The sequence below is a fragment of the Fringilla coelebs genome, assembly GCF_963513975.1.
Source record: "Fringilla coelebs genome assembly, chromosome: 1".
Taxonomy (NCBI): domain Eukaryota; kingdom Metazoa; phylum Chordata; class Aves; order Passeriformes; family Fringillidae; genus Fringilla; species Fringilla coelebs.
The window spans coordinates 40,716,963-40,789,051 of record NC_140028.1 but is presented as its reverse complement, the minus strand read 5'-3'; the positions used below and the strand labels follow the sequence as shown (position 1 = coordinate 40,789,051).

Genomic DNA, 72,089 nt, shown 5'->3' with positions numbered 1-72,089 from the left:
CACAACCAGAAATGGCTCCTGAGGGATAAAGGCACATCCCCACTCCTCTCACAGTGCTTCTCTTCAGGCATGATGCCAAGCAGGCAAAATATCATCAAGGCTAATCAGGACTGTGGTGTGTGTGTACGTAATCTCCTGAGAAGGAGGGTACACCACAGCCTTAATAAAGGTCTCCAAATTGTCTGCTAACATTCTGCAATTGCATTACTTCCCTTTCCCCATCAGCACCACCCCATTTACTCTTCTCTCCGAGCCATACTCATGAACAAAATGCTGCATGAAGCCCTCATTTTTTTAAATCCTCCTATGCTTCCTTCCCAAATGAACTGCTTTGGTTCAGCCACCACAGCAGAGGCTGAAGCTGTTGCACTATTCAGCTTTTCAGGATGGTTTAGCTCAGCAAAACCTACTCTGAAAAAGAAAGCAAGAAATAACTTCCTCATTTAACTAATACACGTTCGTGGCAAAAGGCAAGATGTCCCCCTGCCACCAAGAAAAACCACGTGCTCTCAGCAGCACTCTGATAGCACACACAAATTGTAGTCTGAAGATAACTAGAACTGAAATATTTTGCTTTGTGCAAAATATTACACCTCGCCCCATATGTTTTCACAGTGAATGGGTTTAAAATGTCTATTCATTACCCTGAGATTCTGTTACAGCCACTGGGCATGAGGAGAGTCCAGACCCCCACACTGCCCAGCACTGCAGGGTTCAGTTCCTTTACAACACCCCAAGGAAAGCTGCTAATCCACAGTCACACACCACAAGGTCTGGTTTTCAGATGAACTCCCCCTTTGACTGCTTACAGCAGAGCAATTGTGCAGAAGCCAGGGCAGGGGGAAAGGAATTGCACATGGCTCATTTTGCTGCCCCATCAAACACAAGGGGGTCAGCGGCAAGAGACTGTGGATCTCCGCTCATATATTTTAGTGCAGAATTGTAGCAGTTTGGGCAATCCTTTTGACTTTATGTAACTTTAAGTTATTGCATAATCATATTTGAGGGGAGGTTCAGTCACAGCAGCCATTCACAGGAGCTGGAGGGTCTCAGCCACTAGGAGAAATGAATAAAAATACAGAAAAATTGGCAAACCAGAGCTCGGTTTTTCCTGCCTGATTACATCACAGAAATGCTAATTACAATAATTTGATGTTGTCCAGATTGTAGCAGTCCATCAAGTTAATGAATTTTAGCATGGCGACAAATGGTTTTTGTTTCTAAGTCTGCTGTACAATATTCTCCTTTAAGTGAAATGATTTTGAATCATTTAAATGTCAATAAATTTCAGAAAGAATTTTGAATGTAAAGCATGAGAGTATTTTGCAAAAGCTTTCCCAAAGTTTTAAGCTCTCTATTTAAAAACATATGCAGTTAATTTCTGTTAACTGGTCCTGCCATTCACAGTTACATCAAAGACATGCAAATCACATCAGTCTTTCTGCATCCATGCATCATCCATATCATCAGATTGTGCAGAACACTGTTTCAGAGTCAGAGAGGCACTTGGATTTGAAAGTAGTAATTTCTGTGTTTTCAGAGAATGAAAATGTGCTGATGACTGAGCAACCTCACAGCTGCAGAAACAAATGGTATTTTTCCTTCTGACTGCCTCCACCAGCATCCTCACAGATGACTTTTGCATCCTTTTCCCTCAGTTACTGAAACACTCTGCATGTACAGCCATGTGCATATTGATGTTCTGCTGTTAACAGAGGCTTGCACTGCAGAACTTCTAATTACAGACTTGGGCCCTGTCTAGATGATAGTCTGTCAAATTAATAAACTGTAACTCTGTCACTTAGGGTACCACCTGTGTGTGGCTTTCACATGGGGCTTTTTTTATCATTTTGACCAAGAGCATAAGAGTGTTATTGACATAGACACAAAAAGTAATGTTGGTTCAGAAAGAGATTTATGCGATGGCATAGTCAGGGGCTACTATAAAAACATGTGTCTTCTTTTAGGTATGGGTCAAGCATTTGTTCTTCTATATTGCATAAACCTAGTGTCTGCTTCAAGTAGAGATAACCAATGTAAAAGGAGGCAAATAACTAAATGACTTGTGAGATGGAGATCCAAGCCCTTAATTACAAACAATTTGATCAAGGTCCGTCAGGTGCTGAGTACTTCTTGCAGGAGTGAAGAAGGAAGAGAGGACATCCAGCACTTTCCAGGACTCAACTCTGATGTACAGTTTCTGCTAAACTGAATAACTTTTGAGAGTGAATGATGCTATGTCACAGTTGGCCAAATTCATCCTTCTAAGAAAAAAAATAATGTTTTTCAAATATTAATCTACACTGAATTGCAATTTTTGTCTTTTGCCGTTGTTGTTGTTATTGTAATGTAAACATGCAAATTAGAATAATCCTCTCCCTCATGAGTACAGGAAAGATTAGATCTTTAATTTCATCCACTGCAGTTGAAAGATTTAAAAAGTGCTTCTTATGAAATTAAGTTTTAAAATAATTACCTTGACAGAAATAATTACACCATCATCTCTGCCTTATATTAGCAAACAAGGCAAAAGAAGAAGATTCCATGTGAAATAATGTGTACAGAATGGATGAACGGAGGGAGTCAGTCTTAAAATTAATGAGGTAGGAGATAACAGACATTGAATAGAATAAATAACCATCCCTGTTTCTTATGTGACCATGGTGAACCTATGAACCAAAACTCTAAGGACACCTGGACTCCAGCAGGGAGAAGCAGCTTCAGTGCCTCCATGCTGAAAGGCTGAATGCCTGTCTAAGCAGCCAAGGCAAAGACTTTAAATTCTCTGGTCCTCTCTCAGGCTTTGTGTCTGTCAATACTTAGGACACCTACACCTCTGATGTTATTGCCGAGTCAGCTTTTACTTTTGTTTGAGTGTGCAATTCTCTATCCTGAAGAACACAGTATATCCAAAAGCACCAGTGCCAAATCCCATGCAATTCTACTGGCTTGCTGTTGCTTAGAACTTTTGTAAATGTTCCCCACATTTACACCTACAACCAGAAGAGACTCATTAAGGTTGGATTCAAGATAATAACTATAGCCAGGTATCCAGCTATAACTTAAACCGGAATCATCCTAATAAAATATCATAGAATATTCTGAGTTGGAAAGGACTCACAAGGTCAATCAATCCCAGTCCAGCTCCAAGATAATAAAGCATGTCTGCAGAACATTTCTCCTTGCCTAACATGGTATGTTTAATAAGCTTTATTGCTGTAGCAGCCAGAGTATTTCATTTGAGCCTCGCGAGCAGCAATCCCCCCGCTGCGGCAGCTGCTGCGTCATTCAGCCCCAGATGCAGAATTGCTGGTCCCAAACCTCATCTTTCATTTAAGGCACTGAAGCACTTGACCCAGACATGCTCCTGGAACCTCAGAGTGACAAATAAAATACTGAAAATGTGAATGACTGATTGTCTTGGGCTTTTCCTAAGGAAATATTTTTACCGTTTTTCAAGTTTTCTTCTTGAACATCTAGAAGATGCAAACATCGTCATGCTTGTTAATTCCTGTAGGACAAAATTATATTTTTCCTTACAAATTTTGCAGGCAGCATTGTGTATACACAGCAAGATTCCATTTAAAATTACAAAAAAAAAAAAAAAGACAGTTAAAAGAGGTGTGTGCAGTGTGTATTTTGCTTCAGTAACTCTGACCTTTAGAAATATTCAAGCTGCCGTTTGATTTAACATTTCATCAGCAAATACATTTATACATTTTAACGCACAGAGGACTTGTCTCAAAGTTCACAAAACTGTTTGCATAGATGAGAAAAGGACTAAAAGATTGTAACAGGAAAAAAATAACTGTAGGTTTCCTCCAAGTGTAGAATAATCTGAAACTAAAAAGCTTGCTTGTGTACAGGCTGACATCACAGACTTCTTATCACTCCCTTCAGAGCTTCAGAGCTCTGAAGTTTCAGAGGAGCATTTCATAAACAGTTTGGTTCAAAGCTGCCAGGAAAATTTTCACTATATCAGTGGATTATTTCTCTGGATTAAATCCTTCTCTCTTCTATTAGACATTTTCCTGCAACAGTGTCACATAGCAGAATCAGAAATTATGTAGATAGGACATAATTTCTACGTAATTTCTGATTCTGCTGGGTGACAGAACCTGAGAAGAGTATCTGAAGACACCAGAATACAGTGAGGTTGCACCATCACCACGCCCTGGCTCCTGTCCTGGTTATGGATCACACACCAGTCCACTTGTTTAGCATAGCAAGATCCCCTAGGCAGATCACTCTCACTTTAGCCAAACTGGTTTCTTGTTTCTGTTTCCTAGGTTTAGTGGCATAATACAACTTTAATCCCTCCAACTGGGCAACTGCTCTTTTTATGGCCATTGCTTTTCTTTTTCTCTATTGCATTATTTAAATTCTTTCATTATTCTTTAAATTATTTCATTATTTATATTCTTTCACAGAGAGTGGCACTCGGGCTAAATATTTTCAAAATCAATTAAAAAATACCCTTCAAAGTATTACTTGTGTGGAGGTAAATTTTAGCATGACTGTACTGGATTTCACTGTTATAGGGGTCAATGTTACTCTGCTTATGCTTGTAGATATTTGCAGCTAAAAATGAGCTTCAGAAAAAAATATTAATGAAATATTGCCAAGTATACTGAAAATTATGCATTGAATTATTCATCACATTATTCAGCTCACGACCCTTCCAAAAATATATTTTCTAAAATCCAGGAGTAACAACACAGTGTATAAAGAAAATTACACCAAGAATTTTACTTATCCTTGAACTGATGTTTCGTTATCCTGTTCTCTAAGAGGACAGAGAGTTCAAGATGATGTTTTGTTGAAGAGTCCAAGAAAGCTTTCCTTGACTTCAATAAATAAAACTCTGCCTTTATTGAGGATGGATTTGGGTTACTGCCTTACCTCAAGACCTTCCACAGCTGAAAAGAGACACCAAAAATATCTTTGAGTTGCTGCACTTATTCTCAAAAAAGAGCAGCAAGAGTAAGTGTGCAATTGCTTTCTGACTAAATCCTAACAGGCCGAAGGTAAAGCAGGGAAAACAGAACTCTATCAAATGAGTTTGAATGCCTATAGACTTTCTTGTTCCCAGGGAAGATTTTTTTCTCCTTGGCATGCTTTACTTGGCTGTGTGGAGGCTACCTCTAAGTGCCTCCTACACATTGACATAGAGATGGCTCCAGGAAGTCTGAACATATAAGGATAGGGAGGAAACAAAACAGAGTTTCTTCACCCAAGAGTTGGCTATACTGCAGGACTTCATCATAGAACTTTGTAATTATGAAGATTTGTGGTTCAAAATGGTTCTGGGCAAATTAATGCAAGACCAATTAAACTTGAAGATTATTAAAGACAAATTTTGGTGCAAACAGAATTAAACCCCCTCCAGAAGCTCCTGAACTTTACTGGTTACTGGCAAAGCGCTCCAGGATATTACCAAGTTTACCCTGCCCTTCCCCTTTTCCCTGGCATTCTGAGATTGCCTGGTTTTCCAAATGGACCTTAAGGCTCATCAAGAATAGCCTTCCTCACAGTCCCATACTCTTCCTCTCTGCACTACTCCTGCAGCCAGCCAGGAATGTGCTGAAAAGGCATCCCAGTCTGGTAGGAATAAAGCAAGTCACTAAAGGAGCCATAAAGTCACATTTTACTGATGACACCATAACTTCTCCAAGCAGGCTGATCCTACAAGAGATTAAAGTTCTCTGACAAAAAGATTTGCTTCCCAGAAAAATAAACGATGACAACTCTCACATCATAAGTTTCCAAGTCCTGCCAGGAGCCCCTAGATAAATAATGTCCCAAGTCAGTTGTAGCACAGTCATCTTCCCAGAGCAATTTATCTGAAGAACAGGCTTAAAATACCCACAGAGCTGTTCAGCGCCTGGGCAGTGAGTTACAAATATTTATTGATTTAGCTTTCCAACAGACTCAAGTGTTCAGCCTGTTATCTAGGATGAAGGTATGCATTTCCCTCTTGAGTCCTGCCAGGCAAGCAGAGGATTTCTGCCAAACTACTTTATTGCTATTCTCTTTCTCCCATGGCTGTTAATACCATCGAGACCCTTATGCCAACCTTCTGCACAAGGATTAATTTTACCCTCTGGCCTGCCACAAACACGGTGAGGTTGGTTGGTGCCTTCCTAATGGATCTGCTTATTCCTCAGAGTATCGCGAAGGAAGAAGCACTCTCCCTGCCATAACCCAACTAAACATTTATAACCAATATCCTTCCTGAAAGCTGAATACATACATATTTTATGTGACAGAAGAACCATTACAGGGAAGGTACAATCCAGCAATGCCACCAGATGATTTCCTGCACAATTCATTTTATTAACTGCAGCTTTGGTCTGTGCCAGACATGAGACTTTGATAGCTGGTTTCCTAAATGCCTGCTGTACTTCACAAAACCAGACTCAAAAAAAACCATCTCAGTGGTATTTTTTCCTCATTTTAAAAACAATCTAAGATGAACAGATAATCAGAAAATTTCCTTTGAAACAATTCTTTTTTCACTGATTTGGTTTCACAAGCTCACTGTTCATTGTACCCTGGCAGACACTGCACAGTGCATGCTTATAAAGCTATTATCTAAACCTGATGGTTTACAATCCCCGAGGATTTGTCCATGTAAGTGTAACACAATGCTGATCAGCTGTAAGTGCCACAGGGATAGGGGTTTTAAATTATTCCCAGCCACCTGTAACTCAATTGGCCCAAAAATTTGCTATGCTTTTATGTTCAATTCATCATACCCAAAGTTTTAGTGCTGTTAGCCACAAAAAGATCTGAAGATGCTTTGCTTGCATCCACTTATGAAGCAAAAGAATCGTGATCCTGTTGTTACTGCACCCATATCAGCTTACAAAGCCCAACCAACCAGCAATACATTATTGAACGGAAAAAGCCAAAATCTCTTTAAATCTCAATTCCCCTGTTGTCTTTTTTTCAAGTTTCAGCTTTATTAATATGCCTACTTTTCATCTTTTAAATAATTGGCAGTTGCCCAATTGCAAACACACCTTTCACCATTTAAAAAGCCCCCAAATCTCATTATGCTCTCTCCCCCTGCGTCCATGGAGAACAGCCCAGTAGGCATTTGTTAAACCTCTCCTTTGAAGTGCTATTGTTTGGATGTCATGGACGTTTCTTCCAACCTGAGCTTATGAAAGGGACAACATGCTTTCCACTCTCTCATTTCCACACAATTTAGAGACCACGTAAGGCAAGGAGATGAGAAATTATGCCTCTAAATTTGAAAAATACCCCACAGATCTGGATTGCAATCCCATCTGAGAGACCAGTTTCTTCTGCTCCTCACAGTGCTCTGGGAACCTGGGAGTTCAGCCTCCAGGCAGAGAAGAGCCCAGGGAAGCTGGTTTTGCCCTCTCAGGAGCACTGGCCCCAGCAGAGGCAGGCGCCAGGCAGCACAGAGCTGTGACACGTGTGCTGCTGCCTGGCACCTGCATCTGCTCTGCTGCAGCTGGGAGAAAACACTCACCATCCTGCTCTCCTTTGCCACAGCCTCCCTCCAAACACACAGGCAGCAGGCACAGCTTCCAGCACCCACAGGCTTAGGGGGGAGGCAAAACCAGACCCAAATAGTTGATGTGAGGCAAAATGTTACATTGAAAATTCACGCACATTATGCATCCAGCACCAGCCCAGCTGCGTCAGGTGCATCTCCTGGAGAGGAGCCACACCCCAGATCCACTTCAAAGGGCTGCTCCACAGGCAGGTGGGGATGTGCTCTGCAAAGGCTTTGGCACCTTGTCCTGGTTCAGGGCAAATTCTGGAGAGAACCCCAATGGGGCCCCTCTTGGAAAGCAGATCCAATTGGCCCCTGCCCCCAGCCAGTCCGGGAGAAAATACCTCCTTGGAGAAAAGTGGAAAAAACCTGTTTATTAAACAATAAAACCTAAACAATATTAAACAATAAAACCCCTTGCTGCTCCAAGAGAGATGACAGACCCACAAAGTCCCCTCCCCAGGTGTCAGCCCAGCCCACTCAGTCTCTCGTCAGTCCCTCCGGTGCTGGAAATGCCGCAGCCCAGCCCGGTGGCCACAGGTGGAGCTGCTGGTGCTCTGCTGGGTGCTCAGTCCAGAGCAGGCTTAAACAGGTCCAAGATAAGGGAAAGAAAACTACAGTCCAGGGAAATTCACCTCAGCTAGCTAAAACTAACAAAAACAAAGGAGAGCTCTGTCCTGCTGTCTGTCCATCCGCAGTCCAGGAGGAGGAATGTGGAGGAGTGAGTGCAGCGACTGAAAACAAACTGCAGCTTCTCCTCTCCCCCTTCACTCTCTGGAACCAGTCTTAAAGGTGAAAAACTTCTTATTCAGCATAAACAGAACAAGACAATTGGGGATAAAAGCATCATATAGGTGACTCAGGACACACCTTCATTTGCCAGCTCAGCCACAAAGGCCACAGCCCCACGTTCCCAGCAGGCTCAACCTTGGCCATGGATCAAGGTATAAAGGCTGCCATGGCACCGGCCAACACTTCCCATGCTTGCACAGGAAGAGCTCAGGTTGTAAACAGAGCATCTCCCAGGCATTATCAAATGGTTGCAGCTTCCTACAGCACCTTGTCTCCACCCTTTTGGAGTTCTTCTGTATTCCTGGATTTTTGCCGTGCCTTTGTCGTTACAGCCTTTATGCTCGTGTCTCATTTATTTGGTTTTATACCAACAAAATTATTTTGTTTACTTCAGTCTCCATGGCCTTTTGTGCAGTGCCAAGTTACATCTGAATATATATATATGTATATATCAAGAACACATGAGCCTTTCATACAGAGCAGTCATAGCTAGAAAGTGAAGAATATTTTCTCTCCGGTATTTGGAGCAAACAAACTGTTAGGAGAACATTAGAGACCTGTTTTGGGAAATTGCATTTTGAAGAGGAGTTTGAAGACAGGAATTAAGACCTAACAAAGAAGTGATAACCCTTGCTCCAGCGTTAAATAGGCTGAAAATCCCATTGGAAAAGTATGGCATGAACCAGAGAAAATAGTATTTTTATTTTCCAAGTGACGATCAAATATAACAAGATTCTTTAGCTTGAAGTCCATGGTCCGTGCTTGCTTGCTTCATTCTGAAATTTAGATCATTTATTATTTTGCAAAATGTATATCCTGAGCATGTGTTTAAATATTTCATTAAATAGTTCTTTTAGTTTTTTTCTCTCATTTTTTTCCTACCATTTAACAGGAAAAAAACCCCAAACTAACTTCTTTACATAAACTTATTATTCTGAATTTTTGGGTGGTTCATTCCACTGTTCTGCATTTTCAGTGGAATTAAATTAAGAAAAAATAAATTACTTTTTATGCTTAATCTCACATTCAGCTAAACAGAGAATTTACCTGACCAGGTAAAATACCTGTGCCAGCATGCTTTTCCTCTGTATTTCAAAATGAGTAACAAAGTGATAGTGTTTCAGTAAATCTCTGCCAGCTAGCATTTCCAGAGTACTTCCAGCTTTCAGAGAATAAAGTTGAAGCCTTAGAGTATTCATTTGTAATAGCAAGTGATCAAAAAAAAACCCTAAAACATAAATCACTGGAAACTCAGCAAAATAAATATTATTCTGTAACGTTGGACTCCCCATCATACAGAGCATAAGCAAATGTAATTCTGTGAAAACCTATAAGGAACTTTGAAATTTGCAATTTTATTCATGACAGACATCTCAGTTTAATAGGCAGATGAATAAACTGAAGAACCACAACTTTCCTTTCTAGAACAGAAAACCAGTGATGAATTTTGGAGACTAAATAAGAATTATATTGCTCACACTCCATGGAAAGCCATTCATTTCACCTTTGCTATTAGTGATTCTCTGTATGGCAAGAGATATTCAGAGCAAATATGGCTTCAGCCTGGGGGGGAAAAAAAACAAAAAACCCACCAAACAAAATTGAAACCATCCCCCAGTAAAGAGCAGATTATCCAGCCCATTGTAGAAATGCAAATTGAGCCACCACTAAAGAGCTGTGCAGAGGATTCAATTCTCCTTTTGACCTTAGCTCCTACACACAATTACCTGCCTTGTTTTAAATAGTTGTTCCCCAGCCAGTGAAAAACACCTGCCACCTGCTGTTTCCATAGACGTTAATCTCTCTGCAGCCCAAGCAGAGCTCTGCCTCAGCTGCCCTTTCAGAGAACACAAGGATTTAGGATGCTGCAGCCACCCATTTTCTTGGGCAGCCAGAGCTTACTCCCTTCCTAAATCATGTATCAAATATCATGTAGATGCACCCCCAGAAGGATGGGATAAGCCAGACGTGGCAAAGACACTGCAGAACCCTGGCAAAACCCTTATTCCCCTATTTCGTACAATTCAGCTCACTAAATATCACAGAAATTTTGAAATCAAAAATGCCAAAGGCTCCAGGGAGAATTTACTGACATTTTGTGAATATTTGTGGACATTTTACAGACATTTTAAAGGGTTTTCCATATACTGAGGGGATAATATCTGTGTGCTGTAGCAAGCACAGGAAGGGGTGGCGGTGGTTAATGAGGATGTATTAGCTAGTGGGGCACCCGGGTGGCACGTTTGCCAGAGAAGTTCTGGATGCTCCATATCTGGAAGTTTCCACAGAGTTTTGAGTAACCTGGTGAAGTGGAAAGTGTCCCTGATCTTTAGAAGCCCCTTCCAACCCAAACCATTCTGTGATTCACTTGGTTGGTTCCGTTCAGTTCATGAAGACTCACCATAAAACTCAGGAACTGAGCATCCAAGTCCATCTGTTAGGACTCAAACCACAGTAAAGTACCACAAAATAAAGGAGAAACTGCTGCTTTGCAGTCTAAAATGTAAAACACCTTGCAAACTTGCAAGAAAGCACAGTAAGGATTTCTGCTTATGAATTATTGTTACCTCATGGCCACAAATGCAGAGCTGATGCCTTTTCTACAAAGAGTGGAAAGTGTGCAGTAACCAAAAATTATCTGAATGGGTCTTTTTACCTCCTAAAACTGAGATCTGTCCCCCACCAAACTAATTCAACAAACTGACATTTGTCACTGTCCATGATTGCTGGTAATTCATCCTCTGCTGCATTCTACACACCTGAGTAGTAAACTACTGCCTTAATTGTGATCACAATTTTTTATGGCTAATCAGCCCACTGCACATGCTCAAGTTCTAATTATAAATAATAGTGCTCAACTTCTAAAGACCCAGGGTCTGCAACTGATACAGCAGGTGAGGGATGAGGGCCCTGTGCCAGGCAAACAAGAGATGCTGTCCGTGAGCTCAAGGCCAAGCAAAAAGGGCAACAGCCCCATGGGGGCAGGGAGAAACTGCTGCAATATAACTAATTTGCAAAAGGAGATTTCATTTCACACCTGAACTCACAACAGATATAAAAACAGGTTATTGTGTCTGGGATTGGCATTTTAGATACCACCTAGGTCAAGAAAAGTTTCCTGATCCTGTTCATTTACTGGTGCTTCCCAAGCATCAAATCCTTCTTCTTATCCCATGGCCTTCATTTTTTCTCTTAATAACAAAGCTGTTTTCCTCCAGTCAAGTTATATATAAAGTGATAGATTTTGAGTTATGTAATTCCAGCAGCTCATTTAGATCAAACTGATTGCATCAGTTAATCACATAACTGCTGGCAACAATAACAAAACCCAGTCCTAAACAGAAAATTGAGTAAAATAAATTAAAGAACAAATCACCCTGATGGAATCACACCCAGCTCATAAGGCATTTTATGAGAAAACTTCATCTAAATAAATCCAATAAATTCTGCAGTTATCCACTTAATACTTCTTTTATCCAAGTGGATGATATTTTACATTGAATTTTAGAGAGAAACAATAAACTGCTACATTAAAAATCAAGACAATATTGTATCAGCTCCTCTGTGTCCATGAGAGCCATTTCCAATCCAGGTGTTAAGTGGATTAACTTGCATTGCCATATAAGAAGAAATCAAGTTTATCTAGCTGGATTTAATTTCCTTTCCGTTTAGGGAGACTTCCCATTAAGTCAGAAAAGAAGTTAAGCTATTTATGAGCTCAAGCCTAAATGAAAAAATCTCCAAGCCTCCAAACAGTGGTTTGAATACTCATTCAGGCTGCAAATGCCTCATCTGCCTAATTTGAACTCTCAGTTTTAAACCAGGTAACTCTCTCCAGTTGGGTGCTTGCAACCATCAACATGGAGCTCTTTGGGAAGTATCTCCATTTGCTTTGCTGGAGCAGACACATTCTGTGTAGCTGATTCACTGACTCAGATTTGACCTGTTTTCTGTGTCTGAAGCAAGTGCTCAGGCTATTTTGTCCCATTGCCTACCCCTGTGGTAATCACATATCCTTGAACAGAGAGAGACAGCTCTCTCCCAGGATTTCCTGGGAAGTTGTGAGAAGCTGTGAGAAAGCTCAGAGAAAAAAATGAAAACCAATTCTTATCCCCACTTGCTGCACCTGTTGCTGTGCACATGTGGAATGTGTTATGGAGATTTGTTTGCCAAAGGGTGATTTCTTAACTGTACTCTGGTGATGGTGTTTGGATTGATTGGCCAATAAGGTCAAAGCTGTGTCGTGACTGTCTGGCAAGAGTGATGGGTTTTACTTAATAATATAGCATAGCACAGCACAATAAAGCGATTGATCAGCCTTCTGCAATCATGGAGTCAATGCTCATTATTCCCCAGCTGCAACCACTGCTACAACATTCCCCCAATATTTAATTTCTAATGTTAATTTCCAGTGTCATGCATCAAGAGACAGCCTGCTTCCAGCATCAGCTCCACCATCCACTTGGAGCTGGATACAAACTACAACCATGCAAAGATATTGGTTTCAAACTGGGGACCCTCCAGCCCCCAGTTCATTCTCTTGGAGAGCCTTATGTTTGCAACATTAATTCAACAGTGGATAATTATCTCTTTTTGAGGTAAATGTACAGGATGGATGGCAACATGGTCAGAGCAGTTACCAATACCATTATTAAAAAATTTCTTTAAGGTGAACAAATCACTAACAGCTCATCACCTAAACAAAATTTTTAAGACTAAAAAAATAAGAAAAAAAACCCACTTAACAATAACCCTGTTAAACTTCAGAAACACCTCCAGGCAAATCAGCCCAGAAAGAAGACTGCAAATCTTCCTAGTTAGAATTTGTTATGTAGCTACATGCATGCAAAACCAGTCCTGCATTTCAGGAAAACATGTTAGAAGACTTTTAAGTCTTGAAAGCAAGACCTGGAGTTAACTTCTCCTCAGCTCCACAGCTAGAGAAAGCAGGAAAGCGTCATCCTCTCTGCTAACAAAATCAGAAAAACACACGTACACACATATAAAAAAAAAATATATATAGATGTATATATAAATTGCCCTTGCATACAATGATTTTCCAATGCTTTAAAAGTTTTTGTAGAACCCTACTAGTTATATTCCTCAGAATTGCAGATAGGCTCATTCAGAGCAGCCAATGTTTAGGTCATGCTGTTGATATTTTGGGTTATCAGCCAGTGAAGGATGAGGAGCATGAATGACACAAATGGGGGAGGACAGGTAGACCCAAAATGGTGTGAAATGGGTTAGCATAGAAAAAGAAAGGGCTCTTTCCTCAAGAACCATCAGATTAATAAGGTAGCACAGAGTCATCTCTGACTGAACACCTACTTAATCTACATATCTTCCCCTCAGATCTTCATCTTGCTATGCATGAAATAAATTATGAGGTCACTGCGATGGCACTGATGAAACAAGAACACCTGTGTGATGTGAACAGAACGTCCTTGCACTTAGATCAAAAAGAAACTGCTCAAAGAGGGAAAACAGCTTTGGGGGAATGGAGTTTGAGACAACAGAAGTGACTTCCCTATTACCTTCAAAAGAACATTGCCATGGGAATGGGCTATAGCAATAGTATATAATACCCAAATGATTCAGGATGGTCAAGAGGGAAGTGAAGATTGACAGATTTGACCACTGAGCTCCTCAGATGCAAGAGAAAAAAAGCAAATTCAGGTAATGGTAATCAAGTATATTGTCACATCACAGGATGGTTCTCTTTGTGTGAAATAAAGACAAGCCAGCAGCCTCAGCCACAAGATAATGATGAAGTACCACATTAACAAAAGCTGCTTTGCTCTCCTACAGAAGCAAACAAAAAATAGTTGTGTGAGTAAACAACTTAATTAAGGCATTTTAAATGTAGATCTATCTAGTACTGCAACCTTTCCCAGACAGCCATGAGTCTGACCTGGCAAAGACAATTAAAACACAGCATACCATGTGGTAACTGGGGCTCCACACCACCTTGTGTGCTCTGCCTGTGCCCCCACACTTCAGATTTCACTTTTTGGGAAGTGGCATCAGCTCCATTATAGATAACAGACACACAGTCATGTCTCATAAATCAGTTTTTTCTAACATGGATGTAAGGTTCATGTCAGGACTTTCTGACACCTCAGGTCAGTGGTGCTCTGAATTTTTGCATTCTGGCTCGAGGAAGAAAGCAGAGTTTGCAATATTATCAGAATCCATTAGAAACAGAGGCAACAGTGTTTCTAAGTGATTTCTCTCTAATTTACTAGAGGAGGTGTCTGGGGGAGAGCTGCTGTCTCCAAAGTCTCAGCAGCTCTAGGAAAATACCAGCACAAGAATGAGTAAATAAAAATACTCAGGATGAGGGCACAAACTGAAATGCAGGAAGTTTCACTGGAATATGAGGAAAAGCTTCCTTGTTTGGACTGGGACAGAGCTGCCCAGAGAAGTCGTGGAGACTCCTCTGGTGATATTCAAAACCCACCTGGATGTGTTCCTGTGTAACCTGCTTTTAGAAGAAAAGCTCCTGCTGGAGAAGAACCTGTTTTAGCAGGGCACTTGGACTTGATGGTCTTCAGGGGTCCCTTCCAGCCCTGCCATCCTGTGATTCTGTGATCCTTACACAGCTTCAGTAGATCTGGAAGCAGGAAGGCTTAAAGCCCCCAGAGGAATGGGTTTCTGGTCCAGTGTCCCAACAGGAAGAACAGGAGAAAGGATCAATATTCAAAGCAAAGGCAGCTGATATTGCATTCTCTGAGAGTGGGGACCCAGAACCAACAAGCCAGGCCTTTGCTGATCTTTCATGAACCTCTCTTACAGTCACAGGACAATGCTCTGCTTCCACATATTCCAGGATCTACAGTCCTTCAGGGACAGTGGTGAAGCCCCTAGGAAATGCTGACAGGGAAACAGGGGAGTTTCTTGGCTTCAGAGCCCTCCCACGTCCCAGTGCAAACCTCCTCCCTTCCCTGCTGCCCCTTCCCCTCCTGCACGGACACTTGCACGTGCCTGAATCCTCCAGTTCAGGAGAGAGAGGCCTCTGCAAGGATGTGTCCAGGGAAACCGGATCACTGAATTGGTCTTGAAAAGGGATGAAATCAGGAATCACTTTCACAGCAGGGCAGTGCACCAGAGCAGCCTAACACAGCAGATCCCTCGCTGGCGCCTGGGGAGCGGTCTGGGGAGAGCGGGGTGACCCAGCAATGCCCTGCACTGCTCTTGGTGTCTGCCAAAAGACTTTCTTATGAAAACCTTCTTGTTTAGCACAAACCAGTGTCCTCCTGATGCCATGCCTCAGGAGGGAGAATACACAGCAAGTTAGCTGTGGAGCCTGCTCATTTCCCCCGGCATAAACCCAGATGTTTTCATAACAAATTGCATCAGAACACAGATTGCTTTGGTTTAACCTCTTTGGTTTATCACACATCCGGGGCTAAAACTGTGATGATTAAACAGTATTCCCAAGCACTGCTTTAATTAAGCAGCATCACTAAGTTATTTATGCTACACAGGAGCTCCTGATAATGTTGCAACCTTTAGTTTTAATTCCTTTAATTCAAAGTTGTGCTGAGAAAAAGCACTTTCCTCTACTTTGGTCACCACTTCAGTGACTCACCAGACACTCATTTTCAAAAATGCTAGGGAAAGGGCATGCATTTCAACTAAAGTAATGTTTATTAGAAGCAAATTCCCAAACATTTAGAGAAGCTTTATGCAGACCCCATTGTGAGGCCTTTCATGGTAATTATTCTATTCAAAAGACAATAGCCAAAAGGTACTTTAAATGGACAGATGAGTTACTACCTGATCTGGCAGCAGAGGTTCTTAAAGCTCAGAAAAGTCACAAAACCATTAAGGGTTTTTGCCTTTGGTCATCACTGAGGAGGCTGTTTGAAAGCAAAACAGAAATTATTACACACTTCAGGTATATAAGGCATCATTTTAATTTGCCCAAGACCAATACCAGGAAGTAAACCAGGATGTTGGGGCTTGGGAAAAGTGAACTTACCAAAACAAGAATCCAGGTAGAACCTAGAGGAAGCTGCCCATTTCCCCACAGTACCCCCTCACGGAGCCCAAACCTCCCCATCACCTGGACATGGGTGATTACCAAGGATCCTCCAGGCTGTCTCCCTGCCCCAACTCCCCAGCCAGGCTACAGGGACACAGCAGAATCCTTCAGTTGCACAGACTCTTTGCTGCCAAGTATTTTTAGCTGCACAACCCACCCAGCTCCTCCCATTTGGTGAGTGATGACCTCTGAGGCATGGCACACACATCAGCCTAAAGGTAGAAAGCCACAAGACTATTGCTGGCCCTTTGAGTAAGTCACAGGAGCATCATTTGATCAGGTCTGACTCTATTTCCCTCACTTCACAGGCACTTCAGTAGGTAATAGTTTATCTGCCACTTCACAAAATGACAAGTTTTATCTGCAATTTCTAACAGCGTCACATAATAGAAAAATATGATCAAGACTGAAAAATAGTAGCTTTAAAGGAAGCACTAACAATTCTCACCCCTGGAAAAGCTGCATGGTGCTTTTTAGCCATAATTGCACCAGGAGAAAATACCACCTCTCCTGGCTTGCTTGGTGTTTGTGCCTCAGGGGGACCACGTTTTCCTGCAGACATGGTGGAAGAGAGAAAAATGAGGCTGCAGGTGTGCTTAGGGAAGGGAACAGATTGGCAGCAATGAAATACATTCAGCACGAGCCATGAGACTCCTGCTGCTGCTTTGCCAGGCTCCCAGAGAGCCAGCAGGTTAAGTGGGAATGCAGAGCAGTTCTCCCCTGCCCTTGGAGCTGGCACTTGTCTGCAGACACAGCACTGCACCAGGGGACAGTGAAACAGCCACGTGCTCGCTGAGCTGAAGCCCCAGCACATTGTCCTCAAGGGGTTGTGTTGGTTGGATTGTCTCCCTGAGGCAAGCCAGGTGTAAGCTGTCTGTCTACAGAGAGAGGGGAGGAAAGTCAACAGCCTCAGTTGTTGTGCACCTCTTGCAAGGCCACAGCAGCTTTTGACAGCTGAAGGGCGGCTTGAGATCCTCCACTTGCTGAGCTCTTTTGACATCCCTTTACCTGACAAACACCCTCAGCTGGGGACAAGGGAAAAGCAAACAGCTAGAGATGTTGCATCACAGATATTTAAAATGGCTTGAGACACCAGTGGGAGAGTTAGATGGCACAGAGCAGTCTACCTTGACAAAGACTGAGATTTTACTTCCGTTTGTGTAAGACGTTAGCATAATCTACACGAGCTGCAATGGAGTTCCTTTCAGTGTTTCTCAAAATGTGGTTTACACTTCCCTGCTAATAATTTATGGTAATTAGGAAACTAATTAGAAAAAAAGGTCACCTTTTTATTATTTTTGTGACTATTTATTTATTTCAGAATTTTATTTTATATTGGTAATACATTACCTAATTCTGTCAGGCTACTGAGTTCAGGGCACACAGATTCAATTTCAAGTATCACGCTGCTGACATTGCAGAGCCTGACTCTTGTGAGGTGTGACCAGAGTGAAAGCAAAATACATCTATTACAAGCACTGCATGAAAATGGCCTTTATGAACTGCCTTTTAAAATGTTTTTTTAAAACTGTGATTTGCCATCTCTTCCTACAACAAAAGTTTAAACAGCAGTCTCACTGCCAGCAAGAGGTATGTGTTTGCATCCCCATTGTTCCAGAAATAAACATCTCTGTCTCCTCAAAATACAAACTTAGAATCCAAAATTTTCATAAAACATGCCAGAGATTATGTAGCAGAAAGGAAGGCCAGAGTAGACCAGAGGTCATCCCAGTAGAAGAAATGAAAGTCCTCACTTGTGTACAGTTGTTTTGCATGCAATGAAGCAGTTAAGGGAAAATTCAGGGGAAATTGAGAGCAGGGACACAGGATGGAGAACAGAAGATGAAAAAGTATGCCAGTGCTTTGATGGAATGATGGACAACACCACTTGTCCTCCATGCTGACTTACAATATCACAAGAGTTCATGGAAATTAGGAAGTTAGGATTAGGAAACAAAGTCCATAAAAGGAAGATTCCAGAAATCAACAAAATTCCTTTTATCTCCAGAAGGGGCACAGAGGCATGACAGGACAAACAGACTAAAAGAAATTACAGTGCCTACTCCCTGCAGGGCAGTCAGAGCCATGAAGTTCAGCCCAGGTTAAAGGCTATTTAGGTAAGAAAGTTGGAACTTCCATAGACACAAAATCTAGGAAGCTTAATGTATTCTCTTTAAGGAAAGATTTCGTCCCATTCCAGATTTCTTAGAAGAAAAAAAATCAGAGCTGTGCATGTGAAGTCAGAGGTGATAAAATTCAGGACATTCAGTATCTCTAAGTGGGAAAAAATCAAGGAAAAAAAAACCAGGCTTGCCAGGTTAAGAGCAAAATCATAAAAATCTTGACTATTTCTTCAGAAATAGTATTTGATAGAGTTTGAACTAGAATATAGAAGAAAAACAGGTAAAATACAACAAGATAGAAGAGGGATAAATAGCCTTCTTACGACAAGAAAGTAACTATTTTTTCCTATAACATTTCTCTTATTCTAGGTCTCATCCATCATCTGCTTGACATAGCAACAAAATATATTTAAATTGTGAAATTCTACCAATTCTAAGAGAAATTACAATATAATACAGAAAGAACTAGATGACACCTAAGAACTGAAATTTTGAGGTGTGACATTCAGACACAACACAAGGTACAATTTATGCACTTCCTGTAAAAGGACTTCACCAAAGACATTCCAGATGGATTTTAGTACTTCATCAGTGCTCTCTTGCCCAGACACTTGGATAGGAGAGGACCAGCTCCTTTCAAGTGCACCAGCTGGGGAAGCCAGATAAAGTGATTCTTTATAAATGCATTGTAATCTTTGCAAATCTCCAAAGATGGAGATAGCCTGTGATCTTCTAGCAGAAAAAAAGAAAAAAAAAGCTGTTGCCATGATCCCCACACTGACAGACTCATAATCCAAAGCTGCATTTTAGCCACCTACACCTGACAGAACAGACTTGTTTTTCACCCTTCCTTACCACATGAAAATTGCCTAGAGAATTATGACCTTTAAGTCCACAATTTATCATGCTTTCTTCCTATAAAATAGTCTGATATTGTAGCAGTTCTGTGATTTCCAAATCAATAGGTTTTAACTGTCATTGCTGCAATCAGTTGTCCAGTTTCTTTGCCCATTCTTGGCAGAGATGGATACATGCAGCCTTTTTAAAATACTTAATGAATGACAGTGAAAAAGTTATTTTCACCTTGACAGTTTGTGTCTGCACAGAGTCCAGACACAGCAAACCAAAGAGCCTTGGAAAAATCGTATTAGGAATATGCTCAGAAAGGCACCAAAGATCCAAAGATTGCTCTTGAAAATCTTAATTTTTCCCTTTTGCAGATTTAGTTTTCACACAGAGAGAAAAAATTGTGCACTTCTGTGTGATTATGAAGTTTATATATACATATATATATATCCTTTCTGTCCACTTTTATACGAAGAGGGATTGTTTTTTTCCTTTTTCCAGTTTTCCCTCAAATTAAAATTACTTACCCATAGTACAGAAATTATCATGGACATAACCAAGAAAGAGAAACAAAACACTGCAAAACAATCAATCATTATTCCTTTTTTTTTTTTAATTGATTAGGCTCCTTACTATACAGTAATTTAGGTTAAAAGCATCAGTAAGGCCAAGGGGCAGGCCAGGAAAAATATTCTTAAGCAAAGGATACTGGCAGTTTTTAGCACAGCCTGTGTTCATCAATGTCTTGTGCAACTCAGAACCAGCTGTGCAATGAAATATGCACACCACAAGGTAAAAAGAGTTCTGAGGTAACTCCCTAAATGCAGCACCTAACATTTGCAAGACAGTTTGTTGCTTTCTGTGGTATTCGAATGATGATCCCCTCAGCCATTTGTAAATCTTAACAGCAGTTCAGACTTCTTTAATAATCACTTTGGAGTCTAAAAGGAAGCAAATACAATTAATAACATACCCAGTCACCACGAGAGCATGAGCTCTCTTCTCAGCTCCGACAACATGTGGCTCTAAGAAGACAACTCCCAACTATTCTGCAGAAGCTGCCAAAGGCAAAAGTAAAAGCTTTTGTATAGAGATGAGTCAACCAATTTCCCCCTGAGTCCTTGTCACTTACTGCATGCACTTACTGCATAAAATCTGCATGTCATATTCCTGAAAAGGTATAGACCCAGCAGCTCCGAGTGTTAGCAATGAGTGACCATCTTCATTTGTTCACGCAGGTGCACAAAGGTATTTTCAAAGCTCAGATGAGATACTGAAAAGAGGTGTGGGGTAGCCTGGGGAACCCATCTCCTGCTCAGCCCTGGTTTGTTTCCAGCAGAGTATCTCACACTGGCCAAGAGCAAAATCTAGCCTCCTCTTCACCTGACTGCAGGCCTTAAGATCTCAACCATGTTGTGGGAATAATAACATTCAGTGATTACATGATTAAGGGCATTTTCCTGCCTTAGTTCTAGGTGTCAGTACTTCATCATGCATCCCTCCTACATAGAATTGTTACAGGTTTAAATTCTTTTCACAACTGCTGTGTCTTGAAAACTTACTCAAATTTTTTTCCCCTTCAGATTTCAGACCAAGACCAAAGTTCAAAGAAAGTCATTTAACCAGAAAAATAAAAGAAATCCCAAATGCAAGACTTAAAAGTCAATTTATCTAAAGATTTCAAAGGCTCTGTTACTTTAATTAAACTCCAGGAAAATTAAAGTAAAATTAAACTCCATTTATTATTGGATGAAACATAAGAATGAAATCAAAAGTTAGGAAAGCAGTGAATTTCTCCCAGAGAAGATTGATTACCCTAATTTGGAGGATAGTGACTGTATCTCCTCGCTTTAGGAGCAAGTTAGTCACCTGGTCCACGGTAGCCCATCTCCAGCCTTCTCTAAATCTTCACATCACCAGAGGGAACAAAGGAAGCTGCTGGCACACATTTCTCTTCCTGACACTGTGCTCTACCCACACCATCATCACACAGCCTTGAAGCACCCAACATACCGTAGCATCTGCCTGCCTGCCTGCACCTGACAAGATTTTGGGAGAAAGAGGCTGAGCAAGTGAAGTGAGTAATGCAAACAGGTGAATAATGAAAACAACACTCAGTAGCAAAAGCTAGCAGTAGACTTGTGAGACAAAAAACCAGATTCAATAGGAAGATTTATTAATTAATTAAAATTCAACAAAAACTTTTGATTTTCCTGATTTCAAAGGTTAAAAGCTCAATAGCTCTGTCCTCCTTTCTCTCTTGGGACCACGGATGAATGCCTTTCACTGCGAACAAGTGGGATAGGAGATGAAGAACCCACATCTGGAAATTGCCCTGCAGCTCCCTGCTATGCTGAGATTCCCCAGGACCTGTAGGGCACCATGAGCAGTCTGAGTCCTGCAGAAATCTCAGCTCTGGCAACTTCAGTCCAAATTACTGGCTGCACAACAAAGTCTTCCATAACACCCTCCCCGGCAGGTTTCCAGGTTTCTTAAGGCACAATTGTTGGCAGGAACTCACTCAGATCCAAGCTTTGAGCCACCTGAATGTTACCATTGGCAGCTGGAAATCTCAGAGCTTGCAGGCTTTCAGGTTTCACAGGCACCAGGACATCAATAACATACAGGGATATAAGTGAAACTTCAGAACCACTGCTTTAATTAGAGAGCTGTTGGACACAAGGTGGTAACTAAATGTCAGAGAATGCCAGGTATCACACAGCTTATAAACACGCTGCATGATGAAGAATTAAATTATGCACAGGATAATACTAGCAAAGCAGGAGAGGAGAATTTATTTGTATAATACATGAAAATAATACTCAGATGTTTTAGGTCAACCCCTGTAAGCAATTTTGTTTCACATTATGAGTAACTTGGTTCTTTCTAGCTCCTCCAGAATTGCAGAGGTTTCCAGGGGTAGTATTCATCATGTTTACTTCTACAATTCAATCCCAGATCTCCTTACCCAGCAGTGCTTTAGCGTTCTCTTTGAAAAAGGAAACACACTTGGTTTTGAAGGAGGGGAGACGCTCCTTTCTCATTAATGCCATGTCACACTTCTTGGACCCAACATTACAGCTGTAACCAGAGGACCAATCTTTTAGAGCAGTCTTAGGCCCTGCTTTCATGGTCAAGTGTGACATGAAAAGCTGATTTGCAAAGCAAGACACTTGGTGCTAACTCAGCATTCACTCTGCATGCATTTCTAAAGGCCATGCTTCAAACAAAATCTTACATGGTGCAGTAGAGTGAACACTGGCCACGTAGCCAAGACACACAGGATGTACAGCGTGATGTACATCATGCAAGATGTGCACCCCGAGACTCAGCTTGATTGGAGAAGTCCATTCATGGGCTGACACCACCATGCAATGTAAATTGAGGGGTGAAATGCAAGGAGGACTCAGAGATTCATTCCAAGAGCATTCAACTGACCCAAGGTAAGAATGGCAGTGTAGGTGCACCCTTGTTCTCCCAGCTGCTTCCCACACCACCTGTATCCCCCAGCACTGCGGGAATATGCAGTGCTGAGTTAAGATCTACTCACATAAACTGACTTTAGTTGGAGTGAGGGTTATTTCTTTCTAGTCTTGTGATACTGTCTACAATATCAAGGCCTTTGCCATCTATATGCAAAAGTAAGCAGCAGTCTTTAAGCTACACAATCCAATTTTAATTAAGCAAACCAAGAAATCATCAACCTGTAGTCCTCTAACTCTCTTCTCTCTCCACTGCAACAGTGGTCAAATTTTAATTACATGCGAGGAAAATCCAGGCTGGATAAGGAAAGTTTTCCCAATTAGTCTTTTCACTTGATGACAAAGTACTCTAAGCTTCCTCAGAGACTTGCACCTCAAATGACTACTGACAAGATTAAGAATTATGTTCACTTTTTTTTTTAATTCTAATAATGAATCACAAAAATATTAACTGCTTGGTATTGCAAGCACCTAGAGCCAGGCTTCTATCTATGCAACAAACTGTTCTCATATGCCAAGCCAAGATCAGCTTAAATTTATTGATTACATATTTTATACTGTCAGAAGCTACAAAACACGGAAATTATTGATAGCCAAATTATCTGGCTTAATATAAAAGAAATACAATGGATTTTGGAATTAAACCAGAACCGTAACATTTACAAGTATTTTCAATAACCAAAATCTCCATGAAATTACAACTTCAGCAGCTAGTAGTGCACATTTAAAAAAAAAAAAAACAAAACACCCCCCAACTTGATCTCTGATCTACAGCCTTAACCACTGGTGTTATACAGCTGGACTAATAATCTTGAGGGTATGTTTTCACTGTTGAAGGAGTGCTCATTTTCTTTTCATCTTCTCATTTCCAGATTTGTTGATGTAGTTTCTAACAAGAGAACTACCCCACCCCCCCAAAAAAGCCCCACCCATATCTTTGCTTTTATATACAATTCTAACACTATTTTGAGACTTGGTATATATTTTAGTATTGATAATCAGTATTTCTTAGGCTATTGCACTTTCTATGAAACACTAAGTCAAATCTTTATTAATTTGTCCGAGACATAAGGGGACAACGTACTTTTCTTGGAAAGTGACAACACTGATAAGCCACTAAAAGAAAAGAACAATTTTTCTAGGCTAATTATAATATCCATTATGGAACGGATATCCTTTAATAATAGTCTTTATTATGAGAATAAATACATAAAACAAATGCAATATATTAGCCACATTTCTTCATATACATTCAGAATAGAACAAGAAGCTAATAGGCATAATCAGCAGAACTAGTTCAACAAACAAATTTTTAGTAAGCCAACAACACTAGAGGAAAGTTGGAATGTTTATGCACCCGTAGCAGACAAAGAGCATGTGATTTCAGAATTTCTTTTGTATTCATTTAAAGAGAAACACACTGTAGTTGTAAGAACAAACTGCATGAACTGATGGAAGTGTTTAGCTCCGTGCAGTGGCCGTCTGAGGTTGTTCTGACTGCAACTGCTTCCCAAGGTATTCCCTGAAATACAACAAAAAATTAGATTGAGAAATGTTCTGGAGAGTGGGGAGTGAAACAGGGTGGGAATTACAAAGTGTATAAAGAAGAAAAAGCTCTAAGTTCAGAATTAATCCCTCAAATAATGTCAACTAGAGCATACCCAAGCATCCATAAAGTGCCCTATGAAAATAAAGTACAAATCAAACATAGCAAAGCTGTCTAGAAAAGGAAAGAGCCCAATAGGAGCATTTATAAGCCCTGACAACTGACACAGAACACCCATGAAGCAGATAAATTTTCTTGTTAAATACATATTTTAGAAGTTGTGGCAAAACATTTCAAAGTAACCCTTTCAACAACCCAGCTACAGGAGCACAAGTAACACAAAGGACATACTGGCAATATAATAGGCAAGCCAATAGACACTGACTCAGTAACTACATATTCAAGTTGAGAAAAATAAAAGATAATCAATCCAGGCCCACTGTATACCAACATCTTTAAAGTGTTTTCCTCCCCTGCACTTTGAAGTGCACTAAGCCACTTACTTTCTATCTCTCCTCTCAACACTGGAACATCTCCCAGATTATTGGCACTTGCCCTGAGCAACAGTGTCTAAATCCCATGGAAAAATACTGCACAGTTCTTCTGTATGTTACAGTCCTTCGCTCTCTCTTGTGAAAGCAGATCAACACTTAACAAAAAAGAACCATAAAAAAGCTGAAAGCAGTCTTTAATAATAGTACCTGGGTTGCTGCTTGTCACAGAAAATACAATAATTGTACCACTGTATCAAGTGAAAGAGAGGCTTCAGGACTCGTGAAATGTAGGCGTTCTTTTTCTACTGCTGATCATACACTTAGTACTGTGCTTTCTCACTACACAGATATTTCAACCTACACAGGTTAAGCACTAGATGCATCTCAGAGGGATGATGTTCAAAAAAAAGTCTCAAAAAACCCCACATAACTCAAGAGTATGTGCTTTTGCTTTATTAAAAAAATTCATTTAAAAGATCAGGTTTTTTGCACATTTCAAAAACTAGTTTTCAGCTTAGTGTCCTGTTGAACAGTTATCCCTTATGCATTGCAACTCCTATTGCACAATGAAGCTCAGCACCTCAAATGCATCACCCAACACCATTTTTCTCAGTTTTAACACTAAGCATCCAGAAAAGCAAAAGTTCCTACAAAACGTTAACTTCAAACACCTCTAGCAAAGAAAATAACATAATTTGTATGCTGAACCATATGTTATGGTTTAGCACCTTCATTTACAGCTCCACCAGGTGTTGCTGTAAAATCACAGTATTTTAATGCTTGGGCTTCACTTAATAGATACAAGTCCTGCTGGTAACAGACAGGTTATCACCCTCAAAGTAGAGGTTCCTGCTGGCAAAGAAGGAAATGAGCTGCTCTCTTGTGGTTTTGCAGAACTCAAAACTGTACCAGCAAAACAAAATTTGACAGTCATCCAAAAACACAGACAGCAACTATGGAAGAACTTCTACACTCAGCAAACCGCTTTCTGCTCCCTCCATGTTTCTGGTTGCCATTTTATTTTTTTTTTCATTTATTTCATGCCTATATGTATGCACTGATTCTAGTATTTCTTCTCTGACATCCAGCCTTGAAACCAACTGACACTTGCTGCATACATGGCTCTGCTCATCATATTACAAGCCCACAACATTATTTATTCTTAAAGCACAGATAAACCATACTGAATGTGAAATTCCCACACTATTACTTCGAAGTAGGAAAATGAATCAAGCTAATAATCCATAACACTACAACTACTGTAAAGCTTACACTGCTTCAGATGCATGGCCAAGGCTTTGTAAAAACCCCACTAGAGTGCAGTGCAGTCAGCAAAAATCTCCAAGGCAGCAGAGCAGTAGCACATTTTGTAGGTACTTAGTGCCTTCACAGACATATTCAACTTCTACAGTAAGTAGAACAGTATCTTCCCTATAAAACCTTTTTTAGCTGTAGTGTTTAAGTCCAGGGTCAAAGAGAAAAGCTCTTATCCCATTTCCCCATACAGAATGAGTACCTGCAGTTACATCTCTACACTGCCATGCTGCAAACCCAAGTGAAAATCCCACAGTGTTCCTACCCTATCACCTCTTTAGCCACCACCAAGGGCCATTGAAATGCAAAAACCTCGCATTACAAGCTGTTAGAAGGATCACTTAATTTTCTGTTTGGTTATCACTTCCATTTGAGGGTCACTGGTTAACCCAGGACAAGTTATTGCACAGTCTAGATTAGATGAACATGGAATCAAAGAATGTTTTGGGTTGGAAGGGACCTTAAAGATCATCTGATTCCAAACCCTCTGCCATGGGCAGGGACAGCTTCCACTACACCAGGCTGCTGAGAGCCCCCTCCAACCCAGCCTTGAATACTCCACAGGATGGGACATTCAGAGATTCTCTGGGAAACCTCTTCCAGTGTCTCACCACCCTCACAGGAAATAATTCTTTCTGATATCTAATCTAACTCAGCCTTGTTTTATTTCACAGCCATCATCCCTTGGCCTTGTAAGAAGGCCCTCACCAGCCTTCCTGTAGGCCTCCTTTAGGCACTGTACAGGTGCTCTAACATCTCCCCAGAGACTTCACTTGTCCAGGCTTAACACCACCAGCTCAGAGCTTTTCCTCACAGCACAGATGTTCCATGCCTCTAAATCATCTTCATAGGTCTCCTCTGGACCTGCTCCAAAATGTTCTCCCTCCGCTAAAACACATATTAAAAGAATAAGAAGATTCAAATATATTTTATAAATACTGGTGTTTCATCCTGTTAGGAGGTTAAGAAGCCCTGTAAGCTCCAAACTTCACTCATAAGTTGGACATAAATATCCATCCCCATGCTATTGCAAATTAAGGGTCTAAGACTTTATCCTGCACTAATACTTCAGAGAAAAACTGGGATTTTAAAATTACTATTTATCTCACAAAATTAAAGTCACCTGTAGGAATGCAAGCATTCAACACATTGCACTAGAAGAGCAGTATGATGAAAGGATGGATCTTGTCATAAGATAACAAATCAGTTAATAAAATAATCAAAATAGCATCTGAGATTTGTGATGCATGCTACAAAAAATTGCAAGCTATAAGCCCAAGAATTGGACCACTACAAGATATTTTACATAATTTTCCTCACATTGTAACAGAAAAGCCTTTATAAAAAGGTCAGGTTTAGCCATCTTCTTATTTCCTTCAACATAAAACCATCCTTATTAAAAGCAGATGAACCTAGTGCAAACAAGTTTGCATTTGCCCATAACAGCATTCAAACATGAAACAACTGATTCGGTATAAATTTAAAAGAACAAAAAACATTTCTTCTGCACTGCAGAAAAGCTTTAAAAGTGCAACTGTAGTACTCAAGACTACAGTACACTTTTGAGACTAGCTATAAAATCTTCCATTTCTCAATTAAAGCTCCCACCAACAAGACTTGAAACACCACACACTTTCACTTCCCTGGTCACCCAAAAGTCTGACAGTGAAGCATAAGTAATTTCCATTTGCAAATTAATCTTTTCATCCTAACTAGAACAACGAAGTGAGATTCCTGCCACACTAGAAATTCCCCCTTTTTGAGGCCTCTTTTTAGACACACATTTTCTGCTGCTCCCAAAGTGCTTTTTCCAAGAAGAAAAGGAAACTTGCAGGTGAATGCAAAAATTCATTTTATCTCAAATTCTTATTCTAATTTGTTTCTTCCTTTTGTTTAATTTAATCAGATTTTGTTTCATGTGAGAGCCACTGACACCTTGAAGCAGAGATATACTTAAATGTCATAATTGAATCAAATGCTTAAAGTTTATTTAGGGAAAGACACATAGGACTGATCCAACATGTAAACTTCAGTGAATATGGAATAAGGAGATTGCAAACTAGCACAACAGACACCACGTACAAATTTTATACTAATATATACCATATACTAAAGGATCATTGTCAAAACCAAACAATCTATGATAGAAGGGTATAAGACACACACAACAGATCCCTAGGGGCCATGTGTTAAAAGAAACAAGCTTTGAAGTTTAAGTAGTACTCCTTTCAGTGTTATATTCCAAATTCCAGTGCAGTCAGATTTACCTGTCCTTTAAAGGACATGAAAATTAATGAGCAAAGGAAGAAAAGTAGATGAAGCACAGAATAAAGGAAGGATGAAATTTTCATATTTTCTCTTTTCTTACATTTAACTCTTGCATCCTGGTTATTAAAGAAGTTATCAAAAAATAACTGATAGTCTTGAATATCTGCAATCTCTAGCTTGGTTTAGCAGACTGAGGTTCACAAGAGATAGAATGCCTTTCTTTGACAAAAACCAAAATAAAAATATTGATTTTCTTTTTCTCTATCTAAACATAAACCTAGAGTCCCATACATTTGAAAATGAAATTGAAAAGCTAGTTCTAAAGAAATCCTTCAAAAAGTCTGCCATTTGACTCAATACACTCAAAAGACATTGACAACATACACTGTCTACAAATCAAAAAGATATGACAAACAGTTAAACAAACAAGTTCACAGGACAGGCAGCAGATAGAATAGTTTGAACAAATTGATCAGTTTTGCCAGCCATAAGTTGCATTTCTGCTAGAGGTCTAGCAACCTGGAGAGAAGTTATTAGACTAGAAAGAGATGGACCAGTTTTACTAATTTATTGTGGCTTTACAAGTAGGTATTTGAATTACACAATTGATGTACTCCCAATTCTAAGCAAGCTAAACTAACCCATGAAAACATTGTCTTGTGTTGCACTCCATAGTGGTACACTTCCAGCCACCCCTGGAACCTCTGAGCAGTACACATGAAGTGGCAACACCACGACAACCATCAGTCCAGTCTCCATCTAATGCAATGTGAGACAGAGCTGGAACACCCACCCTTTAACCCATTCCAGCTGTGTAGGCCTGTTTCTCACAAGGCACCCAGGGTATTCTGGTGAGACAGCACTTTTTGTTCATTTAACTCCCAAGTAAATTGCAGTGAATTGCTTTCTACAAACAAGCTCTCTTGAACATGGTTACTGTAGTGTCACATTAACACCACCACTGGTGGTGGCAAGTGGTGCTCCACAGAGGCCACTACAGGTGCATTTGCCTCCCCACAGAAGCCAGGAAAAAAAATCAAATCAAACCTGAAGTGATGTTAATATTTGGTTCCTGATATGTAATATTAACCTTACTGCTGGATCCAAAGTTAGAATGCTGCACATTTTTATATATCTTTTCTATATATATAATAGAAATATATATTACATGCTCCTCAATATAATCTTCTTCACAGAAGTAAACAGGAAGAGAACAGTTATGAAAGTAGTAAAGTAACAAACAGAGACATCTTCCTAGAGAGCTGGGCTGGGAAGACTGCCAAAGCTGGAGTGCTACCACTGGAGAACTGCTGTTCTCTTTTGTCATTTGTTTACTGAACATGATTTTCTTCTTTGACTCAGTGGATTTATGCAATATGAAATATTCCAATTTAAAAATGGTATTAAAGAATATAAAATATGCGTCTATTATACCAATGCCTACCATGAGCGGTTTTCAAGGTAAGTCATCCCAAACCAACAACAAAAACAAAGAAACAAACCTACACAGCAGAATCAAAGCCACTCTGAACAAACAGCTTGGGCCTGCAACACATAAAACTGAAGATTTGTATAAATTATCTTTTTCAGTGGAACCATGGTGATTTTCACCATCTATCTCCTTGACCTGTAAATGTGGATGTTGATCTCAAGAGAGAAGACACCGCAAACATCTCTGCAATTCTCAATACTTATTTTAACAGATTCCACTTTATACAAACAAATAGAACAAAAGCCAACTGCTAAGATAAACCAAATCCAGGACATTGTTTCTGTCTCATTATTCACAGTAAAGAAATGCTCAACATTCTGATGTGCACATAAAAACTAAAAAGTCTGAATGGTTGTACAGAAGGATTATGAACATTACATGAGAGGTGCTTTGTGTTTCCAAATGGAGCCCTTTCTTCAGCTGAATGCAGTAATATTAGTAGACAATCTACAGATTATCATGATTACTGAAAACATTACTCATAGCATGGTTTGAAGCCCTCCTTACAACATGAAATGCATCATTAAGGTGAGTCTTCAAACTGAGACACTAGAAGAACCTCCTTTCGTCTCAGCAGTTTCCCTGGTTTTGTCGAATCTTAGAAAGAGTTATTCTAGACTTCCAGTTCACAACTTCAGATACAAGTTAGGAAGAAACATCAGATCAATGAGCTCTTTTAACAAAGCTATTACTTAAGCATTTGATTTTAAAAGAAAATAAACTGTGAAATCCAACTCAATATGTGTCTTTGTATTAGGGAGACAAAGCACCAGCCATTTTTCACTTATAAAATATGCTATGAACTAACACACAGAGCCATTCCGTGAATTTAAAAAACCCACTAGACTAAACTTGCAATGTGGTTTGAAAACAGTTTTACATTTAAACAGATCTAGTTACAAAGAATTTTTTTGCTTACAACACTTAAGAGCTTTTTATGTAAGGATTACCAACATCAATAGTGTTTCACTGAATTTTCCTATCAGGAAATCAAATTTTTAAAGAACACTAATCAGAAGTAAATTATTAAAACGTTACTTCTTTGGTGACATGTTTTTCAGCATAGTTCATGAAAACGAGCAATTTCTTTAAAAAAAGAAAATGCAAACTGAGCAGAATGTCTGATATCTTCCACGCTAACATGAGCTCTAGAAATATTAAAAAGTGTTTCTGCAAAGAGTAGAGATCTCATGACAGAAAACATGAGCACATTGTGAATCCCAGAGAGCATATGCCAAATTAAAAAAAACAGCCTCTACACCTACATGGAATGAAGTTTTACAGGAATACACATTTGTGTGCAAATAAAAAGATTGAATACTCCATTAGATATCAAGTGTGCCTGCAATTAATTGGATTTTTGCCTAACTTGTCTCATTCTAGCTAGGAACTGTTCTCTTAAACAAGATTAATTTTTATCAGAGACATTATCGTCTCAAATTTTTCATTTAGTTAACTTCTGTTAAGAACCTGGAAAAATAAATATAGTGGAAGTCATTATCCTGTAGGTATTGTTTCCCAGATTTAAGCCTACTACTCTATTAAGCATTCTACACCTCAGTGTTGGGATGGGGGAAAAAAATAAGGGGTGAGGGTGGGTGCAAACTTCATGGCTGCCAGTTAAAAACCACTACACCCTGCACTACTCACTCCCAAATGCAGCCATTGCACAGAAGCTATCTGTAGAGTAACAGTTTCTAAATATAGCATATGCAAATCCTAGGCAGTTTCAGATTTTTTACTGTCTCCCTGCAGAATTCCTCATTTTAAAAGATGGAGAGCAAGTAATTTTGTCTGGGCCATGCATTTAGAAAACCATGCATGAACCTGTTGCGTATTCAAATTGTCCAATTTGTTGCTTCATTCCATATGCCCTTTATGAATTCCACTTCCATACCATACTTGATCACACTCAAGTGACACATCCTAACTCCCACTGTTTAGCACCTGCCAACATACTCATACTCTTCATGTCAGTATCAAGGAGGAGGTCAGGAGCCCCAGGCCTGAGCAGGTGAATGTCTGAGAGGAGCCTGTGCTGGAGCAGGGTCCTGACCAGGATCTGCAGATTCATGGACAGAGAAGCCCATACCGGAGCAGCTTTCCTGGCAGGACTTGAGACCCTGTGGAGGGACACACACTGAAGCAGCCTGTTCTTGAAGGACTGCACCCCGCAGAAGAGTGACCCACGCTGCAGTAGTTTGGGGAGGGCTGTTACCCTGGGATGGACTCATGTTGGAGGAGTTCACGGAGAACTATCTCCCATGGCAGGGGCCCCATTATGGAGCCAGGAAAGCATTCCTCTCCCTAACCAGTGGGAGAAAACAATGTGTGACAAAGTTGCCATTACCCCCACTCCATCTACCTGCAGGCCCTAGGGGAGGAGGCGGAGCTTGGGAGGAGGGAGGGGTAGAGAGAAGGTGCTTTTAAGGTCCTATTTACTTCTCACTATCTTGCTCTGGTATTGTTAGTAATAAATTCAATTAATTATCTCTAATTCGAGCCTGTTTTGCCTGTGACGGGATTTGGTGAGTGATATCTCCCTGTCCTTATCTCAGCTCAGGAATCCTTTGTTGTATTTTCTCTCCCCTGTCCAGCCACAGAGGAGAGCAATAACAGCAGCTTTGGTGGGAGTGTGCACCCAGGATCAACCCACGACACAGGCTCTTACTACCAGCATGGGGTGCCATGACTAACACAATTCAAGTCAAATTGAAACTCAGGATTAATTCCCATGTACAGGCAGCAAGTGATGATAAGGATAATTTTGCTCCTCGCTTCATCAAGTGCATGATCATTTAACATGCAAATGTAACTGGAATATTTCACTTGAACTTATCTCATCTGAAAAGCTGACAGCAGTTACTGCTTTTGCCAATGTAGCTTCACCATTTAAGAGAATGCCTGACAGTCTGATTTCCCCCCATTAATCCCTGACTTAAAAACCCCTAAGGGAAACCAGTTGAGCAGCCTGTAATGAACTACTCAAATTACTTAGGAGTTAACTGTCTCTAAGTTAAGCTAACAGTCAAGTGATACAGCTGTGTTTTAGGCAGAATGCTACTTCAGCTGCCCCATGGCATTCCCTCAATTCAAGCACCACAACTTTTCCTTTGTTAGCTCCAGGCACAGCACTTGCACCACGCCTTATTGTGGCAGAGCAAAGCTTTATTTTCTAATCTTCCTCTCACTTAACCTTCAGGAAAAGCCTGACTACCTCTGTCACACGTGTCACAGACAGTAATGCCAAATTGTTCTGTGCCAGTTAAACTCAAGGAAAAAAACACAATTGCTTTGAGTGAAATAACTGTAATTCCAGAATAAGTGGAAGCAAGAGGAAAAATGTTTATTGTTTCCCCAGGTCTGGAGAGCAAGGGAAACAAAACCTTGAAGTTGCTGAATAACGTATCTTATGACAATGCAAAGCTTAGTAAGTAGGCACTTAAATCACAGTGTGTGGCAGTCAGGGGACTCAGCTTGTGTGGTGAGACGAGACAGCAATGAAACAGAAGAGCTCCCAACACTCATCAAAAGCCAGATCTACACAAAGACAGATCTAACATCCCACATACAAACAGTGTGTCATTTCCTTCACTTAAGCTGTAAGTCCATGCCAGGGGGAACACTACTTTGTCAAATAAGAGCCAAGGACAGTATGTCCCAGAGGCTTGTTCCACTATGAATTAAATGAGAAAATATTCCCTACAGAGATGACAATGTGAATCTGGAAGTGGCACTAAGTTACACAGACTCTTTTTACTGACACCTCTGAAGATCTGAAACTAGGTATTTTTGCCATCTCCCCCTCAGTCTCAAGTCTAAAGGTTCACAAACTGTGAAAAGGAGGCACAGAAATGTTCATACCATTAAAAAACTAAAAAAAATCTAGAAGACCAGATGTGATGATTTTACAAGTAGTCTCTCACTGAAAGTGAGAAAAAGCCAGTCTTGGCATTCAGGAAAACTTTTCCTACCAGTGAGGTTTGTGCTGGAGAAAGACCAAAGGTCTTCCTACCAGATTTTCAAGACATCAGAACACACATGAAATAAGGCCCATCCCTACTGCAGAAGGCAGCATCAGTAACTAAACTTTCCATGCTATAATTTCTATTTAAAAGCAGCTGGTTTGTAATACTCAGAATGCTTCAAATGTATCAGAATCGCATAGTGAGAAAAAAAATGTGTTAAACTAAGAAACAGGGTAGAGTATAATATACAATAATAACCAAAAATTAGATTGAACATGACCATATGTTTAGACTCCATCTCCACACTCAAAAATTTCCTCTGATTTATCAAAGTACTCATTACAGGTGGAGAGTACTAGCTGGAATTTTCATAGTAGGGTATTTAAACACGTTTCTCTTTTACAGAAGGCTCGCACAGCACCTAAGAGAGGGAGTAGGATAAAATGAATATAACATGCATAAGAATTAAAACCTTAAAACCTATATTCTTCAGAAGGAAAGGGAAAAAATTTGCTTTGTTTCACCTATGATACACTGCAGAGAGAGACAATGGGAGCTTTTTGTCAACTTAGCCAGCCTGTCACATCAAGGAGGTGACTTAACCTGTCAGAAGGTGCTTAGTAGTCCATGTTCCCCTACCACTTTCACACTGCTAGCATCATCTCTGCTCAGCCTTACAAGAAGTTCACATTCTGTCATAGTGTGAGAAAATTGACAGATGTTATAGATATGTCCAAGCACTAAGCTTTTCAGAAATAAAAGGTTGTTTAAATCCAAAATTAAATTAGTTTTTTGTATCTCAACACTTATGTTCCAATGTACTCAGATGTATTCCTGTATTTCATCTAGCTTTAAGGCAATGCCAGACTGACAATATGAGCTCTGGTGCACTCATAATTAATAACCAGATTAAAAACTCCTAATTAGTATTTTTAACTCTCCATGCTTTATGCTTGGCATATCTAATTAGTTCGGCAATTTCTATAAAGCTGCTTCATGCAGGCTGTTTTTCAGAGCTTCAGCCCTTCAATGCTTCCCTATAAAGGTCCTGTGTGCTGTTGGAAAGGCAGCCTCACACATCAGCAAGCTCTGTGGCAGAACTTGCCAAGACTTCAGGGTTATTAGAGAACTACTCAATCAGCCCATAAATTTCTGCTACTCCACACACAGCTCAAATAAATTCATAGAATCATTACAGAATCCTTGGAAAGGAACCACAAGAACCATCAAGTCCAGCTCCTGGCCCTGCACACAGCCAGCCCAAGAGTGTCTAAGAACATTGTCCAAACACTCTGAACTCTGGTGCTGTGACCACTTTCCTTGGGAGCCTGTTCCAGTGCCCAATCACCCTCTGGATGAAGAATCTTTTCCTAATACCCAACCTAAGCTAAAATACATTGTTCAAGTGAATTATTTGTGTGACATTCACCCATGTAAGGAAGTTACTCAAATCAACTACCTCCAAAATATACAGAAAAACTAAATTCTTACCATAAGCATCATATTAATCTGCTGTTTAAAAACTGCTGCCTTAACACATAAAGATCATATTTCTCCCCTAAAAGAAATCTACTGTCTTGAATCCTCTCTCCACAAAAAGATTTCTCATGGTTATTAGTATGTTAAATAAACTTCACATACCAGTTGTGAACCATCAGCTTCTGCACAGCCAGCAGTGCATTATAACGAACTTGCTGGTCTTCGTGATGCATGTGGTTCATGACCAGCTGCTTACCACCAAGCTGTTCAATCACTCTGAAAAACAGGAGAGGAGCAAGTTTTTTGACATTACTTTGAATTCTGGGTAGCTATCCTATCCAACCACTTCTCATCCAAGGCATTAAGAAGTTAAGTTTAAATTAGATGATATTTATTTCATTAAAATTATTTATTTGCCACCTGATGTGTTCTGTAATAACAACAGAGAGTGTTTATACTGGACTCCTGTTTGCTACTTTGAAATAAATAATCAAGAAAAGAACCCTTTTCACAAAAGGTTATTTACTTTACACAACTCTGGAAAAGGGTTTGCAGGGTACAGCATTATCAATTATCAGGTAGGAGAGGTAGTGCCATCCCCCCCATAAATGGATGACAACCAGGTCACTCATGTTTTGCAAGAATAAAATCTCAATCTCTTCTGCACCGTCTCATACAGAAGAATGCCTGTAATCACACCAAGACCTATTAAATCACCCACCTCATACATATAGTGTTTTTTGAGATTCAAACTGTACTAGAGCCACAGCTACTCCTGCACAAGATGCAGAGCTGGCTGTTTAGGTACCATTCCCAGAAAAAGAATATGCTTCAGCTGCATCTTTCACTACAAACTTCACCACCACAGTCAGCCTTAGCTTTTTAACAGTTATACCAAAACCCCTATGAAATACTGATGAAACCTTGTATTGCTTGCCATGAATATATTATTTCTTAATAAAACTGGTAGAAGGCAAGACACTTAAAACCTGAAAAAGTATCACCATCCAGATGACTTCACATGCAGCTTTTCAGTCTGTCATAACAGTAAGTTTGGAGAGAATTTGCAAGGAATATATAAGCTGATTTACTCACTGACTTTCATATGGTTTTTTACATCGGTTCTCTCACTTAGTAGTTAAACATGCTATCCTGTGCAGACACTATCATTTGCTTTAGAGGGTTAACCTAATATCATCCTGCCATTTAAAGCTTGCATTAGCTATCTGCATGTAGTACTGCTCTTTTCATGGCCAGATTAATGCATTTCTGCTGCACAACACAATGCATTTTCGCAAACTACAGAACAGGTATGAAGACATAGCATGGAGATGAAAAAGAGAATTTTCAATTTCATTTTATAACTCAGTCAAAACTATCCTTAAGACCACAGGGAATATTATTTCCCAATAATATTCAAACATTTGTTCCATAAAGCAGGAATGGATTCAGAAAAGTGGAATTGTTTCAAGCTGGAAAATCCTTGCCAAGAATTCAAGAAATTATTAGTAATGTAACAGATTCAAAAAAACCTTTATGCCTGCCTTATGCAGTCTCACCTTTTTAATGAGTTAAATATAAAACCACTGCATACAAAGGCAAGAGTATGAAACAAAAATAATAATTTTTTCTTTATTAAAGGACTGACTTAAGCCACTGGATTTTCAGAAAGTCAAAAGGATGTGAAAAAGGCATTAAACTCAAAAGCTTCCTTATGATAGAAGAATGCAAGAACCAAAATGAAAGGTTAAAAGCCTATAATCACAAATGGTAATAGGCTCTTTCAGATGACAATACATCACTGAAATTCTGGCTGAGAACATGAGGAGTTGAAGAACAGACTTATCATTCTTGCATAATGCTGCCTACAGGTACAGATCATTCCCAGCCATGGGTTTAACCCAAAGGTCTAAACAGTGAAGAAGGTTCACAGAGAATCATGTTCCTTCAAGTTGCAAACGTGTCCAAAACACTATATTTAGTTTCCCCTCTCCTCAACTGCTGCTTATTTTACAGAAGTAATAGAGCCCAGTGGAACAGTTATATGTGCACATCTTCTGCAGTGACTGCTCCCCATAACATCACTGCACTAAGTCAAAATAGTGTCATTTCAAAAAAGTCTCTGGATGCTGAAGATTCAGGTTTTAACATGACCCATTTAGAGGGAGAAAGAAGGCATAGCAGATATAGGCAAATGAATACAATTTAGACTGTTATAGCAGAAAACAAATATAAAATCCACACTACTTATCTTAAAGCCAGGGTGAAAAAGGGAATGCAAGTTTTTTTTATGAATCCTCAGCTAAGGAAGAGAATGGCTTTAGGTGTCCATCTCTTATACATGTAAAATACAAAGCCCATGTTCATAGCATTCAAGAAATTCGAAGTGTTGATTGTACATAACAATAACCTGTGGGCCACATGGAAGCTGTGCTGGCAGTCTGCATTTATTTTTAGCGACAGGAGGCAACAGTGCTAAACTTTATTTCTGCTGTTACACTCTCAGAAAATGCATCTTTGTGAGCCTCATGAGAAGCCCACAGTGATACTGTCTCAACAATTTCGTCCACAAAGAGTAATTTTAAAAGTAACTTCAAATTAATTAAGCATTGGAAGACAGCCATGAAAAAACACAGTATCTTGTTAACAAACATTTCTTTTGTCAGACAAAGGGAAAGATTAGCCAGAACTGTAGCTCTAGGTCTCCACTGTGCCCAACAGGTGAAGTCAAGTAGTTTTAGTATCCAATTCATCTCTGCAGTCTTCAAAGGCTAAAGGATGATCCAGTTAGGAGTTCACAATAAACACTTAACAGAAACAGAAGTATTTGGGACATCTGAACTCTTCTCTTCTAAACCAAGGAACTGTATCCCTTCTTGAAGTGAGTCATGCAATGAGAGTATGAAATACCAATCACACATGGGAGCAGTACACAGCTACGTACCAAAAAAAACGTAAGAAATGCATTATTATGCTGGAATGGACACATAATCCATAGGTATTTTAAGCTTTTAGTTAGTTCCAAAATTGCTGAAGTCATATTTGGTAAGAATACACTGGATTACAAATTAAATTCTTTAGAAGAAAGAGATTGAGGCACTTCAGTTTGTTCAAAGGAACAGAAAGCTAAATAAGCCAAGTCTGTACACAGAAAGCAGTTAAAGTATTAGAATTTGAGATAAGAACGTGGGTTAGAACAGTTTCTAGGACACTTTTTATTTGCTGATGACCACTTCTTTTGAAGGCTGGCACACTGCTGAATAGGCTTAACAGCCTGGGAGCTAAGTGGAGCTGCAGTCCTAACAGCTATACATTTTCCCAACTACAGACAGAAGGATACAGGTCCTCTTTATCCTGTTTCATAGCTTTGGTCCAACAACCACATGACCATACTAGCCCACACATTCAGGTAAATGCATGCTAACTGCTAAAGATTATACCAAACATGTAATAAAATAATTTCATACAAAGAGCAGATCAAAGCAGGAACAACCAGCATTAGCCAGTCCTCCAGCTTTGCCACTTGCAGCACTATTCGTTTCCACCTTACTGAAGGATGAAGCCTCTCCTTCAAATACCATTTCAGTTCTTACAAGATTGCAAGGGCTGGAGTCAACACAGCTTCCTAGCATACATATGGCCTGAAGTTTCAGTCTGTTGTCCATGATTCTACTACTGTCAAGACAGCAGTCTGCACAAGAAGAGGTCATGAAATTCCCAACAAGGCTAGAAGGCTGTTGTCATCTTATCTATTGAGCTGGTTTTACCTGAGGTATTTTCCTCTTTGTACTAAAACCAATGTTGATTTCATTATTGCTGAGCAGCATTTGCACTGCACCAAGGCTGTCCCTGCTCCCCACCCCACCAGCAAGGGGGCTGGGGCTGCACAAGAACTTGGGACGTTACACAGCCACAGCAGCTGATCCCAGCTGACCAAAGGGATATTCCATACCATATGGCAACATGCTCGGCACATAAAACTGGGAGGAGGAAGAGGGGAACCATTCAAAGTGATGGTGTTTGTCTTCCCAAGTACCCATTACTCATGATGAAGACCTGCTTTCCCTGAGATGGCTGAACACCTGCCTGCTTGTGGGAAGCAGTGAATTAATTCCCTATTTTGCTTTACCTATTAAATTGTCTTTCTCTCAATACACTATTTTTTTTTCACTTTTACTTTTGTTTCTCTTCCCACATTCTGCTGTAGAGAGAACAAGTGGCTATATGGACCCTGGGTTGCCAGCTGGGGTTAAACCATGACATACATTGAATCCTGTGCAGAAACCAGGAACAGACTGCTTCGTTGCTACAAAAATTAAGTCACATGTGCCTCTGTGTAAGTCATGAGCCAGCTTCCTGCAAAAACCAAAGGCTTCTTTCCTGCTTCAATGGTCTCTACCTTAGAGGTGCAATTACTCAGTAAACATCTTTGCTCACAGGTTTTTAAAGCAGGAAAATATAGCAATGTCCATGTGTATTTCAACAGGAATTTGAGTTTATAATGAACATGAAAGCTTTCACAAAAATGGCTAAAACATGCTTAAAGGAAGAGTGAAAACTGAATCTGTGCATAACTGAAGTTACACCAGCAATTGTTTGTGGAAAAAAAATTGTCTGTAGTCTTAAGTCACAAAACAGTCTTTATCATTGCTGGAATAGTCCATGTCTACCCCAAGTCCAGTCATTACAGTCCAATTAGTCATAGAGAGGAAAAATTATATGTTTGATTAAACTCTTGATAGTTCCTCCAATTTATTCTGGTGCCTGGGTTCTGCTTTAGTCTAAACATTGTATTCAATACTTACTTTAATCATTGGTTCCCTTCACAGTTAAGAGACATTGAAACCTATTAAGTAAAGATCTACTTTGCAGTTTCTCATCTGATCTAGTTTTTGTTTCCTTATCTTCCCAATAAATAAAACTTAAGCATAACCTGCAGTCTCTTTGTAGCATATTTTAATATAAATAAGCAGAAAATGCCACAGGCACAGCACACACTCCAGCTACCTTCTAGGATAACAACATACTGGCATTTTCCTACCGTTTCCCACGGGGATAGTGGCGTACATATTCTCCCACATCATGAGCAGCTACAGCCAGCACCTGTGGATCATCAGAAACCTCCAGAAGTTTTGTCAGGATCCTAGGAAAGAATTTGAAACAATGAAGCCCCAGGCTTTGGGTTGGTTTTTTTTGTTTGTTTTGCTTTTCTTATTTCTTGATGGTTTTTTAATCAGTGATAACTTAAAATAACAAAGCCCATAAGCATAAAAATGTTTTACAAGTCACCCAAACAGTAAAGCTAGAACTTTTTCCAAACAAAGCAGTTGTTAGCAAAACTGGGAACCTGATCTAATTACAGAATTATTTAAAGTATTCACTAGAGTCAGTTTAGTGAGCTACATACACAAATACCTATAACCAAGGATCACAAAATGTCTCCCTTTTTTATACTCTGGCTTCAAAACCAACAGTCTGAGTTCTAGACAAGCTCCATTAAAAAGCAGTTCTTTCCTAACTCAAAGACTGAGATGAAAGCTATGCTCCTCGCAAATTACTCCAGTGCCACATTATTTTCATAGCATGCATAGAAACACAGAGCTGTAAGAAGCATAAAACAGCTTCTAGACTCTTAACACTGTCTGAATTTTTTAATTAAGTAGTTAAACCACCTTTAGTGGAAAACCGCTACAACACTGTTCTCTAGCCAGTAATGAGAAGGGGAGAAAATAACACAGATTATGAAGGTTAGGCACAGCTGAAAAGGTTAAACATAGAGATCACTGGAAAATTAGAGTATTCTATGCTTCGTGAGATGACAAATGTGTTCTAATCAGACAAAGTTAGAAACAAGCTGAAATTGGTAGGTTAAATATTCAACTGGAATTAAAAAAAGGAACATTCAGGTAAAATTAAATTACCACAGCCACTGCCTCCCTAGAGGCCAGAAAGTGACAGGAAAACCACTTCTCAATGAAGAGAACTCCTCCTTTTGACAAGAAGAGGAAGCAGAAACTTGAACCATAACACTAAGCCGTAGACACCAAAGACCCATATAATGATGTTGGACAAAATACATCAAAGCAGGCAATAATGGCAGAAGGTATGAAAACAATTATTTTTAACAGTAGTGTGAGAGTATTAGATTTAAAAAACTAATAGGCAGGCAGATAAGGAAAAATAAAATTATATGGCTCAAAGAAAATAAGGACTGCCTGTCAAATGCCTTACAATGCAAAAAATGAAGTTCTGAGGTGCAAGAATCTCCCTATTATGTTGTGGTGGAAGGTGGGTGGGTTTTTTGAAGATTGGTTTGTTTGGTTTGGTGTTGGGTTTTTGAGGGATTTTTTTGACACTTAGGGGTGTGTCAAGAACTACTGAAGATCACTGTCTGTAGCAGCAGAAATGCAAGAAATTAAGTCTCAGAATCAGGAGAAATAAATACAGCAAAACATTGTAATCGCTACAGGAAATACTAAGCCTCAACATCAGTTTCATGCCACAGTTGTCAGCATCTAAGATTTTTAAGTCTATAATCCTACATATTCAACAATATGCACTCAGGGAAGAATTTATCAGAATTTTTTTAAGGTGTCAGGCCAGCCAAAATGCACATAAAGCTCAGGATCACCTTGCTCTTGCCATGTCTTCTAACATCTCACATGCTCCATTTGACCTCCTGATTTCTGTTAGATCTGGCACTTATTAGCAAGCCCTGAACTGAAAGAACACCATGTGTTATCAGTTAATGACAAGAGCCAGGCATCATTTCAGGACGTAGTTTCATATGCCAGACAGCCAGTCCTTGACTGCAAATAAATATGAGTTCAGGTTCACTTCATCTAACAATCTATATACTCCAAACACAGTCCCAACACAAAATACACACATTGCAAAATTTTTCATGGAACAGTACCATAACTTTCAACTCCCAAACATCCAAGACAGGAGTTCATTACTCAGATCAACATCACCACACAACACAAATCTAAGATTAAGATACAGTAAAAACATGTTTTTAATCAAATCAAACCTGCATGCAAGTTAAACTAATAATATTCCCTATATCATAAATACATTTTCACCAGTAAAAGCAAATAAACAATTCTGGTTTTGAACACAGCAAACTACTCATTTTAAAATAAGCAGGATGTTTTGACTTGCTTTCACTCTTGACTTTGTGTTAAAATGTAAAACTCTTATTAGATTCTGGTTCATTTAAACACAGAAAATATTCAAGGATCACATTATTCATGACTTGAAAACTTACTTGAGTAGCTCATAATTCTTCTCATTTAGTCTTACAGCATTCTCCCGCCAAAACTTCTCAGATTTGTGCACAGGACTCCACTCCAGCCTTCCTGACTTGAGCTCAGAGCTGTATTCATCAAAGGAGCTGCAACACAAGACCTAGATATTGGCCAAGCTTCTACAAACACTTTGAACCATATGCCGAAGCCTGTCCCTAACTAAGCTGGAGCTCAAATTGCTATGACACATTTGGAAGTCAGTACTCTGCAGAGTATGAGAATTGTTCCCTGTCTCACCATTTGGTAAGTAAGAAAATGCATGAGAGGCAAGAAGAAAAAATTGTTTTCAAACACAACCTTCTATCCACCCCAAAACACTATTCCCAGGAAACAAATTTTAGAAAGAAAAAACCGAAGCCACGCAAATGCAACATTTTGGAATTTAATTCTCTGTTTTGCTGGGGTTTTATGTTTTAACTTCCCCAGTCAAGGACCTTTCATCCACTTAAACCTTTGACATTACCTACGATATGCACTTCAGTTTAGGCACAAGACCAAGAACTAGGTAAACACTAGCAAAAACTTCAGTTAATCTGGACAGTAGAAATTATTCTAATCAGGTAGACTTCAGTTATGACTGGAAATCCTTTAAGATCACTTTCAAGTCCTTTAACAATTTCTCAATTACAAAGATAACATATATAAGTGAAAACCTTGTTTTCTGTTTATTTTCTATTCAGTCTCTAAATACTGACATACAATAGGAAACTAACAACCAGCACATCTCCTATGCTCTATCTCACTAAATGGCATTTACATATCATAATTCTGTAGATATTTTAGCCTTACAAAACAAAAGGCTCTACCAACATTCACCTAACTGCATTTTTTAAAGTGCACACTGCATAGCATACCTAAGGTCCTGCACGCTCTCACCAAGCTTGTCCAGTAGAAATTTGATATCTTCACTGATGTCTTCATCATCATATTTCTGCTGATCCAAATTCTCTAGCTGCTTTAAAACCTTACATTGAATCATGGCAAGAGCATATTCTTGTCGAGTTTCTCTCTCAGTAGATTTCTCTAACAAATTCTAGGGAAGTAAAGATGTATTTATTTTGTTTAAGAACAGACTACTTTGAAACAAAGCAGTATTTTAAAGAAACACTCTTACTGGAACTTTTTAAATTATTAAGTCGCAAAATTGACCACTTCCTGAAATAATCTCTTCTTTAATAACAGAAAGTACTAATTCACCTGTTTTGAATATTTTCCACATGAAACTGAGGTGACTACAAACACTATCCAAAGAAAAAAGGCAGGTTTATATCTCAAATACCAAAACCTCCACCATAAACAGCCACTTTTATATTGGATTATCATTTTAGTTTTCTGTGCAGCAATAACATAAGGCAGAGAGCCTTTAAAAAAAGTAACCTGAAGTCTTATTTCCAATTCAAAGTTACCATCTGGATTAGATCAGCTCTTTTCAAGTTTGGGAATATTCCAACTAGACATTTTTACTTAAACAGAAGCTTGTTGGTAAGATTGGAAGTATTGGCACAGAATGCAGTAGTCAAGTTCCAATATCATCTAATTCATTACATTTCTACTCAATTTTATCAGCTTTCAATTATATTTTTCAATCAGAGCTGGCCACCTGCACTTTTTGATAAAGCTGAAAACATGAATTTCATACAAAAGACAAAGTCCTAAATAAACAGAACAGGTGCTCATATAAATAGGACTTAACATCTGTCAAAAATAAGCAGTGAAACTATACAAGAGGAATTTGCACCACTCTCATCACCAAACTATTACACTTGAGGTTCTTTTATATCAAGCATCCTATAAGTTACTGAAGCAGAACACTCCAAATCAATTTTAAAACTTGAAAACTAAATATAAGTCATATTACTGCTTTTAATGGCCATATACAATTAGCTTTAATGTGCAGAAAAAAGGCACCCCAGTTTCTACTTCAGTAAGAGAGCTAAAAGGTAATTCACAGAAAGTAATGCTAATTTACTTAAGAGTTAAAACTGCTAATGATATCAAATGAAAAAATAATGAACCTTAAATTAGACAATTCAAGGGGTTCCAGGAGCAGGTGGATAAAGGTTCCAGAGAACTCCTAGTTAAGCTAATTGCAAGCAGATGTGGAAGCTATTCCCAATATTATTACCTACCTCATACCATAGTGGGATGCTCAAGCTTTTCATAGTGAATTTGAAAGGGTATGTTAACAAAGTAAAAACACAAACATATGACTATATGGAATGGATCAGTAAGCTACTCAGTAATAAAAACCAAAATCTTAAGGTATAAGAACAGTTCTAGGCAGGAAACAGATGTAGAAGGGGATAAAAGTATGAAAAATGAGGGGATAAAATAATAGGTGGAGAGAACAGTAGATTCAAAGAGAGAGAAGTGCCCAATACTTGTTGCTTTATAGAAAAAATTATTACATTTGCAGTTATATACTTCAGGCAATAAACTTGACATAAAAGTGAAATATGTCAAATTAGGAGAAGTAGTAGGTAGAGAGGGCATCCAAGTTGCCAAGATTCATGGAGCACTTTCCATAATGCATAGACAGACTGCTAGAATCCATAATGCTAGAATCATCAAGCCTAGTCTTTTATTCAATTCCCTCTCCCCCCAGGAACTGTGGCATCTCATACAGGAAAAGGACTACTTTTCCTTTGCTACCTATATTAATTTTGCTTCAGAACTCACAGCTCTGATGTCTAATTTCTAATCTATTATGTTTCTGGCTGCCAGTTAACAACTCATCTTCACGCCAACACGAGTCCTTAATGTTGGAGAAAGGAAACAGCTAAGTTACACTCCCCCGAGCTTGTATCAGAAACAACTTATTCTTTTTTAGCCTTAATTAAAAAAAAAAAATTAGCTTCATTTTTATCTCCTCTTGCAAAACACAGTAGATCTAAGAACTAGCAATTATTTCCCCTATTTTTTATGAGAACAGAACAGGAAGAAACTGGATATTGACTGCTGAACTTCTCAGCTTCTTTTTCTCTTTTAAATATATTTTCCAATTTGTCTTTCTATATGTCCCTCCTTAATCCTAACATAAAGATCTTTAAGAACACTACAATATCAAGAGAATAAGAATAGTAAAAATATAGTAAGAACAGCTCCTACTGAAGATTTCATACCACTGTACTCCTTCAACAAGACAAACAGCAGGTTCTTATGATCTGGCTTATCCAGAAATATTTCAGTGGCAGATGTTTCCAGACAGAGAGGCAGAGTAAGCACTTTGATAGAGCTTATCATTGCTAATCAGCAAATCAGTAAGCCACAATTTCCCTCTCCCCAGTGTAATGTGCTTGCAACACTTACTATTAGAACATCCAGGAAAACAAACAGCTTCCAAAACATGCATTTCCTACTCAGGAATACCAAGTGCTGCTTGAAAACAGCATTACAAGTTGCTACAGCTTTCCTGTATTACTCACAAGACACTTGGCAAGCATGCACATAAGACTAGCAGCATCCATGAACCTAAAATGGTACTCTCACAGTAAAAATATCAAGCCTAGGTACTCAATTCAATTCTCTCATAGAGGACCAGGAATTTTCAGGTAACACAGACACAGTTAGCCAACTAATCACTCTTACATGGGTATTCTCATCTGCTTTTACAGAGCCACCAAGAAAAGATTTTTCGACTAGTAGTAAATAAAAGTAAGTTCTCAGTTGGACAAACATATGCATTCAAAATAATACTTTATTAATTAAAGCTTCATAAGATAAAATTTATCAGCTATTAGTAACTCCAGGGTTTTACAGTAGTACTGGTAAGAAAAAACCTTGAATTAAAAAAAGAGAAATCACTAGTGCCTGTGTTTACATTTCTTTTTTAGTCAAGCTTATTTTAAGAAGGCATTGAATAGCAAATATTTATTACGAGAGGTAGCCTGCATATTACCTCTAGCAAAAACTCAAGTTTACAAAAAGAAAAAAAAAAGACAAAAAAGCCAACAAAAAACCCCAAAAATTTTAACAAAAAACCACACACAAAAAAACCCAAAAAACCGAGAGTTAAGTTTTCAATCAGCTTATTGATATGGTCTAGCAGAAATAACTGTTCATCAGTGACATTTGAAACCTAGGAATTTGTGAGAGAAGCACAGCACGACTGCAGTCAACAGGTACTCACCCGAAATGCTGCGAGGATGATCCTGGTTACTTTCTCTTTGACAGATTCCTGAAGAATATCCGACAGCACAGGGACAATATTGTACCGACGAAGATATTCACACATTTGAGGGCTAAATGCCAGCAGCCACACACAGAAAATCATCTGATACTGCAGCTGAAAACCGCATTTGTTGCTCAAGACGCCCATGATGCTAAAAAATTGACGCAGTACACATTTAATTTTTAAATAATGACTACATAGGTTGCATTGCTCCAATCTGAAACACTAAAAGAAATGGTAAGAAACTTATTGGAAAGAGCTGCTGAGGTTGAGCATACAACACACACTTCACAGTAACCTGCATCACTATTTATCATTGTATAAGCAGCTTGTTCAGAAAGCCATCTTTTAAAGAGATGGTTTTTTTTCCTCATTAGCCTTAAAGCCATAAAGCAGCTTTTTACACTTGAACTGATGTGGTACTGTATCCATCTTCTGGTTCACCAAGAGTTTTTCTACTGGTATGTTTAAAGTGTTATTTGTCATTCTGGAATAAACAGAAAAATCACAGCTATCCTTCAGACTTAAGAAGAAATAAATGGAACAAAATCTACACAAATTGAACCTCGTTCCTTAATTGTACTTGTCCACAGGAGTGTCTGAAATGAGCTGAAGTATTCATTTTTTAACAGCAAGTTCTCAGAAAATGGCTCATAGACACAAATATACAAAATACTGCTAGAAAAACAATAGCACCACAAGATCTTCAAGAAGACATCATGCAGAAGGTTTGCTCAGCTGCAGTTCTGAAAATTTAATAAGCAATTTACAGGTCAATTTTGAAATAGATAACTCAATTTAAAATTTTAAAAAGAATCTAGATTCAAAATCATTCTTATCAAGCTTAAGACCAGTTCAAACATGGTGAAACACAGGCTTATTGTAATGCTTTAATACTTGATTAAAAAGCTTCCTTGGTATCAGCAGTGTCACCTTGACACACAGGAATATCACCCGAAATTTTACTTCACTAGGAACCTTGACTTCTCTCCATTTCAGTATAAAGGGATATTTTTCATTAAAGTGCAAATTATGTACCAATCATCCCCAGTAGAGGCATAGATGGCAGAAAAATTATTTATAGGCAAGCATTTTTTAAATAAGATTAGTGCTGAAATCCTAGCCTAATGCAAAGCTAATTATTAGGAGAATTGGATAAAAGAGAGACCTACTTGAAGCCATATGTGGAAAAAAAATTAGTCTTAGCTCTAGAAAATGTTTCTCCTTTCACTAATATTTTCAGACAGAACAATTCCAAACTCAAAGACTAGGACGATTAGCAGAAACTCATTTTGTTAGTCCTTGTTCTATTAAAAAATTAAACGGAACCTCTTCAGCTGAAGACAAATGGTTATATTCCTGTTCAGATACAACTTAAACAGTTCTTCTTGAACAAGGAAGTTGCATCAATGCCTCAACAGTGCAAGCTTCATTTGTCCATTTGACTCTGTTCATGTTTGAAAACAAATCTCTTTTCTAGGCAAACAGAACAGCTGCCTATTACAAGAGAGCTGTATTCCAATAAAAGGTCACTGGGGAATGTAATACTAAGTGCATGTATATCCATATAAATTGAAATAAAATAGGTGCTCACCAATTTACTCCATCTGCTTCTACCCATGCAAAGCGGTATTCATTGACCCTGAGCATCAGCTGCAGGCATCCAGCAACACATTGTACATACTGGGAACTCTGGGTGAAAAGAAGAACACTTCTTACCAGAAGAGTCAGGTAGTAAGAGCTGAAGTACAGTTTCCCTAGTTAGGCTTTACTGGCATAAAAGAAGAGAGTTCTGAATATTAAAGAAGTGTTATGCAAGCAATACTATTTACATTATCAGAACATTTGAACATGCCTTCCTTCAGTATCTATGAATGAAAGCTGTCTTTTGTTTGAATAAAATTGCCAGAGCATGTTTTTCCCTCTGCTTACTCAATTGTTAGCATTACCTTCACTAATACTAACCATATATTAATCAGATATGCTGCTGATAAAATGTTGTTTGCTTTTTTCCTCCCTATAAGCCTTTTCCTTGAAAGTCTCATGGTAGCTCACTCACATAATACAAGATCAAACCTTTCCAACATTCAATGAAGTACAGAAGTTAGGCAATCCCATATGAAAAGAAAGGAGGCAATAAACAGAATTGAAAATAAAGAGTAACTCATTCTGTGTCTCTCTGGAGAGATTCAAGTCCTTTATGCAAAACCTAAGTCTGTGTATCTGGGCTCAAATCATCTAGAACATCAATTTCCCTGTGAAAGTATTCATTTGCACACCCCATGCAAATAAAACAGCTATAAACACACAGACAGCTCTCCCACTCCAAATAATGCATTAATTTATCTGGATCACCAACCCAGTGAACTTGGAGTTTTCTTTTTAAAGAGTGTCATAAAAGCATTGTCTTTCAACACCATTATAATTCAAACTTCTTAAGAGATTCCAGTTCTCATTTCCTGTATAAAATGCTACAACTGCATCTCTAATTTACTCTGAAATTAGCCAGGACCTGCTTGAAAATCCTGCCTAAGCTAGATCTGAAATCCAAACACTAACGAAGTTAAGACAATACTTACCCACTTTAATTATCTAAAACATATTTGCACTCTGTTGCTCTGGGTCCCTGCCATGGCACAGTACATCCATGCAGTGCCACAGTGCAATGAATACTGATTTCTGAGCACATCAGAGGAGCTCATGGCTTCATAGTAAGTGATGCTGTGTGCTGTAGAACTATATACTTTTTTATGGCTGTATGACAGAGGGCTGTCAGTCTAATGAAACCTAACACTATGGAACACAGATCTGCACACGAAATACTTAAAAACTTCAACTTATATGCTCAGGCCGTTGTTTTATGCCCTACCCATAGTCATGAACAACAGTCTTGCATACTTTCTAGTTTAAACCCCAGATGGGATAATTTAAGAGATTTCTCCTCTACAGGAAGCTAACACTTTAAAGCCATGACTACACTTTGAAGAACAACAAATCTCAAGTTAAATCTTCTGAGAAACTGTAACCACTTTCAGGCTGTAAAACGAACGAAAGAGCAAACTGAATTGTACTCCACATTCAACAACTATGATAAACTGCCTCATCATGCCACAACACCACAGAAAATCCAGTCAGGATGATAATTTGCATTTTTTATACTGCCACAGTTCACCTCAATAGAAGCTCAGCAGCTTTTACAGCTACATGAAATTCAGTATTTAAAAAAACCTTGATGCAAAAAGGACAATCTGTTTTCCTCTGAATTCAAGCTATTCAGATATGAAAAGCTCACAGCTTTGAAAGCACTCCTGCAATTTCATGCTACAGTGGTTTATGGGCAATATCAGCATTAAAATCTGATGTGCCCTTTTCTGAGTTCTGCATAGCACAACACCCAAAAGCTTCTCAGTTTCAGGTTTCTTCTACAAGTCCAACAGCTCAGTAGTAAACAGACAGTACTGAATCACAGAATCATTTGGGCTGGAAAAGACCTCTAAGATTACCAAGTCAGGGACTTAAAATTATTTAAATACTAAATTAATTTGATATCATTTTTTCAGGCTTTAACAAAAAGAATCCTAAATACATCAACAGCTTTAACAAGACTAACTTGTAAAATATACACTTCCACGGCCAATATTCTATGTGAAATGAAGTGTTTAAAAATACTTTTGTTTCTTGGCGCCATCACCTGGCACTCTGTTGTACAGTTCTGATTCCAAGTACTTCTTATCACTGGCACCAGAAGAGATCTGCACCTTAATCCGAGGAGTGAACATCACCTGCCCAAAATAGCAGATGGACAGATTTCAAAGATATACTCACATCACTTGTGGAGACTGCTCCTGAATCCACAGAACCCCCTGTACCACGTAGTTTCTAGGAAAAGAAAAAAATAAATGCTTAAAATCAGTAGTTCTTCACCCTTAAGGAACAGCTGTTACCAAGTTTCTTTCATCCTAGTCATAAAAAAAAAATTAGACTCTATTAGATATTTTTCCTGCTTAATATATTACCATAATATATTGCACTTATTTCCCACACACACTTCATGTCTAGAAGAACTAGCTTGGAACTGATCTGGTATATCAACATTTTTAATTATTTAAGTGTGAATTTATTCAAGACATTTATTTATCTTAGAATTTGAAAATTGTACTCTTGCACCTTTCTGAAGGAAATTTCAACTTTAAGATTCTCCTTCCAGCAGAAAAAAATAAAATTCCTTTTTAATAAGCCCAGTTTAGAAACCCATGAAAAATATACCATTAATAAATCTACTGCATGTTTCTCAGCTCTCCAGAATCCACTTCTGCTACAGCACTAAAAGGAATGAGTGACAAATCACTGTGTTTCATAGGAAAAATGTCCAGAAATTAATGCAAAGGAGAATGATTCATCTTTGAAGGACAAGCCAGAAGTTAGTGGTTCAAACGGAGCCAATACTATAAAAACACTGTCCAAGTAACTTGGAATTTATTCAGCTTCAAGACACAGGACTAAAAGTAAAGGCTTTGTACTACAGTAAACTGGAAAAAGGTTCTGATATTCAGTTTCTGCTGCCATGTTACTTTTCTTCCCAGCAAAAAACTCTGATAGCCAAAATAGTAGATACAAGACAAAAACTCTCATCTCATATTTTCTCAGTGTTGAGAAGAAAAATTAACCAACAGAAAAGGCAAAAAACTTCATTATTAATATATATTTCAAAGACTGGAGTAAAACACTTAAAATACTAAGTTAAAAACTAAGTGCTTGAATAAAGAACATTTAGCTTTAAAAATTACAAAGTAAAATATCATTAAAAAGAAAACCAAAACCAAACATATACCTCTTGTTTGCACATTTACACATTCATATTCTTTAGAAAATTTTCCAAAGTTACTATAAAGTTTAAACAAAAGCAGCTTTTTACCTGTGAACTAAGCTGAGTTTTAATCCAGTTGAAATAGTAATTCAAGTCACTGCCTTCCATAAGCTCCCTCCCCCAAGCAGCCAGTTTGGCAATAATTCTTGCTGCCTGAAAAAGAATGCAATAAACCAATTTTTCAAACACAGCAATTTCAGAATTCAGAGAGAAGTTCTGTAAACTGTGGAAACCAGTTTTGGATAAAATTTAGCCCCTTACTGAAATCTACCTGTTTTCTATGTAGGGGACTCTTTGTGCCTGTTTATCAGTTACCTGTAGCTGTTGAAGTTCACAAGGCACCAATAAAGAACTCAGAAGGAGATGGAGGGAAGCTGTCAATGGGCTACTGCTGTAGGAAACTACTTGAGTCAGAAATCAATCAAAAGCAAGACAAGACACTTGGTGGCCTAACACATGCAGGCTTGATTTAAGCAACTATGGCATATGACAATACAAATGGTAACATGGTATTGAAGGTTTTTTGTACTTAAACTGAAGGAAGTCATCTTCAAGAAGGGAGAAGTTTCAAGTCCAGAAAAAGAAGACCAGAAAAGTAAAATGGAAGGTACAATTTAAGAACAAAGTTGGAGAGTAAAAATGTGGTCAAGTTAGAAATTTTCATGATGCCTATGGCTTTAAGAATACTTAAACAAGAGTATATTTCTACATCAGACTTCCCAAATTATATTTGAAGTAAATCTACATTGCAGCCTGCAGTTGATTTGCAAAAGCATTTGAGCCAGCTTACATATAAAGAGACAGTGTAACCAAGAAATTACTGAAGCAGGGGTTCATTTGCATGCACACAGTTCCACAATGCAGTGAGGACACTATTCCAGCCACCTTTCCACCTTACTGCATTCACATGTGCAGCACCACCACCACTGATTGTAAAGGGATTACAAATGTGAGTCTGGAACAACAATCACTACACTAAAATTAAAGAAGATCCCCTTCTTAATGCAAGTAAGTCACCCTAAAAAATCCCTCCAGCTTTAAAACACAAGATATTAACTCTCTAGTCAACAATTCTTCTGAGTTAAAACTGCTACACAGCCCCTGAAGGAGAGACCATTTATGCTTAGCAGAATTTGTGCCTACACAGAGGATGACTATTTTTATCTACCTCGGGATGTCTAATGATGTGGCATCATAAAGCTCCCAGTGTGCATAGTAAGGAGAAAAATAAAATAAACCCAACAAAAACCACACAATCCTAAAATTTGGGTTTAAAAACATTCATGTACTTTAAAAAAACATGCACTGCACTAAAAGGTATAATAAGGCAGTAAACTTAGTGGATCCACTTCACATAATATTCTCTGTGTCTTGTTAGATTATTTGTATATTTTTGCAGTATCTAAAGAAAACAATATCTGAATAACACAAATCTGAGTAGAGAAATGCTGACCATCAAAATTTCTATACCATATGTTTAAAAACCACCATTCCAGGGAGACTAAATAGTTGCACTGCAAGAGTCTAAAAATTATGCTTTACCTGCCTATTTGGGCAGTCAGCATTGTCTGACTGCTCAAACTGCAGTTTTGCAGGATGGATCTTCAGTAGCACTACCACCAAAAAAAATCACAAAACAAATTTCATTGGCCAATAAAAAACCCCAGCCACCTCCTCCCTCAGCTACATCAAGAAAACTGATTCATATCCACGCAGTCAACCAGATTAAACAAACAAATAAATAAATAAATCAAGCCTGACATTTTTCTTGAGAACAAGCCAGCTCACTGTTCAAGTTGCAGTACCTCCCCAACCACAGTTGCACTGGCCACACCCCAGGGCAAACAGCCTGGCTTTCTCAGTGTCCTGAGATCCTTGTGCCAGTTCTGCCCCCACAACTTAATGCAGACCAGGTAGTGGGGTTCTAGTTTGAGTCTCTGATTTGACTCTACCATATCATTCCAGCACAAACATATGCAGCGTAGAAAAATTCATAGTTGTGCAGTTTTCTCTTCCTCAAGCCACAATATAAGTTTCACTGTGGGAAACTGTGGTGTCCACTAGGAATTTACAGTAATACAAATGCATTTTCGGCCCACAAAAAAAAACAAACTGCTGAGATGAAATATTCAGTTCTCACCACTGACAACAGAAGAAAATATTAAGATTCCAGAAAACCTATTCCATATACAGGAGTAGCAAACAGTAGTCAAAACATAGCAGAAACAATACACTGCACATGGCTGTGGGTTTGGTTGGGATGGACTTAATTCTCTTCATAGCAGTCCAGATGATGCAGTGGTTTAGACAGGTATCCAAAACAGTGCTGGTAATGTATCAATGTTTTAGCTGCTGCTGAGCAGCACTTGAACAACGTCAAGCAGTTCTCTGTTTCTCAGTCTACACTTCCAGTGAGTCAGCTGATAAACTGAGCATATGACAAAATAAGGTTCATCAAGGTGTAGATATTTCCTTTGCACAAGATGAGAATTTAAATTCTAATATTTGTATTGTAAATCAAAGGCGACTCCAATGAAGTGGAGAGAGAATGATGCATCTGACTCAATCATCAGAAGGTTAATGAATTACTTTATTCTACTATACTGTGTACACTTCATCTAAACTGAATCTGCCATGCACTCACCCTTGCTCACAACTGCACAGAACTGCACTCATCTCTGATTCTCTCGTGACTGTCCCATGACAGTCCCACACACACACACTTCTTGGCCAAGGGAACAAAACATCTTCACTTTGGGTAAACAATCTCAATATTGCATTCTACTTAGCGCAACAGAGGCACGGCAAGCGAGATAAGAATTGTGTTTTCCTCCTCCTCTGCTTGTCTCACAGCTTCTCTGTGTTCAGAGGGCACGTGAATATTTGCACAGCATTGAACTGCAGTTGTCATAAAAGATTTTCAGGTATGTTTTACTGTACTTATCGTTCTAAAGCCCCTGCTTTTCTGAATTTTTAAAACCTGCCCTAATCTCCCAGAAATAAACCAATGCCAACTAACAATGTAACTTTGTTTTTTAAAATGTTGTTAGGTGAAACTTTTACTAAGAATGACTCATCTAGACTGCAAGAAGAAAACTTTCCAGTCCAGGCAGAAGTTTAGTTTCAAATTCCAAAATCTCCTGAAGGAAAAGAGAGCCAGAATTTTTCTCTACCATCTTCAGAGGCAGGTTCATTTAAAACTTACCATATGCACAGTGAAGAGATCTTGTCGATTCAACATTGGCAGAAAATAGGACCATGCAGTGTTTTTACCACGTTTTGCATAATCAAAGAAGATGCAAACACGCTGATGATTTTCCTGTAAAAATTGAGAGAGAGGAAAAGATGACAGATTTGTAAAAGCATTTGACATAGAGCAGCTATTTGCTCCCTGGTATATTGGCACAGATTATCAGAGTGTATCCTGGCTTGTAAAAGCCCACGGAAATTTTTCAGTCAGACTGAAAAATTTATTGTGGATACAGCTCATTTCAGCTTTTTAACATTAAGATTAGAGATTTGGGGTGGAGGAAACAAACCTTGAAGCCTTAGTTGTATCCCAGTACTGCAACACCTGCTTGAGCAAACATGCAAGTGGAGTAAGGCAGATGAGAAACAAGATAAATGCTGTCATTTTTTAACTACTCTTCATCTAACCAACTATGCTTGATTAAAGTCCATACAAAGTTTTCAATGTACTGCTACTTCCACTGAAGAGCCTCTTGTTCAACTTCTACAAGTGGAACCTTACGGGTGTAAAGGAGCCTTTCCATTCCTCTCAATGGGAAATGAGCTCTTCGCTCCTAAATCAGGCTGCAGCTGATTCAGCACTTATCTCAGGCAACCTGCATATCTATAAGAGGACACTGCCAACAGAAGTCTGTTCTCCAGGGCTCCTACCCTGAGCCATAGAGACCACAACTACCTGAGCCTGGGCACAGCCTCTTTAAGTATTTCACTACTAATCACTATGCAAAGCAGCTATTACAGTTCTATTTACAGCAGGCCAGAGAACAGGCCATACAATCATGAAGGAAAAAGAAAAGCTCTGCTGTTTCCTAATAGCCTAAAATATAGACAGTCCCAAAAGAATCTCAAATTTGAATTCTTGCTTTCCTCAAGCCTTTCTATATGCTTTCCAGTCAGGCTTCCTGGTGGATTGGAAGCTTTCCTTCTGAAGAGATGTTTCCTCACTGAAGTCAAACTACTACCACCAAGTACACAACTCCCATGAAGGAAGGCAAATGAGAAACTCACAAAACAACAGTATCTCAGTCTCCACTGACATTTTAATTTTCAAACTTCCCTAGCTAGAAAGGCTTTTCTCCATCAATTCTGCACCCTGTTATTAATTCTAGGGATGAAGAACCAGCTAGACAAGCCCCCTTGCTGGAATATGATCCATTAAGCACAAGACAACCTGAATGTACCCATGATTCAAACAGTGGCACCTTACTAAGCCTTAGAGCTGCAACCAACCCTTTCTTGAAAGTAACAGTCCTCACCTGAAAACACAAGTTTTCTCACTTTTACTCTTCCAATTCTCTTCCCCACCCTCCTGCTACAGGAGTGAGTGAGTGGTGCTTAGCTGCCAGCTGGGGTTGAACCACAACAGTATTGCACCACACGGGCTGCAAATTGCTGCCCTGATCACTGACTGGGGAAGCTCAGATGTCACCAGTTATCTGCCAGTTATAACCCTGACAGTGATCCATTTTCTATATGGCATGCACATAAAAGCTCCCAGAAATGTTCTCAAAATTTGTTGAACAAATTATGAAATAAACAAAAATAAGATCTCAGGGACACAGAGCCTTTGGTGGAGAGTTTTTACTCTGTGAAGGCTTGCTTGATGAGAAATGGCAGTTTGATCAAATAAATCACTGTTAGCATCTGAATGTGCCAAACTGTCTAGCTAAGAAACATCAAAACTTACCAGATCAATGAGTTCAGTTTACAACATAACTAAGGAGGAGACAGACGCGTCTGGAAGCAGAAATGTTGAAATAATTTCAATATGCTGTCAGTCAGAAGACTTGTCTAGTTTGCTATTAAGGTGCAGGATCAAGACAGAAGGGAAGGAGTGGAAAACTCCCTGCAGCCCTGAAATATGTAGTGTTGCACTTTCCTAGGAAGCTACACTGATGAAAAGAAAACTCTGAAGCTCTTGCATCAACAATTGAATAATTTAGCAGCTGTCATTTCTGAAGAAGCATAATGAAGTTCAGGGGATGCTGCTACCTGCACCAACTAGAGTGTAGGTTCTTAAAGATTTCATAAGTAACAGACTGTGCAGTGTGACAAGGTCACTAATCCAAAGAAATTGTTTCAAGAATTTATCAGATGAAGAGAGTAAAAAATGTTTCCTCAAGGATGGCAATAGGCTAACACTTTCCACCTTCAGAAGTAAGCAGAATGGTGATAATCTTATCCAGTAAACACAACACTAATTTCATGTTTGCCAGTGTTCAAAATAAATCTTTCTTACAAAGGTCATCAAATCAGTAAGTAGAACTGCTGGAACAATCCTAGACATCCAAGTAAGCTTTTGGTGAGCTCAAAACACAGTTGACATAATTTTTACCACTTCACAAGCAAAGCACAGAAATATAATAGAAGCACCACAGTCAGTCATTATCAGACAAAAACTGAATACTGCTACCTGCAATAGTTTCTAAAAGTTCCAGCTGTCAAAAGCAGCTTCAAATATTATTTCTTCATCTCATGAAACTGCAGCAAACATACTTTCTTGAGGCAAATTTTACTCAAAGTCAATGGCACCATGAAAGGCCACGTCCTTGAACAATTTCTTGCTTAAAATCTTTTAATGTACTGAATTAAGATGAGTCGGGCAAAGACTGGAGATTTCATATCTACCCCAAGAAAAATGGGGCAAGACTATTTACATGAGCATGTACTGACAGGACAAGGGAGAATGCTTCAAACTGGGAGTAGGTTTAGGTATAAGGGAAAGACTGTGAGGCACTGGAACGAAAAGGTTGCACAGAGAAGCTGGGGATGCTCCATCCCTGGAGGTCTTCAAGAACAGGCTGGATGGGGTTTTGAGCAACCTGGTCTAGCTGAAGGCGTACTCACAGCAAGAGGGCTGGAACCAGATATCTTCAAGGTTCCCTTCTAACCCAAACCATTCTATGAATCTATGATACTGTGGGTTCTTGTGTCCAGGCAGTCGGCAGAGACCCTGCCCTAAACTCACAGTCACACCATTATTGGCCAATATACTGCTTTCTGACAAGAATCTTACACCTTGAAAATGTGCCATGAGGCACCACTGGCTGTATGTTCCAATCTCTGAACAAAACAGAGGTCCTGTTTCAGCCTTGCAGAGTGGAGATGTCAGGGGTTAGGAAACTCTGAGATAATGCCATGTGGATGCCTTCACACAAGCCTTCTACGCCAGCATCCCTGAATAATGCAATCACACACCGCATTGCAAAAGTCAGTACAGCCTTTCAGATACTGAAGCAGAATTTCTAAAGTGAAAAGGGCATTCAATACCAAACAAAAGCAAATATGTAGTGTGCACCAATATCTCAATTCTGTTGTATCACTATAAAGCCTGAATAATTTAAAGCCATTACATTTAACATTAAATGCCACTTCTGGGACAGGGTAAGGCCCAAAATACAGCCATGTCATAAAAAACACATCTAACCACTTATGACAGAAACAACAGAGCAAAAGATAGATTACTCAAAACTACTTTCTGTGACTACCTAGAACTATTCCATCTGTTCAAAAGTGGGCCAGTGAAAGCATTACCTGTGGGGTATTAATTCCACAGCAGAGGAGAAATCATCAACTATCATCTACTGTAGCTGCAGGCTATGTGCTAATGCCAAAGTACATTAGCAAAACAAGACCTATGAACACTCAAAAGTTCTGAAAAGGGGCAAGTGAAATGATGACTTCTCTGGCCAGTAATGCACAGAAAGCAAGACCCATTCCTCAGAAAAGTAGCCATAATAAACAGAGTTCTCCACTGAGCCAAGGTTTGTTATTCAATGTGTAAACCAAAACAAGGTATTCCCCAACCCAGCATCCTAATCAAAGAATGACATCGAGGATCATTTTTGTCTTCTCTGCTTCTCGACATTTGTGTCACACTTGAAAAAATGTAAAACTTAATGAGAAAAAGTGACCAAGCTACAGATAAGTAAATTGCTGCCACCACCACTAGCTATTATCCTATTAGCCCAGATGTCAGGATACTCACTTCGGGCTCTATTGGGCAGACAAGCACATGAAAGAACACCATGGTCCCTGTGTTATACAAACTGTGGAGAGATTCATGCTTTTCAACTTGCCTGCTGAAATACTGAATACTCACAGCAGGAACTAGAACTCACATGATTCCCCTCCTAGGGCAATACTCTAAACTAATAGCACTAAACACATTTCACTGAAACCTGGGATCAAATATATCATAAAACATAAAAATAACATAAAACAGGAGAAGAGAAACTATCAAACAATGTGAATGCTAGGGAAAAAACCTCACATAACTCAAGCCATCTTGTCATATCACTCCAAACGCCTTCTTTTAGCCAACTTCAGAGCAAGGAAACATAAAAGCAGGATTATCTGATTGAGTAAAGTCTCTTCTTGAGTTATCCCAATCAGCTCAGCACTCTGAGACCAAGTTTAATAGCCTATTCTTATAAGGCACAGTTGTCCACAGCTACAAAGAGCTGTTACACTGAATTAGAAGTTCCTCATTTATAATTAAACAATGCAGAATTTCAGAACATGTTGTCCAAACAACCTAACTTATGTTGGAAACCTCAAGCTGCAGAAAATACACTTTCTTGCTGAGGGTGACCAAATTAATACCTTCAAAGGAAAAGCTTCAACAGCTTCAAGTGAGAAGTCATATCCTCCCTATACCACAGAAAGCTGAGGTCACAAGTCATGGAATTTCAGAATTGTTTAGGTTGGGAAAGATCTTTAAGGTCATCAAATTCAACCATTAATCTAACACTGACAAGTCTACCAAAATATAGGCTGATATATCAAATGTAAAAAGTATTTAGAAAAAAATTCTGCAAATCAAGATCACATAAAATGAAACCACTGTGCAACACTAGCCTTAACAACCAAGTTTCGAAGTAAACATAGTTGAGAACCAACAAACAAGCATAAACATTTATTTTATTTCCAGAATTTAAACATATTACAAGCTAAGTTACCCTTATAACTTTAGGTCTAACATTTAATCTCTGAAGACAGGATCTAAAAATTTAGCAGAATATTTTTAACACAGTATGACAAACACCTGAAAATACATGAATTAAACTAAGGAAACATTCAAGCATGCATTTAAAGACTTAAAAATAATACAGATTATTGACCTACTTGCAGCATATCATCAACCATAGTCAGAATGTACTGAACAGTCTGTTCCTTGGAGATATGAGTCATCAAGTTTATAAATGTTTTAGCACACTAGAAAAATAAAAGAGACATTAAAATTAATATTAGCAATTGTCTTTGTTCCTTTTGATAATATAAAACAGGATCTTATTAATTCACAGTTAAGTCTTACATAAGCATTGAGCATCCCAACATCTTATTCAATTGCAATAAGAGATGAATACATTTGACATTATCTCACAAAGAAAATTCTCTGTCACATTGGTTGCTACCCTTTACAAATTGTTTTATGGCTTTCAAATTAAATAAGTACTTGCAAGTGAAAGTCATCAACATACTTGGTTGCAAGTCAGATTAGGAAAGCCTCCCTCAGCACCCTTCTTTTAATGGTAGTGAGAGCAAGTCAACCGACAGAACAGCAACTAAGACTACAAAAAAAAGTTTCAGCAATTTGAATAGAGGGAGGAAGACAGGTAACTCCCCTGTTCACTTACTATATACCTTGTAGAAAAATTTTTGTTCATCTTTGAAGAATGTTACAATTTCAGCAACAGGCTGAAATAGTTACATTACTCTTTACACTTCCTGCTCCCCCTTCACCAAATTCAGCTAAAATGGAAAGAAAATTGAATGTTGAACTGCTACATTGCAATTATGTAGTGCCATATAAAGTACACCACATATGTTTTTGTTACTATGCAAACTATGATCCATTAGATAACAGAAACACACCACAATTTGGAGAGAAGAGAAATACGAAAGCAAAACAAACAGCCTAAAGTTAAAGTACAAAAAATGGCCATAAATGTTTGTGTTTTAAAAGCATCTACTCTTCATCTTCCTCTCTGCCTCTCCCAATCCTCTTGATGACTGACATTCTGTGCTAGAACCTCAGGCTGAGATTCTACTAATTCAAATATTATTAAAGTGTCTTTGGGCATCCTGCCTGGTCTCCATAAGGCAGAGGGCCAATTCAGTCCTGAATCAGCTCTGTCCAATGCAAAGGTCTCATATCTTACCATGCCTAAAATTACACAAGACACCCATGTCTAACTAAATCCACCTCAGCAGCCAATGAACTTCATGCTGTAACGAAATTATAATTGCTTAGCTAACTAAGCAGCAATCTTACTGGTAGCAGCTGTCATCAATAAACTATAAAGGAAAAAATCTCAAAGTGACTCAAGCACAAGTGTGCGTCATTAAGTAAACTGGGATGAGGGAAGGCTTGAGCTAGTTTGTCCCACAACAGAGTCAAAGGTAGATGATATTGAACAATTATTTACTAGGTTTTAAAAATAATGAACTAACATCCAACCCATATCTAAGAAAAAATAAAAGAATCACGATAGCAAGCTTTATACTTATTCCAGAACATCTTAACTGTATGTATATGGTTAACAACAATAAAAGAAGAGTAGATATGTATATTTCCTTCCTCCCCAAAAGAGACTTCATTAAAAGAAAGTTACTTGATTGCCTTCTGTTTGCAACAACTCCTGTTTTTCTTCTGGATTTCTTTTCTGTTCAAATCGCTGAATAAATTCACAGTCTTCACCTGAAATCATCTGACCTCTGAAAAAAAAAACATTAAACTGTAAGTAACATGAACAGTAAGTTGGAAATAACTGTACTGGGTTCACATGGCAAGGTTGTGTTAGTAGGGGACTGCTTGGGTGGCTCCTATGAGAAGACACTTATCCTATGGGAAGTGGACCCCGTGTCAGACAGAGCCAGTTCAAGCCAGCTCCAGGACAGACCCACCACTGACCAAACCTGAGCCACTCAGTAATGACAGTAGCACCTCTATAACACATTTAAGGAGTAAAAACTGCTGTACAACAGCAGCCATACGACAGAACTGAGAACATTTGAAAGAAACAACTCTGCTGACTGCCAGATCAGTGCACAAAGAGGGAAAGGAGGTGATCCACGTGCCAGAGCACAGATTCCCCTGCAGCCTGTGGTGAAGACCATGGTGAGGCAGCTGTACGCCTGCAGCCCATGGAGGTCCTAGGTGGAGCAGAGATCCACCTGCAGTCCATGGAGGACACCCATGCCAGAGCAGGCAGATGTGCCTTACAGGAAACTGCAGTCCATGCAGGTTTTCTTACAGGACCTGTGACCTCAAGGGCCTGGAGCAATACCTCCCTGGAAGACTGGAATCTACAGAAAGGATCCATGCTGGATGAGTTTGTGAATGACCATAACCCATGAGGAGGACACCTCAGGATGGAGACAGGGAAGAGTAAGAAGGAAGGAGCAGAGTGAGTGTTATAAATGGCCACAGCCTTCATACCCCACTCCCCTACACCACTCGAAGCAAGGAGTCAGAGAAGCAGAAGCCAAGTTGAGCCTGAGAAGAAGGGAGGGCATAGGAGGTGGTTCTTGGATTTTTTCCTATTTTTCATTAACCTACTCCATTTAATCAGCAGTAAATGAATTTAATTTCACCAAGCAGAGCCTGTTTTGCCCACCATAGTAAGTGGTCAGCTATCTCCCTGTCCTCATACCTCAACCCCAGAGCTTTTTGTCATGTTTTTTCCCCTGTTCTTTTGATGAAGCAAGTGTGTCCTGTCCTGATGGACACCTAGTGACCTGTCAATGTCAACCCACCATACAAACCTTGTTTCCTTCATCTTGAGCTATCACAGAATCATAAAATGGTTTGGTTTGGAAGCAACCTTGAAGAGCCCAATCCATCCTAGCCTTGAACACTTCCAAGGATAAAGCAGCCACAACTCTCCAGGCAACCTGTTCCACTGACTCACCAACCTTACAGTTAAGAATTTCTTCTTAACATCTAATCTAAACCTTCCCTGTTTCAGTTTAAAACCATTGCCCATTGTTCTGTCACTATATGCCTGTACAAAAAGTCTCTCTCCCTCCTTTTCATAAGCCCTTTGAGGCACCGGAAGATCTCCACAAAGCCTTCTCTTCTCCAGGCTAAAAAACTCCAACTCTCTCAGCCTGTTTTTGCAGGAGATGTGCTCCAGCCCTCTGACCATCTTGGTGGTCCTGCTCCAACAGGTCCATGTCTTTGTTGTGCTGAGGACCCTAGAGCTGGATGCAGCATTTCAGGCAGGGTCTTCAGAGGGCAGTGTAGAGGAGATACAGTATCAACCACATCACTTTACCAATGCTATAGCCCATAATGTAGTTGGCTCCTTCCTGCAAAGGGTCTCATGTAAAAAAATTTAAAACTTATGGTAGAATAATCTCTCAAAAGTCTTCCCTATGCATTGCCTCTGAACAGCATTCTCTAAAGAATTTTTAAACTTCCAGGGGCTGAATGCAATGTCAGTGATAAGAACTAAATTACACACAGCTAGCATGTTATGCCAAAATGATAATACATAACATGAGTAACAGTCTAATCCAACCAAGAAATAAGTGCTGAAAAACAAAATTAATTGTCATTTTAAGTTTGCTGTAAGCACTGAAGAAAACTGTAAGGAGAACAGAGATCATGGTTCCTAATTTATTTTTAGCTTTCACTAATCACATCTTGAGTTTAAAAACTGATATGCATGCAAGTTCATCCAAATACACAGCAAGGCGGCTTGATATAGTGAACTGTTGTGAACACCTGTAAGATAACAGATGTCTACTTAATCTTCTCTTCAACTTAATATTCAAGTTGTTACTGCCATCATCAGTGCTATTTCAGAAAGCTGTAGACTCAGCTGAATAGTCAGACAGACTTGCAGAACACTACTGGGGTTTTTTATAATACGAAACTCCACATCACAAGAAATAAAAAAACTCGTCAAAATAGCACAGTCAGGTACTCTTCAGGTAAGAAAAGTAATTTTAAATCAAGTAGTCCTATAAATATCCAAGATTTTAATAGGTGACTACCTTTACTAGGTAATACCAAGAGGGCTTCAGGAAAGAAGAAATTCATGCACAGTCGCAGGGGATGAAAGCATTAGACACTCCTGCTTCAGTTATTTCCAAGACTCATCTCCTCTTAATATTTCCACTGAATGAAATGCCTCTTCCATTTGCAAAGCTATGTAGCATGCACTCTTCACCCATCTTTTCCATATTTAGTTTTCAGATGTTCCATGACTAGAGGTGCAGGAAGTGTTCACTTTTTTATTACCCAACTGGCTCACCTGGATTCCTGAAATAGAAAAGTAAGACCTACAATGTGTTCTTTTCTTTCCTCTTACTTAAATTATTATGTCTTGAGTATGGCCTCATCACAGAGCCATCTTTTATCAATTTACTATTCAAGCAAAGAACATAAGTAGTCCAGCGCCATGTGTGCTACTCCTATATTCCAGCTGCTTTATTACAGATATCCTCATATGCACTGAGGAAAGACAATCAAGATTTACTAGAAGGAAGATTCCTAAAGCCAGTGGTAGGGTAGTCCTTGCCCAACTTCTGCAAAAACTTAAATAATTATAGATGAATAATATGTGATTGGCCAACTCTGACCATGCTGCTACCATGCCTTTTAGGCTGACCTATGTTCTTTCCTTCCCATTAAGGGTGGATTTAAATAGTTATGGAAAGAGGTGGACAATTAATCTGCCACAAATACTGAATTTAAATGCCCATAACTAGAAGCTTCTTTTTTTTCAAATAATGCTGACCAAGCCAGGGAGTCATGGATCATACTGATAAAAAGTAACCAGATAAGTTGCTTGTTTATAAGAATATTGCCATTTACAAAACACTTCAAAGATGACCTAAGACGAACACTTAATTTTCAGCTTTAATGTTGGAGAAAGCCTCAGCCCATGAAGAGAGATATTTCTTTACAGTCAAGCTATTAGAAGAGGTCTGCTAACTGCAAAGGAAAAAAGCTTTCAAGCTTTTGCTTTTATCCTACATTAGGCCACAGGAAAAAAAAAGAAAAAAAAGATGTGGGGATTGATATTTCCGTGAGGAAAAACAGACATTAAAGTTTATTCTTTATCGCTTTGTTAGCGCCATTCAAAAATACCTCTTCCAAGCCATACAAAACATTACAAGGGATCTGACAGCTTTTTAAACAAGCTGTTAATATTTTATCAACTCATACATCAGATTAATAGTTTTAGTAATTTCAAATGCATCTCTTCCCATTCATCTCATTTTAAAACTGAAATGACTAATTATACAGTAAACCCTAAAAAGTGGGGGGGAGGGGTTTTAAGAAAAACCAACCAAAAATCATGAGAAAGTGCAGAACAGCCTCAGACAGCTGATACTGAGTCCCATGATGCTATTACACATTTTCCTCACCCCCTCTTCAAAGCAACAGAAATTTCACGGCACCTTTTAGCAAACAAGCAACCAAAGCATCCCTCCATCCTTCTTCCTAGCAGCCATTTAACTTGTTATTTTCCAGGATGTGTCTACAGTCTTTTGCCAAGATAGAAGTCACTTTGAGCTTCAGCTGTGTCCTGGTTTCAGCTGGGATAGTTAATATTCTTCCCAGTAGCTGGTACAGTTCTGTGTTGCAGATCTAGTATGAATCCTTTATTAGTCTTTTCTTTTTTATCCTCTTCTTTTTCTGTTCTATTAAAGTCTGTCTATCTCAACATGACAATTCCCCCCCTTTTTTCTTTTCCTCCTGTCTGAGTATATCAGGTTTAGGACAGGAGCCGTGTAAGCACCTTTCAAAGCTCTGTTCCTGGGATACCAAGAGCTGCCTTTTGAGAGCATTTGCTAGAGGAGACCAGACTCAAACTCAAGGATTCAGAAAGCATGAATTTGCAAGACCACCATTTTTAAATCCACCTAATGGCTCAATATGACTCAGAATCTTGTGATTCCTTCTTTCAATTGTGCATTTCCTCCATCAACTCTTGTTCCTTTTTTTTTTTTGTTCGGATGATTTAGCAAAGACACTGAAGGTTAGGGTATTTTTGTTTGGTTTTTACTTTGTTTCAGGTTTTTTGTATTACAAAAATTAACTATATATGCAGCAAATATGAAGCTCATATGAAGCCATCATATCAAGTCATCATTTCTTTTATCCAAGTATCTACAGTACTTTGCATGTACCTAGAAACACTAAATTTATCCAATTGCTCAACAGTTTTAGCACTACAAAATTAAAACAGTAAAACAGACTGAATGTACTCTACAAGACTCAACCAGATTTGAGGGGGGGAAAAAAACCCACAAAACAAAGCAGAAGAAAATCCCCCACATTCTACAAATTAGGAAACGTCTATATTTCCTCGAAGACAAGACTGACTTTTAAAGTCTGAGATATTTAACCTGCTTTAGAAGGTTTTTCCATCCCCATGAAAACAGAACAGATATTTTAGCATCAGAATTCACAAACATGCCTGTGAAGTATTTGAAAACACACAGGAAACCATGAAGAAATTAGCCATCATGTATCTCATCTAATTAAATATAAAGTATTGTCAAATGCAGTGTATCTAGAAAACCTACAGTGCAGTAAGGTGCAAGCTAAACTCTGAAACAAGTGCAATTTTCCACAGAACTCATTTACTACCCTAAGAAAGCAAACCCAAACCTGCTTCAAGCAAGCCAACACACCCTCCCCTGGGATTCTGACACTCTGAGGCAAATGCTGAAAGCAACAACACAGAGCAAAACAGCAAATGCCTTTTTAACCCAAGGAGGGCACCCACACCTCTGAACTGCAACCAGCCCAAAGATCCGAAGGCAGCAAAGTCCATACAGAGCTAACGTCTTCCACAGGCAGACCTACACATCACCTTCCACTGTTACAAGCTTTGTTACTTTCTTCTCCCTCAGAAACAGACCCCAGCTGGAATCCAACATAAAGAAAGGATACATTTTAGCACCAGAAAATAAATTATCTTTTATCACAGCCCAATTCTTGTAAGGAGCAGTGAACACACAAGCAAGCTGGCAATACAGACAATTATCATATCTAACAGTACACAGAAAAAACATCAAAAGTCAGCAGTTGTGTGTTAGTGTAGTTTGATATTTAGTTTACAGTTACAACTTTCAGAGATGGAATAAACACTGTATCAGTTAATCTTTAGCTTGAACTGACTCTACAAGAAAAGTCAGGCTACTGAAGTCTGACCAGCTACAAATAAGCTATTTTACTTTTGCGCTGAAGAACAGAGAGAGGAAAAAAGAACTTCAGAATGCCCTTCAGTGTGACCCTGAGCCAAATCTTGTTGCAAGTGATGCAATCTTCAAAGCACCTTTATACACATACAACTGCCACAGGCAGAAGAGAAAAAAGATTTCATCAGAATTTCTTGTGAAATTCTTTGACTTCAACTATCTAAGTACTAGCTACAGTTTCTTCAACTATATAAGTACTGCCTCTAGTTTAAGAAGCATAAATCATGTTTAAGAAGCAAAAATCATGTCACACCTGAGCTGATATGTTAACTTAGGGAAAACAAAAATATTTCCTTTAATTTAAAAACATCTGATGAGTTTAAGTAATACCTTCATATATATTTATATGCAAATTTACCACAGTAAGTGCACAGACAATCAGAACAAGGAGCTCAAAAGAAATAGAGCTGTCAGTTCTCAAGCACTTCATTTTCCTTCTTCACAAGCCAGGCCAAAACAAATCACTCTGACCTGCCTCTAACAGGTGCATCAAAGAAAGTACTTCCCATTCATTAAATAATGTGCTTCTTTCCAGAAATGAATCAATATAACTGCACTGACTGATTTTCCAATAAATCCCTTAAAGCTCAGCCTCAAAGACACCATCACATCCAAACCTGTTCATTGTAAAAAAGGACATGTCCAAACCAAAGTATGAGTTTATTTCCGTTGGAAGCACCAAAAGTTCTGCTGATGTTTTTCAGTAACCCATTACAAGGAAAGTCCTTAGCCAAAGAAGAAGGTATCTTTAAGAAGCTCCACAATCCTTCTGGCACCATTTAAGTCAATCCTTGAAGCCAACTTAGCCAGACAGCCAGGTTTTGTGTCTCAGTAAATACAAGACACAAAAATTACATTTATTTCAGAGCAATAATAAAGAGGACACGCTGTTATTGACACAAAAAGGACAGCAAGCATCAAAAAGTCTCACTCATCCTCTCATAGGATCACAAACAATAGCTAGATGCACTACAAGAGCCTTCAAAACCTAGCTAATTCCAAGAGAGGAAATAACTAGTTTATTCTTCCTTCATAGATTCCAGAACAAAACCAAATCAAATTCCACAGATAAAATCCAAAAAAGAACCCTGCCCTGTAGATAAAAGAAGTTATAGTAAAATTTGCTGCCAGATTTACAAACTAAACTGCCCATTTCACACACTGCACCAGAGAAAGAGAATTCCAAGAATGAATGAAAATTATTAATAGCAGGTCACATATTCAAACAAATAATACTACAATTCAACTCCTTATCAAATATAACCATCTCCTATACAAAAGTAACAGATTTTTCTCAACAGCCCTACACAAACTCTAGAGAAGCAGCGAAAGAATCTCATATTCATTTCCATGAACAGTGAATAACTAACTGCACTCTTCATCCCAAGTAACTGCAAACCAGCTGTCTACTGCCGCTAGGACAGCCCAGGAACAGCTGTCCAGGAATCCTTGGGACACACTCCCATCAGACAGATAAAAGGGCACACAGTAACAGCAAAAGCCCCTTAGATTGTTAGAAAAGCGCTTGGGAGCCACCCCTATCAGGTTACCACCCCAACCTTTCTCTTTTGCCTGCAAAGCCACTGAGTACCACACTCAACCAGGAACTGAAGAAGAATAGCCATCTTAAGAATAGCCTAGCAAAAAAAAAAGTTTTCTCAGAAGATCACAAAGAAAAGAATAATTCAATGAATGGAATAAGCAAGTCTGAAATACACAGGACAGGGCAAAGCAGGTAGTCATTAGTAAGATTTCACTGGGTTAGCATTTCTCAACTTACATGAGCACAGTTTTGCAAGGTTATTTAATATATGACATATTTATATGTACCACAGCAATCTGAAAAAAATCCCAATTTTTTTAAGTGGTATAATATTGATAATCAGAAAGCATCATCAGTATGGCTTGTACCTCTACAATCATGAAGATTTCTTCCATTTTAGTTACAAAGCAATTAATTATAAAGCTAGTTGCTATTATAAACAGTAATTTACACTTTGTCAACATTTCTCATACCCACCTGTCACAAGGAACATGCTGCAAGAATGTTTCATTCCACTTCAGAGTACAGAAGACTAGTGAAAGTCTCTTTCTTCTCCCCATTTCCTACCTCACCCATAAAACTTTTCCTCAGCTTGTCTCTACATCATCTCAGGACAATACCCCTCTTGCTTCTCCTAGTGCCATCACAACCATGCAAAAGGAAACTGAGCTTGCCTGGAACAGCAGCACAGCTCTCCCCAGACTGAAGAATTTGTTTCAGCCTACTCCCCGATTTACTTGCTTAAGTTACCCTCCAGAATTCCTTGTATTCCCAAAAAAGAATTCCTTGTATTTCCACAAAAAGCACTTCAGCAACAGACATACCATACTTACACTTAAGACAATTTTATTACTGTAAACTCTTCTTAATTCAGCAGTCATCCAATAAGGCTGAAATTGAGACTGGTGTTTGAATTATCAAGAAAAGAAACAGTTTTACCACACATTTGTGCAAACGTACACTATTTGCCATTACAGCATTCAGCTGATACAAGTAGAGTTCCCTTTCTGGTAATAAGTCATAAGAAAATTTTCCACAGCCACTTCCATCTCATGTAGACTTTTTCCAATCCATGCAGACAGAACATTCTTCACTGTAACACAATGCTCTACTGTAGCCTAAAATCTCAAAAAGTTTAACACTTAAAAGGGGAAAAGAATGTGGAAATGTTTTACTTACTGGAGATATGACTGCCAGTTTACTTTGTTTGCCCGAACTTCAGCAGCTTTGGCAGCAATGATGTTTGTTGGGACAGCAGCATCTACAGCACCTCGGATATCCATCTTGACAGATAATTAAAATGTACCTAGAAGTGCAAATCAGATTTGAGACCTCTTATTAAACAGCTGAGTATTTGTCCAATATTTTAAAGAAAAGAAAAATATGCTTCCAGGTGTCCCATTCCTTAACACTGCACAAGTTAGTTTCTGAAAAAAATCCAAGTTTTATAAAGTATTTGAAATGTGGCTTATTGGAAACAAACAAAAAAAAGCTATACCTACACACTCAAGTGTAGCCAATAATAAGCCAAAAATAAAAGACACAAACCATTACTAAAAAACTCCCAGACTTGTGAATCCTTGAACAATGAAATTAAGGTACTTGAATTAAGGCAGCTCTTCTGCATCATCCAAGTAGCCCTACAGATAAGAGAATCTGTCTTCTCTCCTAATCCTCTTTCCATGGTTAAAATTCAGTGCATATCCTCCCCACCCCCACACATTAGGACTGACTTACTTCAGATATTTGCCTAAGAGCATTTAGACATTAGAAACATGTAAACTTCAACTACAGGGAGGAAAAAAACCCCACAAGTATATAAATTAAAACTATGCCACACAGACTTGACAAGAAAATCAAGATCATTAGTGTACAGAAAGCAAACTGAAAAATAAATATGAACAGAAGCTCTTTATCAGGATATAACCCATTACCACAGATAATGACCTTCACCACTTCTTCCCCCTTCCTTTATGGTTTAAATCTCCACCTGAGTTTGATGCCAAAACAAGAAGTCTGTTGGCAGAGACTCCAGATCCAGCTAGAGCTGGAATTCCTTACAACCTGCACTGTACCCAGCCTCTCCACACAGCCTGTTTCTGGACTGTTCTGGCTCCCTTTACAGACCAAGCAAGGCACATTCAGGCCTATCCCTCGCAAGCACACCCTGCCTTTATGACTGAATAAAAATACAGTTCTAACAAAAAAAAGAAAAAAATTAGGAACTATCCTGGGCAAACAGAGAAGGACAAATGCCCTCCCTCTGAAACCCCTTCTCCGAGCAGACACGCACACAGGGGGCATTACTCTGTTCTTCGAGAACCACGGAAGGTTTCCAGGCTCTCTGACCCACCCAGAGCCACTCAAACGCTGCCCGAGGGCAGAGTGGTACCAGCGGTTTCAGGAGCTGCAGTTAAGCCGCAGAAGCAGAGAGGCGCCTGGGACAGAGCAGGCACGGTCCTGCCGCTCCGGGCACAGCTCACCGGCACGGCCGGCTCCCGAGGGCCCGGCAGAGCCCGGACCCTGGCGGCAGCCGCGGAGCCCTGCGGAGCCCTGCGGAGCCCTCCGCACCCCCCGGGCCCGCCAGAGCCCCCGCCACAGGCCATGAGGCGGCACGGCCCGACCCCAGCACCCACCGCCCCAGGGCCCGGGGCAGCTCCCACTCACCACAGGGGCGTGCCGGCGGCGGAGGCCGTGCAGGGCCGGAGGGAAAGAAGCAGGGAGGGAATGAAGGGAGGAAGAAGAGGAGCAGAGGCCGCGGGCGGCCCTGGCAGCCCGGGCAGAGCGCGCACCCGCCGGCCCCGCCGCTGCCGCCGTCATGTGACACCGCTCACGTGAGCGTGACGGCGGCCGGCGAGGGATATGGCGCCCCGCCCGCGGCTGCGCGCAGTCCGTGGTGTAACTGTATACGCCTATTTAGAGCACATAAATATACGCATGTAGGTTTGTATATACCTACACGTGCCCCAGAGCCATGGGATGGGCTGGGTTGTGTGGGAACCCAGGAAATTCCTCTAGCTGCCCTGGAGGGCTCGAGACCCTGCCCAGGGGGGTCAGAGACCTTGGCGCAGAGCCCAAGATCCCTGTGCTTTTGATTTAACTCTTGGAAAAAACAATTACCGACCTTGTATGAAGAATTACAAGCCACGAAAGTTAAAGTAGAATGAGAGTGAATTTATCATGGGGTGAAAAAGTAGATTTTGGGGTTTTTAGAATGGGGATTTCGGGGGGCAAGATGGAGGAATCTGGGCATGTCCAGCCTTTCTCCTTCTTCTTCTTGGCCTCCATCTTCTGGGTGATGTTGGCACTTTTGGATTGGTTTAGAGTAGAAGCTCA

The 72,089-nt window shown here is 39.2% G+C and overlaps 1 protein-coding gene across 2 annotated transcripts; it reads right to left on the bottom strand.

Moving 5' to 3' along the window:
* Positions 1–23,300: 23,300 nt before the first annotated feature.
* Positions 23,301–71,565, bottom strand: ATP6V1H (ATPase H+ transporting V1 subunit H). 2 transcript variants are annotated; one of them, XM_084203108.1, is made up of 14 exons: positions 71,421–71,565; positions 69,933–70,059; positions 61,600–61,702; positions 60,110–60,199; positions 54,939–55,052; positions 51,782–51,886; positions 50,692–50,745; positions 48,461–48,558; positions 46,825–47,017; positions 43,550–43,728; positions 42,656–42,781; positions 40,427–40,528; positions 35,548–35,661; positions 23,301–24,346 (listed from the first exon to the last, which is right to left on the bottom strand). In XM_084203108.1, exons 2-14 carry the CDS (start codon positions 70,034–70,036, stop codon positions 24,286–24,288), a joined length of 1,443 nt encoding a protein of 480 aa, XP_084059234.1. In that variant the 5' UTR covers positions 70,037–70,059; positions 71,421–71,565; the 3' UTR covers positions 23,301–24,285. The 2 variants fall into 2 exon arrangements, with proteins under 2 accessions (XP_084059234.1, XP_084059235.1); XM_084203109.1 differs by lacking the exon at positions 35,548–35,661.
* Positions 71,566–72,089: the final 524 nt, after the last annotated feature.

Excerpts from the sequence above, each read along its gene's own strand:
- ATP6V1H (XM_084203108.1), bottom strand. The coding sequence starts at position 70,036 with ATGGATATCCGAGGTGCTGTAGATGCTGCTGTCCCAACAAACATCATT. Across the intron at positions 43,729-46,824 it reads TCATCCTCGCAGCATTTCGG|AATTTGTTAGAGAAATCTAC; the intron begins GTGAGTACCTGT and ends TTACTTCCCTAG. Across the intron at positions 42,782-43,549 it reads GAGAGCGTGCAGGACCTTAG|CTCCTTTGATGAATACAGCT; the intron begins GTATGCTATGCA and ends CTTGTGTTGCAG.